Source organism: Carya illinoinensis, chromosome 10 (assembly GCF_018687715.1).
Source record: "Carya illinoinensis cultivar Pawnee chromosome 10, C.illinoinensisPawnee_v1, whole genome shotgun sequence".
NCBI classification, from domain to species: domain Eukaryota; kingdom Viridiplantae; phylum Streptophyta; class Magnoliopsida; order Fagales; family Juglandaceae; genus Carya; species Carya illinoinensis.
The window spans coordinates 38,979,334-39,051,422 of record NC_056761.1 but is presented as its reverse complement, the minus strand read 5'-3'; the positions used below and the strand labels follow the sequence as shown (position 1 = coordinate 39,051,422).

Here is a 72,089-nt window from a genome sequence, read left to right as displayed (position 1 = left end):
GAAGGAGATTTTTCGCTTGCCCCAACTATAAAACGGTAAGGCAGCAACTTGATGCTTTGCTTTGTTTTGTTTTGTCTTACCTAATGGTTTGCTGTTTGGGGTGTATTTTATCATATTAATATGGTTATTAATACTGTGTGTAGGAAGAAGCAAGGTGTGAATTTTTTATATGGGCCGATATACTTCATTTGCTAGAGGAAAATTTTCGTGCCCATGAGAGTCATAAGGCGACAAATATTACGTGGAATGATGTATTACAGCGCGAGTATGCCGTTCAGAAAAGGGAAGATAAAGTGAGAGCGATAGGAAAGAATCTGAAAAAACAAAAGCGAAAACTTTTGTGTTTGTATTGGGTTATAACTTTTGTAATAGTGTTTATTTGGTTTGTCTAAATTCTATGTAAAGTACAGTGTATGTACTCTTTTCAAGTTATGCATGGTTCTTTTGAAAGAAGTTCACATGGTTTGAACCATGACCATGTAAATTGTACCCATCCGTGTAAAGAAGAAATTTTGTCAATGAAATTGACTTTGTAGCCTTTAGCAAAGTGTACTTTAGTGACATTGCTCAAAACAGGGATGCTAATAATTTTTCAACAGTTTTTATGCACTTTAAGTATTGTTGGATTTTGAGTGCTTATGATCCCCATCTGGTAATGAACTGAAGATGGAGTTGTCTTTTTGGATATAAAAAGGCAATGTTAGTATGGTAAGTCAGAACCCATGCTTAATACAACCACAGAACAGTCGTGAGACTTTGTCAACTGGAAATTCCTGCTATACATATTCTTGCTTTAAGAAATAATGCAGACTGGATATTGGACATATACAATTCCCGGCCATCAAACTTGTCACAATATTCCATATATACAATATCTGGCTGTTAATACATAACCAAATGGATATTGGTTGACAAATTTCTGGTGGACAAGAAAATTCAGAAGTCATATGAGTTATGATATGAAATACTCTACAAATAAACTCTACTGCCATCATTCTAAAGTCAACAAATCTTCACCAAGCCTCAGCAAACTGAGATGAACATGGTGTTTGCACATTAAATCAAACCACCTTGAACTTGGCAGCAAATAACACCAACGGCATGAAGACTTTGTTATGCTATTTTCACTTCCCATAAAATGGGTGCTAAGTTTATCTGTGGTAAAAAATACAAATACTACAAAAAAAACATTCAATACATCGAAAATAGCAGAACTTTGAACACAGCCATGCAATTTAACATCAGCAACCAATAATATTTTTTTGCCTAAGAATACTACCTCAAAATGCAAAACATTCTCCTATAGATATACTTGAGGTGTAGGCATGCACCGAATTGAAACTCAAAACTGATGCTACCAACTCGGATCAATAATCAACATTAAAATCAATGATTATTGATCAACACAATCAACATTAAATCAATGATTGTGTACTTGGGCTCGATTATTTAACCAACAGAAAATATGAAAGAAACATGGGCATCATCAAGCTCGTGATATTCTGGAGAATGAGGAAAAGAACGAGAATGCTGAATTCCATGTAAAAGAGGTTCATATACATTCAGACAGAAGTATTGTGACGCCCCCAAATTCCGTTTGGGATCGAACGGAAATTTGAAGCGTCGAGACATGCAACACAAGGTTACCTGCCCCCGTTCATGACATATAAGATGCAATGTTCCCAACCTGCATCTAACAATATGCAATATTCGCAGCGGATAATTTTTTTTTTCTTTATCAATACTATGCACCAAATTGAAAATATCTCAAATACTTAAAACATACTGCATGCATAAAAACCTATTGAACAACTAAAATCACAACATTAGTCCAAAATAGTTATGATCCAAAAGTACTGGAGATGCAACTCCATCGTACAAGTAGTAATTTAACTATTATATTAACATTAACGACGCACCGTCGTTCAATCGACTGTGTCTAGTTGGTCAGCTCCTGATCCTCCTTCAGGTCCTGTAACAAGATCTACCATTCGGGGGGAATGGTAGTTGGGACTACCACAGTGAGATTTGATTTCAAATCTTAGCAAGTTAACAAAAAACTTCCACACATGCTAATGATGCATGGATGACAGTAAAAGCATAAATGCATAATCAAATTCATAAATAATTAAAGCATAACTTAGCGTACAACATAGCATAATTGACATAACTTAAATTGAAACATGAACTGAACTTGACTTGACATGAACTTGATCTGAAACTTGACTTAGTATGAACTTACTCTGAAACTTGAATTAACATGAAAAATACATACTCCACAGTTGTTGTGGCCCCATGTATTCTACGTGTAAATACATACTCCACAGTTGTTGTGGCCCCATGTATTCTACGCAAACTTGACTTAACATGAAAAATACATACTCCACAGTTGTTGTGGCCTCATGTATTCTATGTGTAAATACATACTCCACAGTTGTTGTGGCCTTATGTATTCTACACATCACAATGCTGTTAAATACATACTCCACAGTTGTTGTGGCCCCATGTATTCTACACAAACTGAATGTACTCAAGATGAAACGTGACTGGAAAACGAAAGGACTGGAGCCCTGACGTAACATAACGTGATTTGAACATAACTTGAAATACATGACCAACTTGAGATATTTCGTAACATGGCATAACATATAATAGACAACATATTTAACATGACATACTTGTAATGTACAGTAATACATGACAGAATATATTATGTAACAGATAAAAATTGATGACAGAATAAATTCTGTATAATAGATAATTACGTGATAACTTGGCATGGCATGACATATATGATAACATACATACATACACTGTAGTTCCTTTACTTAGCACACATACACAGTAGACTGCTAGTAAGTTAAAAGCTAATTTACCTCGATCTCCGCGTTTCTTATAAAACTTCAAGTGCGATCACGAGGAACTGTAATTAGTGATTCTAAAAGTTAGAACTAAATCACTAATAATTTGAAATATGGAAAATACTAACTTAAAGAGTAAAATTTTCATTTTACTCTCTACATGTGGGAAAATGACCGTTTTACCCATAACTTAAGGATTTTGCATACTAACTCCAAAAGTTTCCAAAATTTACATTCCTCATGTAAATTTTGTCCTAAACTTAAATATCAACTAAGAAAAATTTAAAACAAAACACAACTATGGAAAACACACTATGGCCGAAACATCCATAGGCCATTTCCCTTGATTTTTTTGTTGCAATTCTTTTCAACTTCAAAACTCATGCTTAAACCAAAATTTTACAACAAACATCTTCCAATCCTAAGTTCAAAACCATAATTAAAACATCCATTTAGAAAAAGCTAATAATCAACACCAAACTTTTTTTGTAAAAAGATCCAAGCACTTGAATCATAAGTTTTGACCTTAAATCAAAATATCTCCAAGAGTTTCAAAAATCAAATCTTACTTCTAACATATTCATAATATCATCCTAACATCAACCATGCTTTAAATCATCAAACCAAAGTCACCAAAATCACAAAATAACATTTGGAGTTTTTGGTTTTACATTTAGTCCAAGAACAGAAACTTTTTCCTCAACTAGTTTTGATAAATCTCTTGATCTATGACTTATAAATATATGATCTTCAAACCAAACCATAACATGGTTTAAAAAGATGTCCTAAAACATATATAAGCTTCTAATTCAAGATCACATGGTTAGAAATTAACCAAAACATAAATTTAGCCAAGAATATCCACACTTTGGCTTATTTGAATATCTCTTTGCATAAAATTTCATATCTTTGAAACTAACATCAAATATCTTCAAAATAATAATATAACATGTATATAAGATACTTAGGATCCTCCAATAAAATTATTAAAGTCATTAGAATAGGTTTAGACCACCAAAGAGTTAAACTTTCTCAAAACAGAAACTGTTTTTCTTCTTCCAGTTTCTAAGTTTCTAAATCTAAGAAAATCTTTCATCAAAACCTTTAATCATGCAAAAATCCTCAACCAATAGTCACATATACATGTTAACAATACTCCATAAAAATTTCGGACCAATATCTATCCATTAGCTTGGTCAAAAACTCCAAACTATAACATATTCTCCAGTTTATCTCCCAGAATGACCTTTCTATAGTTTACACAATATTTAACTGACCAAATGATCTTCAAATGGGGCAAATAAGATATCCATGTAAACTAAACTAAAAAATGAACAACTTATATGAAGGAGACTTTATGATAAAACACTTACAACAGCTTCGAAATGGGCGTGCAAAAGAACTCCTAAAAGCTGTCCGAGAGAGAGTGTTTGATAATCTTTTATTGGAAGGTGTAATTGAAGATAAGTTCATGGGTGCTGGCTGGACATATTTATGGACGAGATAAGGGAGGTGATAAGGCTGGAGTTGAGAGTTGAGTGTGGTTTTCTCCTACCCAAAATATCTATAAAAGATTATCTCATAATATTTTATCCAATAATATCTACAAAAAAACTACTTAAGATATTTTTATCTAATAATATCTATAAAAATCAACTCAAAATATTTTTACCCAATAATATTCACGAAAATTACCTCAAGATATTTCTTTTTATCCAATAATATCTACAGTTTTGAACAGACGTTTTGTCCGAAAATATGAAAAAATGTTATTGCGCCATAAGACTTTAAATAACCCTCCGAGTCTAATGGCACAAATCATAATACATTTTGACACTTCTAACTATCTCCAATAATCAAAAATACACTTCTGATACCATAGTAAATAATAACACTAACTATGTAGTTAGACAAAAACCTATACGATTAATGGATTCGTGAAAACTTATGGGGTTTTCACGAGGTTCCTAAAGTTAATAGAAATTTCATAATTGAATTTCTAGCGGGCTGTTACAATCTCCCCTCCTAAAAAAAAGATTTCGTCCTCGAAATCGAAGTAAGTAAGAAATAACAATTCAAAAGTTAAGGAAACACATATACTTTATTGATATTCGAATAACGAAGTACAACGTCTGATATTGTCAGTCCCGTACAAGTGAACCACAAAGTATCAATTAAGCAAAAGCCCAAAACAACTCTGCAAGACTGAATTTAGATGTCAAACAACTGGGGGTACTTGGCTCGCATATCAACTTCCTTCTCCCAAGTCGCCTCTTGAATATTATGATTTTGCCAAAGTACTTTGACTAATGGGATCTTACGGTTCTGCAACTCTTTATCTTTCCAGTCAAGAATTTGCATTGGCTTCTCTTCATAGGTCAAGTTGGGTTGTAAAGGTATGCTATCGGGATCCACTATCATTGGTGTCTGATTCCCAAAACTCTTTTTCAAAGAAGACACGTGGAAAACATTATGAATTCCATGGAACTCAGTTGGCAATTCCAAACGATATGCAACTACTCCCACTTTCTCCACTATCTCATAGGGTCCCACATATCTCGGACTTAACTTGTTTTTCACTCCGAAACGACTTACTCCTCTCATAGGAGATACCTTCACATAGACCCAATCTCCAACTTTAAAATCTATGCTCCTCCTTCGATTATCAGCATAGCTCTTCTGTCGACTCTGTGCTGTTTTCATCCTTTCTTTAATCAAGTGTACTTGGTCCTTAATCTCTTGTAAGACTTCTGGTCCAACTACTTTGCTTTCCCCTACTCCATCCCAATACAGAGGTGATCTACACTTTCTACCATACAAGGCTTCATATGGTGCCATTTGAATAGTGGCCTGGAAACTATTGTTATAAGCAAATTCTACCAAAGGTAATTGTTTCTCCCAATTCCCTTCGTAATCCAAAACACAGGCTCTTAGCATATCTTCCAAAGTTTGAATCGTCCTTTCTGTCTGTCCATCTGTTTGTGGGTGGTATGCACTACTAAACCTCAGACTAGAGCCCATCGATTCTTTTAAACTTTTCCAAAAGCGTGACGTAAAACGAGGGTCTCTATCTGATACGATCGTCTTAGGCACTCCATGCAATCTGACAATCTCTGCTATATAAATTCTCGTCAATCTTTCTAGAGAATCTGTATTCTTAATGGGTATGAAGTGAGCACTTTTTGTCAAACGATCAACTATTACCCAGATAGTATTATTTCCGGCTGAGGTCCTTGGAAAGCCTACTATAAAATCCATGGAAATATCCTCTCATTTCCATTCTGGGATTGGCAATGACTGCAATTTACCTGTTGGCTTTTGGTGCTATGCTTTTACTAATCTACAGACAGAACATTTGTTCACAAATTCTGCTACGTCCTTCTTCATTCCTTCCCACCAAAAAGACTGTTTCAAATCCTGATACATTTTTGTACTACCAGGATGAGTAGTGTAAGGTGTGTTATGAGCTTCCTTTAGTACTTTTTCCTTTAACTCTTCATCTGCTGGAATGACTCTTCGGTCCTTGTAATACAGAGTCCCATCCTCTCTGAGGTTAAAGTCCACTGGTCTTTTTGACTTTTCGATCTTTTTTACAACTTCCGCAAGTTTACTGTCCTTCTTTTGACGGTCTTTCAGTTCTTCCCAGTCCAATGGAATGAATTCTTGGATTGTAGTCAACATGGTTTCCTGACTACGGTTTCTAATCAACAGTTTTCTCATACTACATAAGAGGGAATTTACTTCTGATGAAGGAACTGATGAAGCTTCTTGTCTGCTCTTGCGGCTTAAAGCATCAGCTACCACGTTGGCCTTTCCAGGATGATACTTGATGTCGCATTGATAGTCGCTGATTAATTCTAGCCATCTTCTTTGCCTCATATTAAGATTCTTCTGCTCAAACAGGTACTTTAGGCTTTTGTGATCCGTGAAGACTTCACACTTCTCGCCATACAAATAATGTCTCCAAATCTTAAGAGCAAAAACTACTGCAGCTAATTCCAAATCATGAGTAGGATAATTCTGTTCGTGATTCTTCAGTTGTCGTGAAGCATAAGCAACCACTTTCCCTTCTTGCATTAGCACACATCCGAGTCCTGCCTTAGATGCATCGCTATATACCACAAAAGATTTAAGAGGTTCCGGCAGTGTAAGTACCGGTGCGGTGGTAAGTCTTTTCTTCAACTCAAGAAAACTTGTTTCGCATTTATCATTCCAAGTAAATTTCACATTTTTCTTAGTCAGGGCGGTGAGTGGTCCAGACAAACGGGAGAATCCTTCCACAAATCTCCTATAGTAACCAGCCAGTCCTAAGAAACTTCGGATCTCATGCACACTGGTCGGTCTCTGCCAGTTCGTTACGGCTTCAATCTTGCTCGGGTCTACTGCTACTCCTCTACTAGAGATCACATGACCTAGAAATTTTACTTCTTCCAGCCAGAACTCACACTTACTAAGTTTGGCATAAAGTTTCTGATCCTTAAGTATAGTTAAAGCCATGCTTAGATGATGTTTGTGTTCCTCCTTGTTCTTAGAGTAGATTAAGATGTCATCAATGAATACGACAACAAAATGATCCAAATAAGGTCTGAATATTTTGTTCATCATGTCCATGAATGCGGCTGGAGCATTGGTTAACCCAAAAGGCATAACTAAAAACTCGAAGTGGCCATACCTTGTCCTAAAGGCAGTTTTCAGCACATCTTGATCCTTGACTTTTAGCTGATGATACCCGGATCTCAGGTCAATCTTTGAAAACACTGCTGCTCCTTGCAATTGATCCAACAAATCATCGATTCTGGGTAATGGGTATCTATTCTTAATCGTCACCTTATTCAACTCTCTATAGTCTATACATATCCTCATAGATCCATCTTTTTTCTTCACAAATAGCACAGGTGCTCCCCACGGCGAAGAACTAGGGCGGATAAAACCCTTCTCCAAAAGTTCTTCCAATTGTAACTTGAGCTCCTTCAACTCGGTAGGGGCCATACGATATGGCGCCTTGTGAGTCGGAGTTGTTGCCGGCTCTAACTCTATTTGGAATTCTACTTCTCTATCCAATGGTAAACCAGGTAACTCATCAACGAAAACTTCAGGAAAGTCTTCAACCACAGGTATCCCTTGGATTCCTATAGTTTTGGTTGTCTCCTCTACAGTTATCAATAGAAACGCTGAGGCTCCATCATCGATACACTTCCTAGCTTGCAATGCTGAGATCAAAGGTGGGGTGGCCTTAACTGATGTTCCTGTGTAACTCATCCTGTCTTCAGTTGGAGGTTCAAACACAACCTCTCGTTTCCGACAGTCTATCTTAGCGTAGTGCTTGAAAAGCCAGTCCATCCCCAAAATTAGGTCGAATTCCATCTGACCGAATACTAACAAGTTAGCCTTCAGTGTCCTTCCTTCTAGCTCTAACGGACAATCATTAACTAAACGGGTACAAGATACTGTATTCCCATCGGGAATTAATACTACAACCCGTCGTGGTAATAGTTCAGTCTGCAAACTACAAATTCGTGCAAACGCTGCAGACACAAAGGACTGCGACGCACCTGAATCGAATAGTGCACAAGCCGAGAACCTAAACAAATTAACCCTTCCTAAAAAAATATATATATACACCAATATTAATACTAATTCTAACACATTCATAATACCTGCAACATCATAAATACTAAAAGGAAAGAAAAAAAATATAAAATAAAAAAAATACTAGTCATGACGCCAGCTTCATCAGTTTCAGGTGCGTCAACATCAAAATCACCGGGTGTTACTGCATACACTCGTGCCGGGATGTGGGGCCTTGGCTTGCGATCACCAGCTCCACTACCTTGTTTGGCGTTAGGACAATCTCTAATCATATGTCCTGGTTTTCCACATCGGTAATAGACTCCATATCCCTTGTAACATTCTCCAGAATGAAGCTTACCACACTTAGGGCATGGTGAATAAAATGACGGCTTCTGTCCTCCAATCATTATTCCCTTGCCTTTCTCCGAACTAGAAAAAGGCCTCTTTTTCTTAGCACTACTGCTTGTAGTAAATGGCATGGCCCTCTTTCAATCGGTCATGTTCTGGATCGCCAATTCCTTCTGCTCAGCCTCTACTATTGTCGCTACATTTACCAACTCTTGGTAATTCTCTATTCTAAGGCAAGCTACTTGACTTCGGATTCTAGGCAGAAGTCCTGTTTGAAACTTTTGTGCCTGCATCTTTTGAGTTGAAATCAAGTGTGGTGCAAACCTTCCCAATGCCATGAATTTAGCGGCATACTGCTCTACAGTCAAACTACCTTGTGTTAAGGACGCAAATTCCAGGGCTTTCAATTGTTTGACAGAGTCTGGGAAGAATCTGTTGTCAAACTCTTCCTTGAACCTCTCCCAAGACAATGCAGCCATACTACTTAGTTCCCTAACTAGAAGTTGCCTACGTGTATCCCACCATATTCCAGCTTCTCCTTGGAATAGGTATCCAGCATATAGAACCTTTTGGTCCTCAAGACATCCACAAATCTCGTACGTTCTCTCAAGATCTATAATCCATTTCTCGGCTCTCAGTGGTCCTTCATTACCAAAAAAATTTGGGTAACGGTAAAGCATAAACTTCTCATATGGACAACCCCTAACTTCGGGTCTAGGTGCGTTCACTTGTTGCTGTTGCTGATGTCTAAGCACGTCAGTCAGCATACGCACAGCTTCAGCTCATCCTCCATCCATCGGGGAATAATGATTCTCCTGATTGATACTACCTTCAGGGTTTTGAGGTATTCTACCATGAGTCATTTGTCCCTTCCTGTAACACACGAGTATACATATTACAATCACATAATACCTCTCATACCTTTAAGAAATTCAAGCCTAATGACAACTAAATTTCAAACCTAATATTTGGTGCATTTCCTAAGGACATGTGGATTTACTGCCCAGAGACGTATTGCTCTGATACCACCCTGTGACGCCCCCAAATTCCGTTTGGGATCGAACGGAAATTTGAAGCGTCGAGACATGCAACACAAGGTTACCTGCCCCCGTTCATGACATATAAGATGCAATGTTCCCAACCTACATCTAACAATATGCAATATTCGCAGCGGATAATTTTTTTTTTCTTTAGCAATACTATGCACCAAATTGAAAATATCCCAAATACTTAAAACATACTGCATACATAAAAACCTATTGAACAACTAAAATCACAACATTAGTCCAAAATAGTTATGATCCAAAAGTACTGGAGATGCAACTCCATCGTACAAGTAGTAATTTAACTATTATATTAACATTAACGACGCACCGTCGTTCAATCGACTGTGTCTAGTTGATCAGCTCCTGATCCTCCTTCAGGTCTTGTAACAAGATCTACCATTCGGGGGGAATGGTAGTTGGGACTACCACAGTGAGATTTGATTTCAAATCTCAGCAAGTTAACAAAAAACTTCCACACATGCTAATGATGCATGGATGACAGTAAAAGCATAAATGCATAATCAAATTCATAAATAATTAAAGCATAACTTAGCGTACAACATAGCATAATTGACATAACTTAAATTGAAACATGAACTGAACTTGACTTGACATGAACTTGATCTGAAACTTGACTTAGTATGAACTTACTCTGAAACTTGAATTAACATGAAAAATACATACTCCACAGTTGTTGTGGCTCCATGTATTCTACGTGTAAATACATACTCCACAGTTGTTGTGGCCCCATGTATTCTACGCAAACTTGACTTAACATGAAAAATACATACTCCACAGTTGTTGTGGCCCCATGTATTCTACGTGTAAATACATACTCCACAGTTGTTGTGGCCCCATGTATTCTACACATCACAATGCTGTTAAATACATACTCTACAGTTGTTGTGGCCCCATGTATTCTACACAAACTGAATGTACTCAAGATGAAACGTGACTGGAAAACGAAAGGACTGGAGCCCTGACGTAACATAACGTGATTTGAACATAACTTGAAATACATGACCAACTTGAGATAGAAACATTTTGTAACATGGCATAACATATAATAAACAACATATTTAACATGACATACTTGTAATATACAGTAATACATGACAGAATATATTATGTAACAGATAAAAATTGATGACAGAATAAATTCTGTATAATAGATAATTACGTGATAACTTGGCATGGCATGACATATATGATAACATACATACATACACTGTAGTTCCTTTACTTAGCACACATACACAGTAGACTGCTAGTAAGTTAAAAGCTAACTTACCTCGATCTCCGCGTTTCTTATAAAACTTCAAGTGCGATCACGAGGAACTGTAATTAGTGATTCTAAAAGTTAGAACTAAATCACTAATAATTTGAAATATGGAAAATACTAACTTAAAGAGTAAAATTTTCATTTTACTCTCTACATGTGGGAAAATGACTGTTTTACCCATAACTTAAGGATTTTGCATACTAACTCCAAAAGTTTCCAAAATTTACATTCCTCATGTAAATTTTGTCCTAAACTTAAATATCAACTAAGAAAAATTTAAAACAAAACACAACTATGAAAAACACACTATGGCCGAAACATCCATAGGCCATTTCCCTTGATTTTTTTGTTGCAATTCTTTTCAACTTCAAAACTCATGCTTAAACCAAAATTTTACAACAAACATCTTCCAATCCTAAATTCAAAACCATACTTAAAACATCCATTTAGAAAAAGCTAATAATCAATACCAAACTTTTTTTGTAAAAAGATCCAAGCACTTGAATCACAAGTTTTGACCTTAAATCAAAACATCTCCAAGAGTTTCAAAAATCAAATCTTACTTCTAACATATTCATAATATCATCCTAATATCAACCATGCTTTAAATCATCAAACCAAAGTCACCAAAATCACAAAATAACATTTGGAGTTTTTGGTTTTACATTTAGTCCAAAAACAGAAACTTTTTCCTCAACTAGTTTTGATAAATCTCTTGATCTATGACTTATAAATATATGATCTTCAAACCAAACCATAACATGGTTTAAAAAGATGTCCTAAAACATATATAAGCTTCTAATTCAAGATCACATGGTTAGAAATTAACCAAAACATAAATTTAGCCAAGAATATCCACACTTTGGCTTATTTGAATATCTCTTTGCATAAAATTTCATATCTTTGAAACTAACATCAAATATCTTCAAAATAATAATATAACATGTATATAAGATACTTAGGATCCTCCAATAAAATTATTAAAGTCATTAGAATAGGTTTAGACCACCAAAGAGTTAAACTTTCTCAAAACAGAAACTGTTTTTCTTCTTCCAGTTTCTAAGTTTCTAAATCTAAGAAAATCTTTCATCAAAACCTTTAATCATGCAAAAATCCTCAACCAATAGTCACATATACATGTTAACAATACTCCATAAAAATTTCGGACCAATATCTATCCATTAGCTTGGTCAAAAACTCCAAACTATAACATATTCTCCAGTTTATCTCCCAGAATGACCTTTCTATAGTTTACACAATATTTAACTGACCAAATGATCTTCAAATGGGGCAAATAAGATATCCATGTAAACTAAACTAAAAAATGAACAACTTATATGAAGGAGACTTTATGATAAAACACTTACAACAGCTTCGAAATGGGCGTGCAAAAGAACTCCTAAAAGCTGTCCGAGAGAGAGTGTTTGATAATCTTTTATTGGAAGGTGTAATTGAAGATAAGTTCATGGGTGCTGGCTGGACATATTTATGGACGAGATAAGGGAGGTGATAAGGCTGGAGTTGAGAGTTGAGTGTGGTTTTCTCCTACCCAAAATATCTATAAAAGATTATCTCATAATATTTTATCCAATAATATCTACAAAAAAACTACTTAAGATATTTTTATCTAATAATATCTATAAAAATCAACTCAAAATATTTTTACCCAATAATATTCACGAAAATTACCTCAAGATATTTCTTTTTATCCAATAATATCTACAGTTTTGAACAGACGTTTTGTCCGAAAATATGAAAAAATGTTATTGCACCATAAGACTTTAAATAACCCTCCGAGTCTAATGGCACAAATCATAATACATTTTGACACTTCTAACTATCTCCAATAATCAAAAACACACTTCTGATACCATAGTAAATAATAACACTAACTATGTAGTTAGACAAAAACCTATACGATTAATGGATTCGTGAAAACTTATGGGGTTTTCACGAGGTTCCTAAAGTTAATAGAAATTTCATAATTGAATTTCTAGTGGGCTGTTACAAGTATGTCCCTCTTATGTATTTATAATATACTTGATTTTTTTCGATAACTACAAAACAGGACTACAATGAAATGGGCAAGGCTCATGTTATGTCATAGTGGTTATTTTAAATATATAGTAACGTCTAAATTTGCATCCAAATAAATACTTTCGGACACGTTAGCACTAATCATACAAAATAAACTTCAATAATGTCATGATTATTTAACAAATTTGTGCATTTTCCTAAATGAATATCTCATGGTAGACCAGATTATTAATACATACAAGAAAAAATTCTTGGTAAACCATGATCAACATTAAATCAATTAGTAAAAGATGATGATCAACATTAAATCAACTTGGATCAATAATCAACATTAAATCAATGATAATCAACACAATCTACATCTACCAGTCCCTCTTATGTATCAACTATTCAAAAAGCCGAAAAGCCATGCAATTAGCTACCTTACACCCAATTAGTAAAAGAAGAGAAATTGGTTAAGATTTGAACAATACTTAATACTTATGTAATACAGGACTGAGGACAGGTTTGCAATATCAATCTATCAAAGAAGCTAAATGATAATAAACAGAAATTCCAACTATACATCTCAGAAAAAACTCAGAACCCAACTCAACTAATTCCAATAAGTTATGTCAAAGAACATATTTACCACTTTCTTGGTTGATTTAAGCAAGACCCTTATCTACACCAACACCAATTATACAAAAACTTCCAACAGCTCACAAAATCAATATTTACACCTGCATGTGATTGAAAAGTCATCGGGTATTATATAAAAATTCCTGCACAATATAATAAAGATCTAAATGTAATACATACTAGAAAGAGTTGTTACTTGAGCCATTGGCAAAATTCCTACAATGTTAAGGTTGGGATCCTGGGCTCTCACCCACTTCACTTTCATTTACCAAGAGTTTCCTGCAAGTCTAAAATCCATCAACCAAAAAACAAAAAATTTTAGAATTTGAACTACTAACTAGCGCAAGTAACAATGGTTAAGATCTGGAACAATTAATACCTGTTTTTTTCACTTTGTTGCCAATTTCTCCACAGGTGGAGCCTTCCTCTTATTTGGAGGTCTCCCTTTCCCTCGAACGACGTTAGGGCTTAAAATCTTTTTACCCTTATCCATGGCCACCGTTGGGTTGGCCATCGTTGTTTGGATAGTCGAGGGAGATGTGGAACCTTCACATGTTTTATCAAACTTGTCAACATAGTGCAGGAATGCATGGACTTTGTCATTGTTTGCGGATATTTTGGTTGCTAATTTCGAACATCTTTGGATCATAAGCTCGTAATTCCGCGTGTCCGATCTACCCCGCACGTCATCATAACTACTTCTGATTAATGTGTAATGCCTCTTTAAGTCCTTTCTCCACTGATCTAGGAAATATACTTTCGGCAGCACATTAATATTTTTCAACTGACAAACTCTAAGTGCATGCCTACAAATAATCCCCCTCATCTCAAACAAACCACAAGTGCATTTTATCTCACACTCATCTTCGTTATAGTAAACTGAGTAATGAAGTCTTTTGGTTTGCTCATCAAATGATATTTCATTCAACACATCAAATGTTAAAATGCACCCATGTGTGCCTACCAACCAACAATTACAACACATTAGGCCCATAAACTCTTTTTAGACCTCCTTAAACTTTGCATCCGTATAGAATTTTTGAAACTGCTTCTCAATGTTGAAAGGGGAGACGCAGGGGATAGTTTGGTTGCTAGAATTGAAATCAGCGACCTCCACTTTCTTTCTAAGAGCATTATCGAATTGGTCGACAAATTCCTTCAATGTCGTCCCAGCATGGACATACCCATCAAAGAATGCATTCATACTTTCAGACCTTTGCGTTGTGCTCATCCCAGCCCAAAATACACTCTTCAGGAAAACAAGAACCCAAAAGGACCTTTCCTCATATAAGGACTGAAGCCAACTGTTGCCGAGTAGATCATACTTTTCAAGTAGTTGACCCCAGCACACCTCAAATTCTGTGGTGGTCTGTGAATCAAATAATGCCGAATGGATATCAGTCTTCAACCCAAGGTTGAATTTGGCGTGCGAGCCTAACTTCTCAGGAAGTTTGCGCATGATATGCCATAAACAATATCTATGGCGAGTTTCAGGGAATACAGCAGCAATCGCATTCTTCATTGCTCTATCTTGGTCGGTTATGATAGACCTCAGCGCCCTACCCTTCATGCAATCCAACCACATCCGGAACAACCAAACAAAACTATGTGTGTCCTCGCTTGATAGCAATCCCGCCCCAAATATTATCAAACCCCATGATGGTTAACACCAACGAATGGAGCAAAAGGCATACCATACCTATTTGTTAGGTATGTTGTATTGAATGATACAACGTCTCCAAAATACTCATAGGCGGCTCGACTATGTGCATCAGCCCAAAACACATTCCGTAGCCTTCCCTCATCATCCACGTCCATATTAGAAACGAAGCCATCATTCTGATCTCTCATTCTCTTGAAATACTCATTAAGTGCATCACTACCTCCTTTGCCCAACCTTAAATATCTAGCTTTGTCAATGTAATTCCTACAATCTTTCTCTTGAAAAGCTAGATTCTCATAACCCCCTGAGTCAACAACAAGAAAATAAAAGTTCTTATTCATTCGTATACTGGCTCTATCATTCAGCTCCAAGATCCTTTGACTGTACTGATCTAGGTGCTTGTGAGATCGCAATAGTTTACTTTTCTTGGGGCTCACAGTAATATCGTTGTGAGAATTCTCAGTAGTGGTGAAAACCCATTTCCCATTTTTGTTCAATGCTGCATTTACCTTCGCCTTACAACCCGTTTTAGTGGTTGCCCGTGGCTTCGAGATATTACTGTTTGGCTTTGGATGGTACTTTCCACCACGGGCACAACCAATGGTCAGATACACAGGCTTCCCATCATCATCTCTTTTAGTCCTTTGTGTCTTTACATCGAAACCCTCTTGCTTGACATACTGCTTATAGTACGCCACAAGCTCTTTCTCACTGTCAAACTCCAACCCGGATCTTGGTGGTTCAACTTGTACCTCATCATCCGGGACAACAGTGGTACCCTCCAAATCTTCATTTATGTCAAAGAACATTTCTATCAATGGAAATATAATGAGGAATTAGCAAGAATTAAAAATTAGAGTCATTAAATACATAGCATCGAATAAGTAGATATACCATCAGCATCATGACAACTTCCAACATTTTCTTCAAATTCATCACTATTTGGTATAATTGACGTGGTGGGCATTTCTTGCCTCAAGTCATCCGGATTACTCGAGGATTGGTACTGAGTATAAGTGGGCATCTGCTCAATAGCAGCACGGCATTAGAAAAAATCAGCTATCCTCAAACAAACAAATTAACATGTAAATTTTTGGCATTCGAAAAAATCAGCTATCCTCAAACAAACAAAATAACATGTAAATTTTTTGAATTTGGGTAACAAACAGAAATATACCCGGAATGAATCTTCAACTCTAATAAAATCCTCCAGATTACTCGCCAGAGGGTAGGGCATATGGTGAGGGTGCTGCAAGTTTTATGCAATTAGTTAAATGCATGAGCACGTCAAGTACACTTTATTAAAAATGCTATCATCAACCTGCCGACTTACATGGTCTAAGTTTGGACTTCCAAATTCATTTTGATGCGTGTAAAATGGCTGTGAAGTCGACGTTGAAGGCCTGGGTGCCATTCTATCTTCCTCTTCCCCCATTACACTAAAATTAAGATGTCTTCAAAATATTTAAAGGCGATGTTCATATGATGTCAAATCGCATTATATCAACATTAAACACTCACACTTAATAAATAATCTCACACTTCTAAACTGTTTCCAATTATTGCATATTAACTATCTTTAGGTTTATAACATAGTTATTAATGCAATGTAATTCAATAACGGCAAAACTCCAACACAAGTTTATCTCTTTTCCCTTTAAAAAACAAATAAAAAATAAAAATTAATCTCGCTAAATGAAAAGTCAGGTTATGTGCTCAAGGAAGAAGTCCAAGATGACAATTTCAAAGTAATGACATCCATGGGTTTCTCCTTCAGATGCATATAGCCACTGCCTACAAACAATTTATCTTCATATAATCTAAACAATTTTTGTATTGGTAAACAAATTTTATCTACTCTAAACAATTAGTCACAGACCCTTCTGCACTACAATTTATAGAAAATCATATAAATGATGATTATAAATTCAATATCATTTGAATCATATTTTTTTTCCCTTTTCTTTTCTACTCTAAAGCTTAATCAATATGTATTAAAGTTTAAGCATTAGCACGGAATAAAAATTTAAGCTTAATCAATATGTATTTGGTCATAACTAGTTTATGTTCTTATGGCATTTATATGCCTTGTAAGCAGAGAACACTAAATATCATGCAACATGAATGATGAAATAAAAAGCATTAATTGTTACCTAGGTTCCAGCTTAACCCACCACTTACTTCTCTAAATCTCGAAAAAAATTCTTGAAGGGAGAGTAAGAACAGAGTATGAGCTGAAATACTTAACGAGCATGCATTTCCCTTACAATGCTCATACTCTGCACTATCATAAGAACCAGCTAGTAGTTCTGACTTTGGAGGGGCACAAATAATTAGTCCGAATGCGTGCAAAAGATAAAAAAACTGATTCTCAATACAGATAATAAAAAAAAATAAAAAACAATGGACCAAGCTGCTTGAAAGCAGAGGACGAAACTGGACGTCAAAAGCCATGCAACATTATTTTTTAACCATGCCCTAATCCACAATATCTATCTCACAAAACCCAAAACTAACCTCTGTGTACACAAGATAAACGTAAGCATATGACAGTTCATTGGTCTGAATATTTTTTACCTTCGGTTCAGCAGCGGTGGCGCCGGCAAGGGAGGGAGGTCTTCGCAGCTGCAAAACACTGACCGGTTACTCTTTTATTTGGTTTCCCAAGCAAAATCAGCTCTGTGCAGATGAAGTACTGTGCTCGCTGTTTCTGGCCGAAGAGACGGCGTCGCCGGTGGTGCTGGGCGGAGGAACCTCTCACGCGGGCGACGAACGGGAGCTTTCGCGGGTTGATTTCGAAATATCTAGCTTACCAAGGACCCCATTTCTCCAAACGCACGTTTTCAATTTAAAAAAAAAAAAAATTCAGATACCACGTATGATGTGCAAGTGTGCTCTGCTACAGTTGTGGATCCCTAGTACTACTCTTTCTTTTAAGCCATTTGCTAGATTCTTTTCGGGTCTACATCAAATGGCCCTTAATTTGGACCATGCAATGCATGACACGTCTTTATGATCAATATTGTGTAAATTAAGTCGTGGAAGATGCATATAATATATTGTGATCGGGCAACATATCACAAATACATGTTAATTTGAACATGACATCATTGTTTTACCAGTCGTATAGGTCGATATTTTAGCTTTTTATTTTTTATTTTATTTTTCAAATTACAAGATCAATTTTTAACTTTCAATTTAGATAAGACTATTTATAATTTATATATATATATAGACTATTATTTTAGAATATAATTTATATATATTTATATATATAATTTATTTATATATCACATATCCCGAAACGATACTGATATCGAAATATTTCGTTCCAATGTCTTGACTGGTACGACATCTGGTATGGTTACTATGGTATTCAAAACTTTGCATACCTAGAATTCATTTTTTTTTTTTTTTGTCATGTCATAACTTCACTTATTTATCATGTTATAACTTCACTTACTTTTAATTAATCTATATATCTTAATGGAGATCATATCTTAGCAAGAGCATAACTCATACTTATATTTCAAATCGGAGTTAGATATTGATAGTTTGAGAGTTTAATTTTCTGTTGTCGTCCTTTTTCTGAAGCTTTCTTATTCTATTTAATTCGGAGAATCGTTCTTTCATTAATTTCGGGACTCTAGCAGAAATTGTGGTCTCCATCATTTTGAACTTTAATTTACTTTACTATGGAGCACAAGAGAATAGTGAACAAGCTTAAAGGTAGGAAGGCATGCACATGCACAGCTAGCTAGGGACTAAAAGTTCTCTCAACAAAAAAATAAACATGCAGGGAAATGGTCAAAATGGTTGCGGACAGAGTACATCAAACGTTGTGTGCGCGACTTCATCATGTAGTCCATAATCAACTTGCATGTATTTTATATATATATATATATATATATGTATGTATGTATGTATATATATATATATATATATTCACTACTCAGAACCGTACCGTGACAGCTTACTTGTCATGTGGTAGTCTTATATATAATATAATCCGAAATATACTAAGCTAAAGCTCAAGGCCGGTCTTCATCTCCCATCTTCATTTCCTTTCCCAACTCAGAAATTCCATCAATCTGACGAATGTTCAGTGGTAGCCCTGAGCTTTCCCAAAAGTCCCTTCAAATGAAGCAAGATGATAAGTTGATCTTCTCTAAGGCTTTTTCCAGAGAAAGCTCCGTGGCTAACCCTTCTCTCAGGGTGTATTATGGAGGAGCTTCTGGTGCTGTTCCCTTCATGTGGGAGTCTCGCCCTGGTACCCCTAAACATCATACACTTTCCGACACTGCGCTTGTACCCCCTCTCACTCCCCCTCCTTCCTATTATAGCAGTTCCAATAATAAAAAGTCCGTTAAGAAGAACAACTCAAGATCCAATCTCTTTTACGCTTTATTCCCAAAAATACGTCTTAGAAAAACCAATGCGTCTCCGTCGCGCACTTCAGCATCATTCTCATCATCGGATTCATCATTGTTTTCTCCAATTACTACTACAAAGCTCAAGGGAAGGAAGCGATTTTTAAGCCAAGGCTCATCCTTCGATTCCAGGGAAGATCATGATGACGGGACCGTTCGTTCACCAACTTCAACATTGTGTTTTGGCATCGGTAGAGTACTGGCTAGCTCTGGCAGTACTGGGCCTCGCGGCTGACCGGTTGTAATATTTTGAAAGAAAAAAGGCCTTGTTGTTAAAGGTAAGAAATTGATATGTAGGCGCGCTGCCTACATACTTGCCTTGTTTATGTTGCCTCATTTGTTCGATTGTAGTAACTAGTTATCTAAACTACCTAAACTTTCTGAAATTTATGGTGGTAAACCTTGTTTATTATCATATCTATCTGAAATAAAAGAAAGTTGGGTCCCAATTAAAATGTATCTAAACCATGTAATTTATCAACAAAGCTCGTCCTTGATCTTGTTCTTATATATTCTTCTTGAAATCAATGATCATAATGTGGCTAAATTTGGTATATATATATATATATATATGTTCAAACAAGTGGAAAGATGCACCTTGATCGATGATATGGATCAGTGGCATATATGAACGTAAAAAAAAAACATATATATATATGGCCGTAATAGTACTATACGAGTATTTGTAATTTGTATTTTCCTGATTTTAAGTTGTCGGTGTTTAGAATGAGGGTATGCAATCCATGATTTTCTCCTTCATATGATCACGTGGCCGGTGTCCCTTGCAAATGAACTGCTCACTGTTCATTACCGTGAAAGAAGGTGTCCCTTCCATGATTTTCTCTTGCTTATGATCAGTCCATTAAATCAAAAATTGCATGCAAATGAACTGGCTCACTGTTCATTACCGTGAACAAAAGTGCATCTGACATTTCAATATCATCGATCCGATGCTAGTAAAATTTGCTCTTGTCAAGCTGGCCGGACAGTAATAGCATGATCTTGTGTTGCAAGTACTTTTGTTTGTTTGAAAATAATTGAGCAAGCCAGTAGATTATGAGGCCAATTAAAGAAACTAGAAAAAGAGAGGGGGTAGGAGTAGACCTCAATAAACACCCCCCATCTAGTTGTGTGTACCTTCATGCTTTACCAAAGAACAGCTTTAGGATGTTTAATTGGTTGGAGGAGTGTCTTGGAAAACATGGCAGTTGGACGTGTCTATTCGTCCTTTTTTGTCCCTGGTTATTAATTGCCAAGAGGAAAGACGGGTAGAGGTTTCCATCAACACATTTAATTCTGCCTGTTTATATTGTTGTGAATCTTTTGCTTCTGTTTTGTCTCCGTCCCGTATTGAAAGTTTTGTCTCTTTTTCTGAAGGGGGAAGGCTGTATGTGTGTGTATTTTCTTTCTTTTGTTTTTCTTTTCTTTTTTATCACTCGAATACAATTGGTTCAATTCAAGTACCCTGCAGATTTTCATGGACGTAACATAATTGAACAACATGGATATGTAACCCAAATTCATCCACCCATTTATTCCATTCTTGAATTTTGAAAAACAAAATTCAAAGCTGATCAACTTCAAAATCTGTTCACGGCACATGATGCTGCTGTGTTATAAGTTTCGACTTTCACATTTGTCGTCGATTTTGTTTCTATATGCATTTTTTAAGGAACTATTTCCTTGGTACTTTGATGGAAGAAAAGTTAATGACGACATAATATATATAGAGTATGGTCCATAGTTGGCCGTTTCGTGTCCCCCTGAGACGTGCCAAGAAGAAAGGAAATGGTAACAAGAAACATGTACCAAAGGGTTTTATTCTTCGTATTTTAATCAAGCAAGAGGAGGCCGGAGAATCTCAAGCAAAGTAAAACAAAGATAGAAAGGGGTGTAAATGTTGATGATGGCTTCTCTGCAGTGCTAGCAACTTGCATGAGAGTGTCCTGGCCAGTTGTTCCACGTGCGCGTATGGCCATCATTTGTATGTTAGTATTTTGGACACAAATAACGATATCTGACACTATATAATACGTATATATGTCTTCAGCCAAGATATTCAACAGATTCAACAAAATTCTGTAGAGACGGCAAATTAGTAGCCTGAACCGAAGTTTCTGGCTAAATAATTTTTCTGGCCACATGATAGCTAGAAGTTCTACCAAAATTTGGAGTTCAACCTCTGACACGACTTACATATCAAGGCTGCCACAACTGCTTTTGGAGAAAGAACTTTTCTTAAGTATATGTACTTGTATCATATCATACGTGGGGACTCAAACAATCCATGATAGTTGCACGGATCTATACAATCCGTGGATCTATGATCCACACAATGAATGTTCTAAAATCTGAATGCAAATGTGATAAGATCTTGGGTCATTGAGAGTTAAAGAGGTTATAACTTGGCGACAACAGTACCTTAACCTAAAAATTTAAGTCACTGGATTTGAGGCTCATACTTTTGTACGTACCAACTACTCAAATCCGGTCATTACTATCCACAGAATGGCTTAACCACCTCATAATAGACCAGTACTTCTCTTATACGTAAATATTCCATGTTCCCCCAATCTGAAGCAAGCAATTTCATCTATTTCTCTGTAACCCTAGACAATAAATGTGTATTAGTTTTGCTACAGCCGCTATGATGCAATTTCATGGGGCTTTCCTCTTTTATACCTGAATATTTGTAGTAAGCAACATTGCATAGACTGTATATAAATGAGATACTAGAGACTGACGCTACTGATAGTTCCTGCTTCTCGTTCATATCTCGTAACTTCATGTAGTGCATTTGCCAAGTAATTCACATTACTTGTGTTTACACCCGCCATGCTGCCAATTGAAATGTAAAATTACAAGTGACTAAATACAACAGTACCATAACCAAAAAGGAATATGTACACAGGTAAAAATCTTATTAAAAATAAATTTCCTCACTAAACTAAAAGAAATATACCTCATACGTCCATCTGGAGTAATGTATACGTGGAATTCCCTTACTAGACGATCAATCTCATCAGGTGTTAATCCAGAGAAGCAAAACATCCCAACCTGCAGCCAAATATATTAGAGGGTTTACAAGTGGTGCTCAACTGGTCAAATATTTTGCTCATGACATCATACTAGTCAAACTGCCATGATTAAAGAAAAAAGAAAACCAAATAATGGCCCTCACCCCCCCCCCCCCAAAAAAAAAAGCCCCACTTACACACCTGGTTAGTTATGTGCTCCCAGCTGACAGGACCACCCAACTTCTCAAGAGTTTCACGTAGAGTAATCCGCATTTGTTTAATACGATTTGCCATGACCTTATGATGTCAGGATAACGTTGAAGGTATATCAAATTCTTCGAACTCAAAAAGGAAGAGATAACAAATAGACTAGAGAAAATACATGAAAAGTATATACTACCTTCACCTCTTTGAACCAGAGGACCTTGGTCTGTGGATCACTCAAGATTGTCGAGACCAACGATATACCGTGAACAGGAGGATTGCTGTAGGTTGTCCTGGCAATCTGCTGCAGTTGACTTTTAACTGCAACCGCTTGCTTCACATCATCACATAGGACACTAAAAAGAGGGGTAAGAAAATGGGAAAGATCAGTAGTAAACTCCACAAAGGACAGATTGGGATGGTTGAGCTATTGACCTTGTTAGCATTGTATTACATTGGCATAGCACTGCCTCCCCACCTAAGGATACAATAGATATGGGTATGGCAAAGGGGTGCATTGATCGGTCTTCTCCAAATGTTGCAAGTTCTCAAAAGCATGTTATAAATACTGCCCATAACTAAAGTCATTCTGGCCTCTTTTTAGTCTAGCTACTAACAAATTCATGCATACTTTCCAGAATCCATGTGTATCGTTGCTTACCTGAGACAACCAACTCGGTGTCCATGTAATACCATGTTTTTGGCAAACGATTGAGCACAGCCTATTAGATGTCCATCTTCAAGAAAAATCCGGATTGGTAGGGCATCCACATCAAGATCTCCACTTGCAAAGCCTTGGTAAGCCATGTCAAAGAAGGGAAAGTGATTCTTTACCTGAAAAATGATTTGAGGCCAAGATTAAAGATAATTGAGAAGGATTGGAGACGCAGAACGTTGAGGTAAACAGTACATTTAACAAATTACCTTAAACTTGTTTGAGATTTCCCTCCATTGTTCTTCAGTTGGGTCAACCCCAGTTGGGTTGTGAGCACAAGGATGAAACAAGAAAAAAGAACCATCCGGGGCATTCTATAAAAACCAACAAACTTAATATACCAAAGACAGCCTATTATTTATGTCATTCAGTCACCGTATGAGGTATATAAAGCAGACATTTGAAGGCCTCATGCATGCCTCTCGATCAAAAGAAGTGCATTATTTTGTTGAATAAATTATGAGAATTCTACGTCCAAGGAGCGTTATCATTCTAAATAGAAAATTTCTCTTAGAGCATTTTAATGCAAAAGGAAAATAAAAAAGAAAATCCTTATTAACTGTCTATCTGATTTAATGGAACTAAATTATCCATGAAAATTGTCTTTCTAAATGGAAGCCCACCATAAAAATCATCCTCAACCCCGGGACTAACAATTCAAAAGTAGACTCTAACCTCGACATCATCCATTAGAGCTGCAAAGTTTAAACGCTTTGAAATGGGATGGTAGTAGCGGAAGCTTCTTTCTGGAACTTGAGCATCTCTCCATATATTGTGATGGCTATGCAACGCACGGGATTGAAACTCAACAATTAAAAAAAATCCTTAAATTACTACCGTATGCACTAGAAGAATTAAAGTGTTGCAGAACAAACTTACTTGGACCAAGTAAAATCAGGCAAATAAATTGGTGATTCAGGATAGAAACGCCTCTGCAACTCAGCAAACAGTCGACAGGCACTAGTACCAGAGAGCGCTTGAAGTCCAGCAACCCTCCCGTCCTTTAGGAGATGGGCATGTTTTCCATAAGCCAGTTTCACACTCTCCTCGACCAACTTTGAACCCACTTCAGTAGCATTTGACTCCCTAACCAAATAAATCTCACAAAAAATTTGGCCGTTAGAACATTGATCAAGTGAACCACCAATATCTATAATTTAGGCACTCAATTAGATCGGTGTAATATTTATCGTGTTGTTCGAACAAGTGTCCTCGGAACGAACCCTCACGTATATGTTCTTGGAAAGAAAAGGAAACAAGAAAATTAAGCTCAAACAAGAACACCGAACAATCATAACTCACAGGAACTCGCAACCAGCAATCTTTGAATCCGCATATCGAATACATTGTAGAACTACCGGTTTCCCCTCATTATCCCTGTAAGCTCCCTGAAATTGAAACAGGAACAGATGAATCAACTCGGAAAAAAGGACTTTCCATCAGCAAAAGCCTCGATGAAGGAAGAAACTTTGTACCACTCCAAGATTGATCTTGTTGGGGTTAGTGTCAGCAAGAAAAGCCTCCGTGACACCAATGATGGGGTCTTTAGGAGCTGGTTTCACATGGTCCCACCAACCAAGGGCCCTGCTTGAGGTTGACATGAGCCTCGTTGATCCAGCAAATCTTCCTCCGATGAACCTCCGCATGATGTTGATGATTATCCGTTGTTGCATCCGTTTCTGCTACCCCCCTGAAGGCCCTATGAAATGTAGAATCTCGAAGAAACCCAAGTTTCTTCTCAAGTAAAAGTAGGGGGTAGCGGAACATTAGAAAGTTGAGGGTTTCCATGGTTTTTCCTCTCGTCTCACTCGTTCCAGTGGGCTCGTTGGTTTTGCTTTCCCAAGTAGCCGTGTACTTTTTTATTCGACAGCAATCCTGGTGCGGGGATGTTCGGTAGCCGGCAATTTCTCAAAATTTCCTTAAACGGGTCCAAATATTTTTTATTGAGAAAATATTAGGAACAATCACTATTTATCACTACATATCATATATCTTTTATATATAAAAAGTGTATATGAAACGAAAAATCTTGTTTTAACGGTTTTTCTTATTTTTCCGTTAAAGTTAATACCATTTGTTTAAATACGTGTGAATGTAATCGGCATATAGAATGAAGACATAAATATTGAGAGATATAACATTCAATGTTATTATATGATTTATTAATCACAATAATTACAATACTTAATAGTTTATATAACAATAAGTAATTAAAGATTAGTTATTATATTTTTCTCTTTCTCCTTAACATATACACGTGTATTAGGTGCATAAGACGTGAATTCCTAAGTATAATACATGTGTATTATACGTTTCATTAAATCAGATTATTGAGTATTCTAAATTTAAAAATCTCATATAATATATAACACAATTGTGTTTAATCAAAGTGTTTTTTTTTTCATGGTAGTAGGACGTAGCTTCCACGAAGTCATATTCCACAAGTGGACTTGCTATGATGGGCACGTGACAAAGATCGTGATCCTTGAGCTAATCAAGAAAAAATAAATTCGGCCAACAACTTCAAAATATATTTTAGGATTTATATATATGCTATATATAAAAAATATTATACCACAAATTTTATAAAAAGATTATGTTTTAACTTTATATTGATCCTGATCGATTCAACCAACAGCAAAATAAGAATTTCAATGTTGTCTCTATTGATCGTCTACAGGATTACATAAATTGATGAATTATAATACAAATATCAAACGACACATATTTTGAACTACCGTTTGTGTTAGACTTTTATTAAATTTTTCGTATACATCTTTGCTAAATTTATGGATGTTATAAATATGTATTAGATTATATGATATTTTGAACTAATTTTTTTATCTTCTCCAATATGCCTTAAATTATTAAGTGACATCAATAATTTTTATAAAATATATATTACTTTTTACAAATAATCATTTCATAAAATTAGACAAACGTGCTTTGCACGTTGCTCCCACCTAGTTTTATAAAAAATATCTATATGTTGAACCCAAGGTTTCAAATTTCATGTGATTATAAATCTACACATGGATTTTGATGATAACAAATGAATTCAAAGAATAAAGGAGTTTCAAGCTCAAGTTATCCACACAATGAAGTCAAGTACATCAAAGAACCAAGTATGAGAAAGAAGGAAACAAGTTCACATTAAAATCGTAGAGTAATGTTGTAAATCTCTTAAAATTCGAAATTAGGATTAATGCTCAAAATTAATATTTGATCATAAAGTATTAAAATACATTTTCCACATGTGCATGGATATTTTTGAAAATTAACTTTGAAAATATTAAAAATGATTGATTGTCATCTTTTACATGTGCATGCCTTGATTAAAGGGTTGAACTTTGAAAATATTAAAGATGATTGATTGTCATCTTTCACATGTGCATGTTTTATTTGAATATTTTCAAAAGTGATTTATGCTGTTTTAGACTTATACAAAAGGTAGATGATTTTGTTTGAAAAATTTGAAAAGTAAAGTGTGCTCCTTTTGTCATATACAAAAAGTAAAAGATTAAGTTTGAATTTTTTGAAAATGAAAGTGTGCTCCTTTTGTCATATGCCAAAAGTAAAAGATTAGGTTTGATTTTTTTGAAAAAGTGAATGATGTTGTCTTTGACATGTGAATTTTTTTAAATTTGAATATGAAGTCTCATATGTCTATAAATAGATCATTTGAGAGCTTCACATTTACAACATCAAGAGCATATAACATTCATTCAAAACTTTCATTCTCTCTTCTCTAAGCATTGAGCCTTAATTCTTGTTCATTTTGAGAGATATAGTTTGCGCTATATTGTTCTTATTTCACTTATTGAGGAGTGTTTTCTAATAACCTACCTACTATCAGCTTTTGTATCAAAAAAATGGTGTGTATAACTCTTGTGCGTGTAGAAAGTATTCTACACGGGGAATAGTTGAATCACCACGTGTAAGGTGATTGCAAGTGTAGAGGGTGTTCTACACGGATCCTTTGTAACGTTGTTGTTCAAAGGTGTAATAGGTTTCTAACTCCACCTGAAGGAGGTTGAATAGTGAATTTGGGAATTCTCAAGGGGTAGCTTGAGGCGAGGACGTAGGCAGTGGGGCCGAACCTCGTTAACATACTAAGTTTGCTTCTCTTTTACCCTTACTCTTTATATTTATTACTGTTTCGCATTTTATTTATATTTTATATTGTATATTTGATTTATAATTGTTATTTTTTTAAATATAACTCAATTCACCCCCCCTCTTGTGTTAGTCATCTGGGCAACAATTGATATCAGAGCTAGTTGACCTGTATTGTTCATACAGACAGATCACTCATGGGAACTCTTGCTTGTGACTGTGTCACCGAAGCAAGACTCTCCGACCATAAGTGATGGTGCACCGGTAGAGACGGTAGCCGGCTAGTCTGGTAGGTACAATTGTTAGGTGACATAGGTGCGACCTATGATCAGTAACAATTGATATCAGAGCTAAGAACTCTATTATAAGATTAACTATTTTTTGAGTTAAGATCTTATAGCTAACATTGCAGCTTCATTTGGTGAAAGTCAATCTAGCAGTCGGCCTCCACTCTTTTGTGGAGATAATTACTCATTCTGGAAAGTTAGAATGAGAATATTTCTTCAGGCTCAAGGTAGAGAAATCTAGAAATGTATTGTAAATGGACCTTATATTCCAACAAAAGTGGTTGATGGAGTAAAAGTCAAAAAGGAAGAAGAAGAGTTTGATCATGAAGACGATAGACTTTATACTTTAAATTTAACTGCTATGAATTTATTATATAATGCTCTTAATGGAAATGAGTTTAATAGAATAATGAATTACGCTACGGCAAAAGAAATTTGGGATAACTTGGAAGTAACTTATGAAAGAACTTCGCAAGTCAAGGAATCAAAAATTTATATTCTTACTCATGAATATGAAATGTTTAAGATGAATGATGATGAATCTATTTCTAGTATGCACACTCGTTTTACTAACATCATAAACAGCTTGACAGCTCTTGACAAACTTTATTCCAAGGTGGAGATAGTAAGAGAAATTATCAACTTTTTACCAAAACGGTGGGAATCAAAAGTTACAGCGATTCTTGAAGCTAGAGACCTCAAGAAGCTCGAAGTCAATGAACTCATCGGGTCACTTATCACCCATGAATACACATTAAAAAGAGGAGAAGAAGAAGGAAAGCTAAAGAAGAGCTTAGCACTTAAAGCTGTTCCTTATGAAAGTGAAAGTGATGAAGATGAGGAAAATGACGATAAAGATGAAGAAGTTGCGATGATAACAAGAAGAATTCAGAGGTTCTTGAAGAAAAATAGAACTCCTCCAACGAAATCCTTCAAAAAGTTTTTCAAGAAAGATTCAGGTAAAAATGACACTTTAATTTGTTATAAATGCAATAAACCTGGTCATATCAAGCCAGATTGTCCTCTGCTAAAGAAAGATCCAGACAAGGGCAAGAAAACAATGAAAGCTATATGGAATGATGATTCATGAAGCTCAGATAGTGAAGCAAGCAATGAAGAATCAGCAAATCTTTGTCTTATGGTTAAAGATGACATTGAGGTAACAAATCTTGATAATATTGAAAATCCTTCATATGAAGAGTTGCAAAATGTTTTAGAAGAGGTTTATGAGGAATTTGAAAAATTGGGTATAAAATATAATGCTTTGAAAAAGAAAAATTTTTCTTTAACAAATGAAATTGATATTTTAAGAAAAGAAAATATCATTTTGAAAGATGAAAATTTTGAATTGAATAAGAAGAAAACCGATTTAGAAAATATTGTTGAAAACTTTACGAATGGAAAAAGAAATTTTGAAAAACTTCTTGGTAGTCAAAAATTTGTTTTTGACAAGGCAGGTTTGGGATATATGCCAAAACAAAAATACAAATCTTATAAAAATTTCTTTGATAATCCTTCTATATCAAAGTCCAATAATCAAAATTCTTTTCATAAAAATAATTTTGTAAAAAAAAAATATTATTATAATCATTCAAGTTCTTCATATATGTCACATGCTATTTGTAATTTCTGTAATAGAAATTATCACAATTATCATACTTGTCCTATTAGAAGAAATCATACAATGACTGTTAGGGCCATATGGGTACCTAAAAATCTTGTTTCTTCTAATACTAATAAATAAAGGACCCAAAGAACTTGGGTACCAAGAAAAATCATTTTAATTGTTTTTATAGGTATGCATGAAGTCATCCACAAGCAAAAACAAGTGGTTTTTAGATAGTGGATGTTCAAGACACATGACGGGAGACAAGACTAAGTTCTTTGATCTTAGATCTAAAGAAGAAGGACACGTGACATTTGGAGACAACTCGAAAAGGAAGATCGTGAGAATAGGTAAAATTGGTAATGAATCTTCTCTCATAATTGAAGATGTTCTACTTGTTGAAGGTCTAAAACATAATCTTTTGAGCATAAGTCAATTATGTGATAAAGGATTTACAGTTACTTTCAAAATGGATAAGTGCATTATTTTGAATGATTATGATTGTAATATTTGTTTTATTACTTTTAGAAACAATAATGTTTATACAATTAATTTTAAAGAAATTACCTCACAAGATGCTATTTACTTTTCAGTTCAAAATGAAACTAGTTGGTTATGGCATAGAAGATTAGATCATGCCAACATGGAACTTATTTCCAAACTTTCAAAAAATGATCTTGTGAGAGGTTTACCAAAAACAAATTTTCTTAAAGACAAAATTTGTGATGCATGTCAATTTGGTAAACAAACAAAAACTTCTTTTAAAACTAAGAAACATATTTCCACTACTAGACCATTGCAACTGATACACATGGATCTTTTTGGACCAAATAGAGTTGCAAGTCTAGGAGGAAAATATTATGCATTTGTTATTGTTGATGATTTCTCTAGATATACTTGGGTCATCTTTCTTGCTCATAAAGATGAGGTACATAATGCCTTTACCAAATTATGCAAGAGAATTCAAAATGAAAATGGCTATACTATTTCAAGTATCCGAAATGATTGAGGAAAAGAGTTTGTTAATAAAAATATTAAAATATTTTGTGATGAAAATGGTTTTGTGCATAATTTTTCTGCTTCTCGAACTCCTCAACAAAATGGGGTAGTAGAGAGGAAAAATAGATCTCTTCAAGATATGGCAAGAATAATACTCAATGAGAACAACTTGCCTAGTTATTTTTGGGCCGAAGCGGTAAGTACTGCATGTTATGTTATAAATAGAATTATGCTAAGGTCTAAGTTAGATAAAACCCCATACGAGCTTTGGAATGAGAAAAAGCCCAACATTGGTTACTTTCATGTATTTGGATGCAAATGTTTTATTTTGAATGACAGGGATAATTTAGTCAAGTTTGATGCCAAATCTGATGAAGGTATCTTTCTCGGGTATTCTACTAATAGTAAAGCTTATAGAATATTCAATAAAAAGATTTTGACTGTACAAGAATCTATGCATGTAGTATTTGATGAATCTAATTCTCCACTCTCCAAGAAATCTATTGATGAAGAAACATGAGGTATAAATAACACGGAAAGTCTCACTCTCAACAAAGAGAAAACAATAGAGGAAGTTCAACATGGAGCCATCAGGAAAGATCATCAAAATTTAATACAAGATGCAACCAAACAGTGGAAATTTGTGAAAGATCATCCAGTGGAACAAATTTTGAGAGAACCTTCACAAGGTGTAAGTACTCGATCATCTCTTAGAAATATTTGCAATCATACTGCTTTTCTATCTCAAATTGAACCCAAAAATATTGATGACGCACTTCTTGATGAATCTTGGATTCTAACTATGCAAAAAGAGTTGAATCAATTTGAAAGAAATGATGTTTGGACACTTGTTCCTAGACCCAAAAATCATACTATTATTTGAACAAAATGGGTTTTTAGAAACAAGAAAGATGAGTCCGGAGTCATTACTAGAAATAAGGCTCGACTTGTAACCCAATGTTTTAATCAAGAAGAAGGAATCGATTATGATGAGACATGCACCTGTTGCAAGATTAGAAGCTATTGGAATGCTACTTGCATATGCTTGTTATAAGATTTCAAACTTTTTCAAATGAATGTTAAAAGTGCTTTTTTAAATGGTTTTATAAATGAAGAGGTATATGTTGAGCAACTTCCAGGTTTTGAAAATCATATTTCTCCAAATCATGTTTTCAAACTCACAAAAGCACTATATGGACTTAAACAAGCTCCTAGAGTTTGGTACGAGAGACTCAGTGGTTTCTTGATTGAAAAAATTTTTTGAAGAGAAAAAATCGACACAACTCTTTTCATTAAATATGAAAATAATGATATTCTTTTGATTTAGATTTATGTTGATGATATAATATTCGGTGCTACTAATGAAAATATGTGTCAAATTTTTGTTAAGACTATGCAGGAAGAATTTGAGATGAGCATGATGGGAGAACTTACATTCTTTCTCAGATTGCAAATTAAGTAAGCAAAAAGTGGGACATTCATCAATCAATCAAAATATATTAAGGAATTGCTGAAAAAGTTTGGGATGGAAAATGCTAAGGAAATTGGAACACCAATGAGTCCATCAACTAAACTTGATAAAGATGAATCCGGTAAGCCAATTGACTCGAAGATATATCGAGGTATGATTGGTAGTTTATTATATTTAACAGCCAGTAGATCAGGTATTATGTTTAGTGTGTACTTATGTGCACGCTTTCAATCATCTCCAAAAGAATCACATTTAATTACAGTTAAGCGCATTCTTAGATATCTTAGTGGTTCCTAGGGTTATGGTACTCTAAGTACACATCTTTCGATCTAATCAGCTACACAGATGCAGATTATGCTGGCTGTAAAATAGATCGAAAAAACACTAGTAGAGCATGCCGTTTCTTAGGTCATGCACTAGTTTTCTGGTTTAGTAAAAAATAAAATTCTGTTGCACTATCTACTGCTGAGGCAGAATATGTTGCTGCGGGTAGTTGTTGTGCTCAAATTCTCTACATGAAGCAACAACTTGAAGATTTTAAACTCATGTATAATCACATTCCAATCAAATGTGATAATACAAGTGCTATAAATCTTTCAAAGAACCCAATACAACATTCTAAAACTAAGCATATTGAAATAAGGTATCATTTTCTTCGAGATCATGTGCAGAAAGGCGATATAATATTAGAGTTCACAAACACACACGATCAGTTAGCAGATATTTTCACAAAACCTTTACCAGAAGATAGATTATGTATGATCAGAAGAGAAATAGGTATGATGCATGCTATGAATATCTCTTAAAAGATAGACCAGAGTCAATAAAAATAGAGATAGATTTTTTAAATACTTTTACATAAACTTGAGATTCTTAGCCTCATGTTTGAGACGCTCATTCTCTTCATACAATATCATGTCATTCTTATCCATGGGAACCGGCAAGCGAAATGAAGAATCTAATAAAGATTTCAACTGTTTATTCTTTTGCCGAATGATTCATTCCCTTGTGTGAGACTCTTGAACAATTCGTTGAAGTACAACAATTTGTTCTTTGAGCTTTTCAACTTCGTGATTTTTGGCTTGTAGCCACTGAGAAAAAACAACAATAAAGGAAGAGTAGTGAGTCCCAAGACTCACCAAGTCATAAATAGCATCAGAATCTGACTTATTAGTCAGATTATTATTTTCTTGCTGCAAGATGACACCAATGGCAGCTGCAGAAAGGACATGAGGTTAAGATGCAGAATGCCTCATAGATGGATCTAGAGAAATGTTAGAAGAATGAGCTATTGAGAAAAGAATAGAAGGCTTAAAACGAGAATGTTGAAAGAATACATATGAGTTATAGAGATGAAAAGAAAACTTGATGCGGATTGGATGAACTTCAGGACTGATTTTATAGAGATAGCATAAAGAACAAGACAAGCTATCATCCAAGTCAAAGAGCAATATATTTTTTCCCGATCGGTGAAAATGACATTTTTTAGAAACTCGGAGCCTTCAATCTCGTTTGTCAACAACATCAAGCGATTTTTTCAAATCTCCAGCCGCACTTGTCGGGTCACGGATGGATGAATTTATTTAATTTTTTTAACTATCTACAGTGTCTACTAACGCACCGTTTTCTTAAGATCCATTTACTTATTGCGGATCCTTTTTAATGATGCCAAAAGGGGGAGAAGTTTTAGACTAGAACATTAACATTGTTTAAATTGCTAAACTTGTTATATATGCTTGGAATTATATTTATACTTTTGCTTGAAAAACTAACGCATATTTTCAGGGGGAGCTTAAGTATTAATACAGGTTTCAAGTTCTATAAAGTATTTTTCATCATCAAAAAGGGGGAGATTGTTGAACCCAAGGTTTCAAGTTTCATGTGATTATAAATCTACACATGGATTTTGATGATAACAAATGAATTTAAAGAATAAAGGTGTTTCAAGCTCAAGTTGTCCACACAATAGAGTCAGGTACATCAAAGAACCAAGCATGAGCAAGAAGGAAACAAGTTCACATTAAAATCATAGAGTAATGTTGTAAATCTCTTAAAATTCGAAATTAGGATTAATGCTCAAAATTAATATTTGATCATAAAGCATTAAAATACATTTTCCACATGTGCATGAATATTTTTGAAAATTAACTTTGAAAATATTAAAGATGATTGATTGTCATCTTTTACATGTGCATGCCTTGATTAAAGGGTTGAACTTTGAAAATATTAAAGATGATTGATTGTCATCTTTCACATGTGCATGTTTTATTTGAATATTTTCAAAAGTGATTGATGCTTTTTTAGACTTATACAAAAGGTAGATGATTTTGTTTGAAAAATTTGAAAAGTAAAGTGTGTTCCTTTTGTCATATACAAAAAGTAAAAGATTAGGTTTGAATTTTTTGAAAAGGAAAGTGTGCTCCTTTTGTCATATGTCAAAAGTAAAAGATTATGTTTGATTTTTTTGAAAAAGTGAATAATGTTGTCTTTGACATGTGAATCTTTTTAAATTTGAATATGAAGTCTCATATGCCTATAAATAGATCATTTGAGAGCTTCACATTCACAACACCAAGAGCATACAACATTCATTCAAAACTTTCATTCTCTCTTCTCTAAGCATTGAATCTTAATCCTTGTTCATTTTGAGAAATATAGTTTGCGCTATATTGTTCTTATTTCACTCATTGAGGAGTGTTTTCTGATAACCTACCCACTATCAACTTTTGTATCAGAAAAAGGATGTGTATAACCCTTGTGCGTGTAGAAAGTATTCTACACGGGAAATAGTTGAATCACCACGTGTAAGGTGATTGCAAGTGTAGAGGGTGTTCTACACGGATCCTTTGTAGCGGTGTTGTTCAAAGGTGTAATAGGTTTCTAACTCCACTTGAAGGAGGTTGAATAGTGAATTTGGGAATCCTCAAGGGGTAGCTTGAGGCGAGGACGTAGGCAGTGGGGCCGAACCTCGTTAACATACTGAGTTTGCTTCTCTCTTACCCTTACTCTTTATATTTATTACTGTTTCGCATTTTGCTTATATTTTATATTGTATATTTGATTTATAATTGTTATTTTTTTAAATATAACTCAATTCACCCCCCTCTTGTGTTAGTCATCTGGGCAACACTATATATCTTATGAAAAGCATCCCTACACCTTATAAAAACCTATAAATATGTGGTGTGCAACATAAGTAGTAGCTGATGTATAATAAATCCCTTTTTTATTTTACAACAAAACAATCTGAAGACGTTTTATTTTCAAAAAGGGGAGGTTGAAAAAATGAATAAAATGGAGTCGACATATCAACGACGTCGTCGAGTGCACTGTTGAACCCCATTTTGTTTCTCATTGAGTTAACCGATTATCTATCTCACTTTCAGCATTCACATCCTAAAATCACAAATTTTTCAAATTTTGAAAAAAAATTTAGAGATTTCATTCCAAACTGCTCCCAATCTCATACCATATTTTGTAATGAATGGATGTGGGGATCTACTGTTTATCCCCAAATCATTATTTTAAGTTTATAAGTAAGTTTATAAAGGGAAGTGAGAGAAAAAAGTAATAAAGAAAGAATAAAGAAATATTATTTTAATAGATTAGAGAAAGAATAAGAAATGAGATCTATGATGTTTTTTAAAGATGAATAAAATTTAAGAAAAAATTTTAGAAAATGTGATTTTTAGTTAAATTATAAGAAATTTTATGAAGAATCTAATTTGAATGCTCTATTAAACTTAGATTAATTTTATATTTTAATAATTTTTGCAAAAGAAATTTCGACATTATCATAAACATTTTTTCCAAATAAACTTTCAAGAGAACTTATCGTATTTTTAAATATGAATAATGCTACTCATTATCAATTTTCTTATCATCCTCTTATTATCATATGATTTGGTATTAGATGATTATATATTATTTATTATATTTTACTTATGAACCTATTAGTTAATGCCATATTATGAGATGATGAGATGATGATGATAATGATGATAAGAAAGATGATGAGTAGATTTTTTTCTTGAGGAACGATTCTAACCGGAACATCCTATTATGTGCAATCAACGGAGACTAATGAGAATATGACACGGATGCATAGCTTACAAATCTAAATAAAGTGCAAAGTAGAGGATTATACCTCCTCATTAATGTGCAGCACCTGTCCCCTCTACTTTTTCACTCTTCTCTCTCTCTCTCTCTCTCTCTCTCTCTCTCTCTCTCTCTCTCTCTCTCTCTCTCTCCCCCCCCCCCTCCCCCGAAAATCACTCTGTGACCGAAGAACACTTTCTCTCTTACTGAAAGCGGAAGCAGCAGCAGCATCACGCATTATATCGAAGCATCAAGATCTTTAGCCGTAGTTTCGTGTTATTTTTCACTTGTGAGTATTATTTTCTCATCATTTTTTTTTTATTATTTGTTTAACTATATTTATTTAGATTTTTTGAGTTTCTAAATTAGGATTTTCTTAGCCCATAAAATTCCTAACAAGGTTTTTTTTTTTTTTTTTAATTCCTATTCGGATTTGTTGAGCCCATGAAAGAGTTATGTTCAGATTTTTTGAGATTTCGATTTGATTTTTCTCTATTATTTTTCTGAGTATTAGGGTTTTATTTTTTTATATTATTTTCATAATTTTCAGTGAGAAGATTTTCTCTATTTGTAATGATCTTTGCCTGTTTTTTTGTAGGGTTTTGGCTTGGCTCTGATTTATCATTGTTCGCACATTTGGCATAGTCAATACGATGGTATTAAATTTGCTTTGTTTTCTATTGTTTGCTATGCTACAGTTTTCTTTTGAAGGAATATGGGTTTCATAATCTAGAATAAAATTTGTGCATTAAAATAATTTGAAATAATTGGATTCTCATGTGGTGAAATATTATTGGATATGTTAAAAATCATTTTATTGGCGGAGATGTTATTTATTTGTCTATTAAAAAGCATTTTATTGGATATGTTAAAAAGTATTTTATTGGCTAAGATATTATTCATTTGTCTATTAAAAAACAGTTTATTGGATATGTTAATTGATATTTTATTTATGATATTGTTTTATGTTGGGACGAAGGATTTTGGGTGGAGTTCAGATAGTGATGAGGTTGAGATAGTGACGAGTAGAAACTGTCCAGAAGACTTTGTAAATGAAACTATTGAGGATGAAACCGTGGAAGAGCAATGTGATGTGAGCATGGGAGATGGATTGGATGTGGGAGATGACGTTAATTTGGGGGATGGTGATGGAGATGGAATCAATCTGATTTCCACTACTGGTAGTGGAAATCTTGAACCGTTCGTTGGGAAGGAATTTGATGAGGTTGAGGATGCCCAAGCATTTTACAAGGCGTATGCAAGACGAAAAGGTTTTGCAATGAGAACCAATCATACGCAATTATCCAGAGAGGACAGAAAATTAGTTGGAGTACACTATGTTTGTACGCGGGAAGGATTTAGGCGTGAAAGTTTCAAACAAAAAGAAAGAAAAAATCCCGAACTTGCTGAAACAAAGATTGGTTGTAAAGCTACCATGTGTATAAAAAAAGATGGTGAAAGGTGGATAGTTTGCAAGTTTGTCCCTGAACACAACCATGTGCTACTGACACCAAGAAGTACGAGCTTGCTCCGTGGACATAGAGGGGTAACGCGTGTGCAAAAGAAACTCATTCTCACTTTGAATGAGTCCGGCATACCGACAAGGAAGATAATGTCGGTCTTGAGCAAAGAATCAGGTGGTGATTTTAATACAGGTTGTATTGGTAAGGACGTTGACAATTATTTGGGAAATAAAAGAAGAAAATTGTTTGAAGAGGGGGATGCACAAAGGTTATACGCATATTTTCTTGATCGACAGTGTAAAGAACCTGGGTTTGTATATTCCATGCAGATTGATGAGAATGGGTGTATGGGAAGCTGTTTTTGGGCAGATGCAAGATCAAGGTCTGCATATCAATATTTTGGAGACGTTGTCACGTTTGATGCGACGTACCTCACAAACATTTATAAGATGCCATTTGTGCCGTTTTCAGGAGTAAATCATCATCACCAAACCATAATGTTTGGTTGTGCGTTGTTAGTTAATGAAACAGCTGAGTCATATATATGGTTATTGAGGACATGGCAGGAAGCAATGCTTGGTCGTGCCCCTTTAACTATTATTACTGATGATGACAAAGCCATGGCGAAGGCAATTGCAGAGGTACTTCCAAATACTACTCACAGGTTGTGCTTGTGGCATATTTTGCAAAAATTTCCAGAACATTTGGCACATGTTTATAACCAGTTTCCAGACTTTTCGAAAGAGTTCCGTCATTGTATTCATGAGACAATAACATGTGATGAATTTGAGGAGGAATGGAGTTCAATAATCCTGAAATATGGTTTGGTTGGTAATGATTGGTTGGAAAATCTTTACAACCGACGATATAAGTGGGTTCCGGCTTACTTGCGAACCACGTTTTGTGCTGGTATGTCAACCACGCAAAGGAGTGAGAGCATGAATAAATTTTTCAAGGATTATGTTCGTTCGAGCACGATGGTGAGTGATTTTGTTCATCAGTATGAGAAAGCCTTAGATGCACACTATTTTAAGGAAAAAGAGAAGGATGTGAGAACGAAATCAACTAAGGCGGTTTTGAAAACATGTTGGTCAATTGAGGAAGAGGCGGCGTCAGTGTATACAAGGAAGTCATTCCAAATCTTTCAAGCTGAGCTATTTAATAGCCAACGATACAAAGCGTCCAAAGTTCAGAAAGAGGGTGAGAGTAAGATGTATGCAGTGGCACCTAATGGCAAAGAGAAACCCATTTATTATGTGACTTTGGAGAGTGGAGAAATGAAGGCAATATGTACATGTCATATGTTCGAGTTTTTGGGTATTGTTTGTAGGCATATCTTATGTGTCTTAACAAAGAAATCAAAATTAGATGTGTTGCCATATCACTATGTGGTTGAGCGATGGACAATCAATGCTAAGAGTCGAGCTATACTTGAGTTACCAGTTTCTGAGGGGCATGTAATGACACAAGAAGATCCGATAATGCGAAAAAACAAGTTGATGATGCAGTTTTACGATGTTGCAGACCTTGGCTCACAATCAAGTTTTAAAATGAACCACCTTTCTCATGCCTTGGAGAAGGTCCACAATGAGTTGCTTTTAATGGAAGATATTGGAGAAAGAAATTTCGAAGTCGGGGACATGTCACGTAATGATTCCCTTATGTTAAGATCACAAGTAATATCAAATTTCTCACAAACTATACAATATCCTCAACGTGTGCCAACGAAAGGAAGACCGAAATCCTTGAGAGCAAAGAACCCGAAAGAAACTCAAACAGTGAAGAAAAGGCGTTGAGCATTTGCAAAATTGAAGGTCATACGAAGAACAACTGCCCATCGTTCGGGTATAGTACTTATATAAAAAATTTCTTTGGTTTTATAATATAATAACAGAGTTCCGTCATTTTGATGCTTATTGTTTTGTTCTATTTTTTTGTAGGGATATTAGAAATATAAATGACAACATATCACAACGGCTTGATATTGAAGAACAAAATTAGATGAGGTTAGTGTTAATTTTATTTGCAACTGGTTTTTTTAATTTTTTTTACCCTTAATTATTTTTTTAGTTTATTGGCTAATTTTTTTTACCCATCTTGTGCTTGCTTTTTTGCAGAGTAGCTAACTGTTGGAGCATTTTGTGTTGAAGTGGCATACTATACTGAAGTGGAAGATTTGTGTTGTACTGTCTTTGTATTTTATTCAGACTGTTGGACATATCTTTGCATTTTATTTAGACTGTTAGAAGTAAATTTTTTGGTTATTCAGACTGGGTTTGTGTATTAAGCAATGTTCAGATTCACGTATTCACGTGTTACCATAACCAAAAAATGAACTTTTGTATGTTTAATCCCATATCCAGGTGCTTTAGTGGCCCATGCATATCAATGATTGTTGGTCATTAAAAGTAGTAATTTTATTACTAAAAAATTTACTTGTGAATTTTAATCTCATATCCAGGTGCTTTAGTGGTCCATGCATATCAATGATTGTTGGTCGTTAAAAGCAGTAATTTTATTACTAGAAAATTTACTTGTGAATTTTAAGCTCATATCCAGATTTATTTTATAGTGTAAATCAAACCGAAGTGGCCCATGCATTCAGACGTTCCGGCTTACAGTGAGAGCATTACATTACTAAAAAGTGGAATGGAGTTAAAACCATCAAATTTACCAAAATGGGCAGTTACATTCATATTACATCTATTACTCAAACACTAACCATATAATATTAGCATTGAAACTGACATACATGATTATTGTTCAAATAAAAAATAATTACAGCACAAAGCACAACGCCACATAACCATAACAAGAATAATGTGCCCTTGTACTTCTTTTCCATAGCTTTAAATTTTGCTTCCTCAACCATTACACGTTCTTGGCTGATCCTATCATTTCTTCTTTGAGCTAATTCCAATGTCATTTTGCAACAATGGTTTAATTCTTGTTCAAAATCAATCCATTGAAAAAACGAGCATTGTCTCTTCATCTTATAGTTTGGACAATTTAAGAATCGTCTGCCAAAACTAGTATTTTTGGCAGAAATCCTTAGCTTTGCTGGAATCCCACAATGGCAAAGTGGTTCTACACCATTGTCATCATCAGTGTACTGCATTTGTGATGCCGATTAATATTAGACAAACCAATACATAAGCATACATATCACTGCCGTGCAACAGCCACTAATTTACAGAACAACAAACCAAGACATAAGCATACATATCACTGCCGTGCAACAACCACTAATTTACAGAACAACAAACCAAAACATAAGCATACATATCAATGCCGTGCAACAGCCAATAATTTACAGAACAACAAACCAAGACATAAGCATACATTATAAATATAAAAATGAGCAAAACATGCATTTGCAAAAATATTCTAAACAACAAACCAGTTTACAGAACAACCCAGAATATGCACGATAACTGCATTGAAATTTACAGAACAAATCATCAGGCATTGAAATTTACAGAACAACAAAACCAATTCATTTGGGTACTAAATAGTTAAGAAATATAAAATGGAGACATAATGACTCAAAGTTGCTTCTAAAGAGAACCTGTACCTTCATTCTAATTCGGGTGGGTTCGGCGTGGGTGGGTTCGACGTGGGTGGGTGGGTTCGGCTTTCTGGGTTCAGCGTTCGGGGGTGGGTTCAGCTTTCGACGTGGGTGGGTTCGCCGGTGGGTTCGGCTTTCTGGGTTCGACGTTCGGGGGTGGGTTCGGATTTTTCTGTGAGAGAAATGAGAATAAAGAGCAGAAGTGGAAGTATAGTTTCCAGATTTCAATCGGTGAGAGCAAGCGGTGATTTTGGAATTACGTGATTTAACAGATGGAGCTCACCAAGCAGATCTTCCATAACTTGCATGCTTTAGTGAGGACGCATCCACTGAGTGGTTTAAAAGCAGAGCAAAAACGTACACATTTGACATTCAGCTGGGTGGGTTCGGCTTTCTGGTTCGACGCCTGGGTGGATGAGCAGGACAAACAGGCGGCGCGGCTTTCTGGTTTGACGCCGGTGGGTTCAGCGTGGGTGGGTGAGCAGGACAAATAGGCGGCTTTCTGGTTCAACGCCGGTGCATTCGGCGTGGGTGGGTGAGCAGGACAGTCTCTCTCTCTCTTGGTTCCTTGAGTTTGGCTTTCGGCAGGACAGATGGGTGAGCAGGATAGTCTCTCTCTCTCTCGGTTCCTTGAGTTCGGCTTTCAGCAGGATAGACACAGTGAAGAAGAAAGGAAAGAAAACTCGTGATGTGTAAGAGAAGTGCCTGATGCAGTGCGACGCGACCTCTTCATTTAGTTGGTGTCCCTCTTATGTGTCATGTTTTTATTCGTCTCTGTTGATTACACATTAACGGAGTATCCGGTGGGAAGATTTTTCCTTTTTTCTTTGTCCCAATGGATACCACCTGCTCATGTTGTACGAAATTTTTTTGAAAATTCTGAAATATTTAAAAATAAACTTTATAGAATCTTGTAAAAAGGGTAAGATCTATTGAAAATGTTTTAAATTAAAAAAACAGAGATAGTTTATTTAATATTTAAACAGTGGTGCTACACAGAAGCCTTTAAGTGGAACGCACCATACAAAAATGATGACTTAGATTTAAAAACAAAAAACAAAAAACAAAAGCTTCAATCCAAATTCTTCCTCATTTCTCGTACTGGACCCTCTAAAAATTGTTTATTCTCCCAAATGCTTCGATCCCTTTTTTACTTTCTATAAAGAGCAATCCTCCCTCGCTCAATAGAAAATTCAAGTTCACCCTCTCTCTCTCTCTCTCTCTCTCTCTCTATATATATATATATATACTAGTAGTAGTGTAACATACAAGGCACGTTTTCCTAATTGAAAAAAATTGTGAAAATAATATTTAAGCAGTAAACAGAAGGTGGATGGAAATAGCCTAATGTAGAGTATAAAAACCCGATATATACAAGCATCTATTAAAATTGATTAAATTGAAAACCAATGGATTGATGAAAAAGATACACACAGAGATTAATAGGGTAAAGATGCATAAAATTACATTCTATTTAGAAAGTACCAAGCAAAAGACCAATAGGTTAAAACATATCACAGTTGGACATAAGTTTAACAAAAAAAAGTAACACACAGGAATAAAATTACAGTTTTTTTAGGGCCATCAAAGTGGTTCTTACACAACCCGAGGGATGCATGCATCCAATATGAAAAACAACTTATCAAAATGAGTAACAGGAGTTAGTTATGGAAAGCCAACCAAGTCAAGTAAGGTAAATGATCAGGCTCGTATTCAGTAGGTAATTGCAAGTTCCAGTTGATTGAATCACTGGAAGGAAGAATGAGGAAGTTATGGAATGCCAACCAAGTCATGCTTCCCCTGGCATAACATTCGGATTCACAAATATAGAAAAATATATGGTTACCAGTTATCAAAAATGGGATCACATATGCATTTCGATGCAGCATATTTGATGAGTGTGCGAAAGTACACTCTAAATATTCTATTATTAAATTAAAATATTAAAATATAAATATAAATAATGAGATATAATTTATATTATTGAATTTAATATCTATTAACATTTAATATTTTTGAAATTCTACTATTCAGCTTTTACATTTAATTTTATTTTGATGGCAGCCGCATGGAGTATTAAATCCAACCAGTTCACTTAACAACTAAGCCCATACTCTGAAGACTTAAAAGAAATACTTGGGCTTGGCTTTTGGGTGTTGACGTGGGCCATTTGAAATTGTTGTCTTTTATAGAGGTGTTAGACATAGGAAGAGCATCCATTAATCATTATTTGTTGTAAAATAACATTGTAAAATTGTATGATCACCTTGAGCTAGCCGTCAAATGCACAGTGCATAGTGCCAGCATAGTACTGCATAGTAACTGGCATAGTAAATGGCCGACATCGCACAGTGTGCATAGTGCCAGCATAGTACTGCATAGTAAATGACCGACATTGCACAGTGCGCATAGTGCCAGCATAGTACTGTATAGTAACTGGCATAGTAAATGGCCGACATCACACAGTGCATAGTGCCAGCATAGTACTGCATAGTAACTGGCATAGTACATATGCACAGTACCAGCATAGTACTGTATAGTAACTGGCATAGTTCCCTTTGTACGCCTATATATATCGTTGAATTCTTTAAGAAATTCATAAGTTTCATAACTTCTCTGAGTTCTATCTCTCTCTCTCTCTCTCCCATTTCGATAGTTTTATAACACGTTATCAGCACGAAAGTTCTGACGATCTTGAAGCTAATAGTCCTCTACTTCAAGTAAGTTTTTCAATATATTTTTATATTCTTGATTTATATATGTAAAAAATGTCAAATCTTACAAAATTAGAATTCGTTGCTCTTGACATTTCTGGGAAAAATTATTTATCTTGGATCCTTGATGCTGAGATCCATCTGGATGCGATGAACCTGGGAGATACAATTAAAGAAGGAAATCAAGGGTCCCTGCAGGACCGTGCTAAGGCAATGATTTTCCTTCGGCACCATCTTCAAATCAAGGGTCCCTGCAGGACCGTGCTAAGGCAATGATTTTCTTTCGGCACCATCTTCATGAAGAATTAAAAACTGAGTATCTAACGGTGAAAGATCCACTTATTTTGTGGAATGATTTAAGGGAGAGATATGAACACCAGAAAACTGTAATCCTCCCAAAAGCTCGTCATGATTGGATGCACCTGAGGTTGCAAGACTTCAAGAGTGTTAGTGAGTATAACTCTGCACTCTTTAAAATTAGCTCGCTATTGAAATTATGTGGTGAAAAAGTCACTGATGATGACTTGTTAGAGAAGACATATACTACTTTTCATGCCTCGAATGTGCTCCTGCAGCAGCAATATCGAGAGCGAAAGTTCAAGAAATATTCTGAACTTATATCTTGTCTTCTATTAGCTGAGCAAAATAATGAGCTTTTATTAAGAAATCACCAGTCACGTCCTACTGGTTTTATATCATTCCCTGAAATGAATGGTACTAGATTTACATCATTCCCAGAAGCGAATGGTGCATCTTTTCAAAGAAAAAGAGGGCGTGGATGTGGTAAGAAAAACTATAGAAGTGAAGGTCCTAGAAGTGACCACACTAAAAGGGAAAATAATCGATATACACCGTACCACCAGAAGTGGTTCAACTCAGAAAAGGGCAAAGGTCCTCAAAATAAATTTGTAAAGAAATATGAAGATGAATGCCATAGATGTGGTATGACTGGACATTGGTCTCGTACCTGTCGTACAGCTAAACACTTGGTTGACTTATACCAATCTTCCATAAAAGAAAAAACAAAGAAATTTGAAACAAATTTTGCTGAACCATCATATGCTTTAAATTCTATAGATGGAGAAGATATTACAAGTCTTGATGTTTCTGATTTCTTTGAGGATTCTAGTGGTAGAGTTGATCATGGAAGTGTTCCTTTTTAATTAATGTATTTCCTTTATATTATTGTAAAATATTTTTATTCTGTAATGTTTTTTTTTAGTAATGAAAGTTTTATATATTTTGTAGAATCATGAGTCTTATTGATGAACTTTCTATCTCCGAGATGAATAATAAAGATGTATGTCTGGCTGACAGTGCTACAACTCACACAATTCTTAAGGATAAAAAATATTTTCAAAATCTAACATTGAGTAAAGCCTATGTTCATACCATCTCCGGTTCATCGAATCTAATTGAAGGCTCCGGAAGAGCTTATATTGTGTTGCCTAATGGCACCAAATTTTGCATTAATGATGCTCTATTTTCTTCACAATCCAGAAGAAATTTATTAAGTTTTAAAAATATACGTCGTAATGGTTGTCATATTGAAACCATTAACGAAGACGATAAAGAGCATCTTCTCATTACTAAAATAATTTCGAGCCAGAAGCTCGTATTAGAAAAACTGTCTGCCCTCTCATCTGGATTGTATTATACAAAAATGAGAACAATTGAATCACATGTTGTAATGCACCAGAAGTGCATTGATCCCAAAATATTTATGACTTGGCATGATCGCCTTGGACATCCTGGATCAATAATGATGAGACGAATAATTGATAATTCGTATGGGCATCCCCTAAAGAATCAGAAAATTATCTTACCCAATGAATATCCATGCTCTGCATGTTCTCAAGGTAAATTGATTATCAAACCATCTATCTCAAAGGTTGGTTTTGAATCTCCATCTTTTTTACAAAGGATTCATGGAGATATATGTGGGCCTATTCAACCATCAAGTGGACCGTTCAGATATTTTATGGTTTTAATTGATGCATCAAGTCGATGGTCACATGTTTGTTTACTTTCCACTAGAAATGCTGCATTTGCTAAACTTCTTGCACAAATAATTAAGCTACGAGCACAATTCCCTGACTATCCAATTAAAACTATTCGATTGGATAATGCAGGAGAATTTACATCTCAAGCTTTTGATAATTATTGCATGTCAATAGGAATAGATGTTGAACATCCAGTTGCCCACACACATACTCAAAATGGTTTAGCTGAATCATTGATTAAAAGGCTTCAACTAATCGCTAGACCTTTACTCATGAAATCAAATCTTCCTATTTCTGCTTGGGGACATGCTATAATTCATGCAGCATCATTAATTCGAGTTAGACCATCAGCATATCACAAATATTCACCATTATAGCTTGCATTTGGTCAGCAACCTAATATTTCTCATCTTCGTACTTTTGGATGTACTGTATATGTTCCAATTGCACCTCCACAACGTACAAAGATGGGCCCTCAACGTAGACTTGGGATATATGTTGGGTTTGATTCTCTATCTATTATCAGATACCTTGAGCCTCTTACAGGGGATATGTTTAAGGCACGTTTTGAGGATTGTCATTTTGACGAATCCATTTTTCCAACAATGGGTAATGAGAAGTCGGTGCCTGAAGCACGACAAACATTGTGTAATGAGAAGTCGGTGCCTGAAGCACGACAAGAAATTACTTGGGAAAATAAAGCTCTTTCCCAATTTGATCCTCGTACAAAAGAATGTAATCTAGAGGTTCAAAAGATTATTCATTTGCAAAGTGTTGCAAACCAATTACCGGATACATTTACTGACACGAAAGGTGTGGTAAAATCATATATTCCTGCTGTTAATGTTCCAGCAAGGATTGCAGTCCCTGAAGGACAAATTGCCAAAATAGCAATAGGCGAGTCTAAGATACGCATGAAGCGTGGACGACCTATTGGTGCTAAGGACAAAATTCCTCGGAAGAGGAAAATACAAAATGAATTTGGTACTCCTGAAGAGTCCATACCAACACAGGCCATAAGAGTAATTGATGCTCATGAAGAGAGTAAATCTCCTGAGAAAGAACCTCCTGAAGAGGTATTTCATGAAATGTCTTCCCTTGAAGAGGGACAGGTACCTGAAAATAACGAGATCTCGATACATTTCATGAATACAAGAGAAATTTTGAATAGAAATAAAACTGTTGTCGACAACATATTTTCATATAAAATGGCTCTTGACATTACCAGAAGTAATGAAGAAATTGAGCCAAGAACTGTCGAAGAATGTCGATGTAGAGATGACTGGCCAAAATGGAAATCAGCTATTGAAGCTGAATTAAACTCGCTAGCAAAGCGAGAGGTCTTTGGACCAATTATACAAACACCAAAGGGTGTAATGCCCGTTGGATATAAATGGGTATTTATACGTAAACGTAATGAAAGTAATGAAATTGTGCGATATAAAGCACGACTTGTTGCACAAGGTTTCCTGCAGAAACCAGGGATTGATTATGAGGAAACATACTCTCCTGTTATGGATGCAATCACATTCAGATATTTGATTAGTTTGGCAGTTATAAAAAGATTGGATATGCAGTTGATGGATGTGGTCACCGCATATTTATATGGATCATTAGATCATGACATATATATGAAAATCCCTGAAGGATATAAAATGCCTGAAGCTTCTAATCTGAGTACATCCAGAAGTATGTATTCTATTAAGCTTCAAAGATCTTTATATAGGTTAAAACAATCCGGACGCATGTGGTATAAACGCCTTAGCGAATATCTATTGAAAGAAGGATTTGAGAATAATCCAATATGCCCATGTGTTTTTATTAAGAAATCAGACTCCAGATTTGTTATTATTGCGGTTTATGTTGATGATCTAAATCTTGTTGGAACTCCTGAAGAGATCAGAAGAACCGCTACATATTTAAAGAATGAATTTGAAATGAAAGATCTTGATAAAACGAAATTTTGTCTCGGCCTGCAGCTCGAGCATTTGCCAAATGGAATTCTCATTCATCAGTCAAATTATACAGAGAAAGTCTTGAAACACTTTTACATGGACAAAGCTCATCCCCTGAGTACTCCAATGGTTGTTCGATCACTTGATGTGCAGAAGGATCCATTTCGTCCTTGTGAAGACAATGAAGAAATTTTTGGTTCTGAAATACCTTATCTCAGTGCAATTGGAGCCCTGATGTATCTTGCAAATTGCACTCGGCCTGATATTGCATTTTCAGTTAATTTACTTGCAAGATATAGTTCCGCACTAACTCGAAGACATTGGAATGGAATTAAACATATCCTTCGATACCTTCGAGGTACGGTTGATATGGGATTATTTTATCAATATGGTTCAAGTCCACAATTAGTTGGATATGCAGATGCAGGTTATCTTTCAGATCCACACAGAGGTAGATCTCAGACTGGATATGTATTTACTTATGGAAATTCTGCTATATCATGGAGATCTGTCAAACAAACACTATCTGCTACATCTTCAAATCACTCAGAGATCATTGCAATTCATGAAACAAGTCGAGAATGCATTTGGCTAAGATCAATGATCCAACATATTCAAGAAAAGTGTGGTCTTCCAGTGATTAATGATAGTCCAACAACTTTATACGAAGATAATGCTGCTTGTATTGCTCAAATTAGAGGAGGATATATCAAAGGTGATAGAACCAAACATATTTCACCTAAATTCTTTTATACTCATGAACTTCAAGAAAAAGGTGAAATTAAAGTCAAGCAGATACGATCAAGTGATAATCTGGCAGATTTATTCACAAAAGCATTACCAACTGCAACATTTAAGAAGATTGTGCAGAACATTGGAATGCGGAGACTTGAAGACCTTTTATCATGCACTTTTCAGGGGGAGTAACGTCTTGAAGACTTATGCTGATTGTACTCTTTTTCCTTCGCTAAGGTTTTATCCCACTGGGTTTTCCTTCGCAAGGTTTTAATGAGGCAATCTTAAAGCATTTTACGGTACACATGAATATTGTACTCTTTTTCCTTCGCCATTGGTTTTTTCCCATAGGGTTTTTCCTTGGCAAGGTTTTAACGAGGCATATTCATTATATGTGGTCATCCAAAGGGGGAATGTTGTAAAATAACATTGTAAAATTGTATGACCACCTTGAGCTAGCCGTCAAATGCACAGTGCATAGTGCCAGCATAGTACTGCATAGTAACTGGCATAGTAAATGGCCGACATCGCACAGTGTGCATAGTGTCAGCATAGTACTGCATAGTAACTGGCATAGTAAATGGCCGACATCGCACAGTGCATAGTGCCAGCATAGTACTGCATAGTAACTGGCATAGTACATATGCACAGTACCAGCATAGTACTGCATAGTAACTGGCATAGTTCCCTTTGTACGCCTATATATATCGTTGAATTCTTTAAGAAATTCATAAGTTTCATAACTTCTCTGAGTTCTATCTCTCTCTCTCTCTCTCTCTCTCTCTCTCTCTCTCTCTCTCTCTCTCTCTCCCTCCTTTCGATAGTTTTATAACATTATTTTTATTTTGCTTTTGAATGCAAAAAAAGGTCATTTTTTGTCTTGATTTGAAGGGTACTTTATGCCTTTTGGACGCGAGGGATTATTATGATTATTGGGACTAATGCAAATCAAGTCATTAGGTTACCTCATGCATAAGACGACACCATATATGTATATATATCCGGAAAAGAAAAGAACAGGAGGCTGGAGTGCTGGAGCGCCGCTGCGCCGTTTTTGATGTTGAGGACGAACGACAAAAACGAGAGAAGAGAATTGCCATTGCCGTCATTTGCTGTACTTTTTTTTTTGAGATTTTTATTATCTATTATATTTATAGGTAATTAAATTTTTAAGTAAGATTAAAAGTAAATTTACACATTAGATAATATTTTTAATTTATATATTTAATTTTTAATTATTAAAATTTTTTTATTTTATCATTCTCAATTCATTATTGATGATTTCTTCTCCGAATGATCATAGAATTTATTCTGTTTATAGATTCAGTCATACTTTTTTTATTAAATAGATTAGTTCTTTGATTATGTTTGAATAAATTATTTATCTATATTGATTTAGTTCTTTACTCCAATATCGCTTCCTGAGTATATTGTCGTTGTTGGATTTTCTCAATAAGGATAGTAATTTACATATTTTAAAATTGGTGAATGATTTTTCAAAGAGTAACATTTGATTTAATTTTAGTTTATAAATCTATACCTTCTGATTGGAAATTTTGGGAATTGAGTTCTTAATTGAGTTGTCTAATGAATTAAAAATAATTAAAATACCGGATTTGTGTAAGTGATTCCTGACGCTCTACTGTTTGTCAAATTTGAGTACTTTTTTGTTAATCACTTTGGTTCACTTTAATTTATAATTAAAATTAATTTTTATTCTCCATTACTTATTTGATATTTTTCTTTAGATTATTTGTTCATTTTGCTATTCTTTTAGTTTGTTTTCTTATAGAATCAACATCCCAAAACTATGCTAAAATCACTGCGTTATTCTTTAGACGTAATCATAATAGTACAAAGGCATTCTAGGGTTTCTCAATACCCAATACAAAGGCATCCTATGTTTCTAAAGATTTAGACGAAAGACCAGTTAATGAACATGAAACAAATATAGTGAGCATTCTCTTCTTCATTCAATACCTTCCATGCTACTCCTCTTTCATATGAAATTGGCTTCCTCATGCTAGATAAACAAATGCTACCTTAAAGACAGATAAAACCTCTCATGGACAAAAAACAAAAAGGAGAGTGATTATTTTTTTATTTTTGGACAAAAAGTGTAGTTGCTGGGTATACTATCTTAGATGAAAGTGATAGCATTTTTCTCTCTGCTTTATGAAGGGTAACTCCATTCAGATTTTAAGGAAACTGTTTTTCTACTCTTACTTAACATCAAGGTGAATATTTTTTTTTCCATAGGTCCATCTTGAGTTCTATAATGATGCAAAAAAGTTAATCATGTGGTTTCTTTCAGCATTTCCAGACATATCTAAAATGATTCTCTTGTAACCCTCTTGTATTTGTCAGTCTTCTATTCTCTCTAGTGTCTAAATTGATAAAGATTTAGTCTCATATACGCATGTGATCACGTAATATAAATTTTCAGTTAGGTTTTTATTCTTATTAATCATTGCCATAAAACCAGAGAAATTTACTTTCTCCTCCTAGTGGTTAGTTTAAGATCATAAAATAAAATGATAAGTATATACTTTACTCTGTTCTTCATGTTCCTGTCACCCCATCACCCAATGGAATTTCATTTTTTTATAATCATTATTTTTTATGTTTCAATTCCAATGGATCTTTTTTTTCCTTGTTAGTGAAACAAATATAGACTTTTGAGATATTTTAAAACACATTACCTGTTGTATTATCTTTGGAAACTTAGAGCACATGATTTCCTTTCTATTGTGATAAAAAATCTTTTTCAGTGTAATATCTTGAAGTGCAACCAAGGTTGTCTCAATCAAGTCAAGACCAACTTGATTTGCAAATATAAATACTAGCAGTGCCTATATAAAATAGATCAACTTTCTAGTGTACATAATAAGTGTTCTAAAGAGTGTAATGCAAACATTGACTATGGGCAGTATATTTTTTTAGGATTCAAATAAAAGAAATACCTTCAAATAGCAAGACATGACAACATCAGAGTGATGTCAAAGAGTTTTGTGAATGAATTTACTTCCTTCACTTTTAAGCAATTCAACCCCTAGATAAAACTTATAAAAATCAACGTTGAGACATACAGGAATATATAATAAATAGCTACAGGAAGCTGTAGTTGTTTTTAACCTATGTATCTGTTAAAAGTGAAAAAGCAACTCGCTCATGCTGTGTCTCAATTGAAAAGCAAGAAAAAGAAAATTCTTCTATGTTTCAGCCCATGCGTCCAAAAGCAAGAAAAAAATAAACATTGTCCCATCTTCCACTTGCTCTGTGTCCTTGTCTAAAACTTGTTGCATGTCGTCGTCTACAATGAAAAGAAATCTATTTTAAAAATTCTTTTCCCAGAAAGGCAGAGAGCATTGGTGAGAATAGTTGAGATTGGGTAGAGATGTTGTTGGAAAAGAAAACAAAGAAAACAAGAAAATGGATAAAAATGAAAAATGAGAAAAATAAGAGAGATGTACCGAGTGATAAAAAGGAAAATAAATGAAATAGAGAAATAAAATCGGAAATGAAAAATGGTCAAAAATTTACTATTCCTTCTTGGATAGCCTCTTTTATTCATAGAATAGATCCAACATCTACCACTGCATGCAAAGCAAAAAATAAAAAATAAATAAATCCATCTATTTTGTTCAAAAATCTGGAGACCAAAAACCTATTTATAATTGTCAAATCAAGTTTAACAGCATGAAAAAAACACTCAACAATTCAAGAAACAAACCTGAAAAGAGAAGATGTAGAGATGAAGACAAAGAGAAGATGCAGAGAAGAGAGAGATGAAGAGAAGAAGAAAAGAGAAAAATATTACTTTCGAAAAGAAGAAGAAATAAGAAATGAAGAGGGAAGAGAAAAATAATAAAATAAAAAGACTGAAAGATAAACTAAAAAGGTAAAGTTGCTTTTACTATTTTGTCTCATAGAATAAAATAAGGCCAGATAGAGGTTAGATAGAGAGGGATAAAAGGGGAAAACAATAAAAAAAAATAAAAAGACATAAATGGAAATGAAAAAAACTCGTCATGCTGTGTCTCGATTCAAAAGCAAGAAAAAGAAAATTCTCCTGCATTCCATCACATGAGTCAAAAAGTAAGAAATAAGAAAAACTCTCCAATCTTCCGCTTGCTCCATATATTCGTCTAAAACCTACTGTTTGTTGCAGTCTACAACAAAAGAAATCTATTTTGAAAAGTCTTTTTTTTTTTTCCATAGAGACAGGGAGCATTGGTGAGCGTAGTTGAAAGTGGGTAGAGATACTCTCGAGGGAGAAAACAAAGGAAATAAAAAAATGGATAAAAGTGAAAAATGAGAAAAATAAGAGAGTTGTAACGAGGGATAAAAAGTGAAAATAAATAAAACAGAGGGATAAAATTGAGAATGAAAAATGGTTGAAAATTCATTATTCCTTATTGGATAGCATCTATTATTTATAGAATAGATCCAAATCTACTATTGCACGCAAAGCAAAAAAATAAATAAATCCATCTATTTTGTTCAAAAATTTAGAGATCAAATATCCATTTACAATACTCAAACTAGATTTAACAGCATGAATGAAAAACTCAAGGATGCAAAAGATAAACATGAAGAGAGAAAATGTAGAGATGAAGACGAAGAGAAGATGCAGAAAAAAGATAGACGAAGAAAGAAAAATGTTACTTTCAAAGAGAAGAAGAAATATGAAATGAAGAGGGAAGAGAAAAACAGGAAAGTAAAAAGACTGAAAGGGAAAAAAAAGGTAAAGCTAATTCTATCATTTTGTCCTATAGAAGAAAACAATGTCAGATAGAGGCTAGACAGAGACAGATAAAAGGAAAAAATCTAAAAAATAGAAAGATAAAAGTGGAAATGAAAAATCACCTAAAATCTACAATTTATCAGCAACTCGCTCATGTTGTGTCTCAATTCAAAACCAAGAAAAAGAAAATTTTCCTGCATTCTTGCCCATGTGTCAAAAAGCAAGAAAAAAAGTAAAACTCTTTCATCTTCCACTTGCTTTATGTCATCGTCTAAAACCTGTTGTGTGTTTTCATTCCCAATAAAAGAAATCTATTTTGAAAAGTATTTTTCCAGAGAGATAGAGTGCATTTGTGAGAGTAGGTAAAGATGGTGTCGGGGATAAAAGTAAAAGAAAAAAAAATAGAGAATGAGAAAAACGATAGAGCTAAATCGAGGGATAAAAATGGAAAATAAATAAAACAAATAGATAAAAATGAAAATGAAAAATGGTCAAAAATTTACTATTCGTTCTTCGATAGCCTTTTTATTCATAGAATAGATCCAAAATCTACCGCTACATACAAAGTAAATAAATAAATAAATAAAACCATATATTTTATTTAGAAATATGGAGAGCAAAAACCCATTTAGGGCAATTATTAAACCAGGTTTAACGGCATGAAAAAAACTCAACGATGCAAAAAAAAACTTGAAGAGAGAAGATGCAATGATCAAGACGAATAGAAGATTTAGAGAAGAGAGAGACAAAGAGAAGAGGAAGAGAGAAAAATGTTACTTATGGAGAGAAGAAGAAACAAGAAATGAAGAGGGAAGAGAAAAACAGGAAGTAAAAAGACTGAAAGAGAAAAGAAAAATATAAGACTGTTTTTACTCTTTAGTCCCATAGAATAAGCTAGATAGAGAGGGATAAAAAGGAAAAATTAATAAAAGGGAAAGACAAAAATAGAAATGAAAAATCGCCTAAAATCTACTATTCATCAACAACTCGTCTATGCTGTGTCTCAATTCAAAAGTAAGAAAAGAATATTTTCTTGCATTCTAGCACATGCATCCAAAAGTAAGATAAAAGTAAAATTCTCCTATCTCCCACTTGCTCTATGTCTTTATCTAAAATCTATTGCGTATTGTTGTCCACAAAAAAAAAAAAAAAAAAAAATCTATTTGAAAAGTCTTTTCCAGAGTGATAAAGAGCGTTGGTGAGAGTAATTTAGAGTGGATAGGGATGCTTTTGAGGAAGAAAATAAAGGAAATGAAAAAAAGAATAAAAATAGAAAACAAGAAAAACAAGAAAGCTGTATCGATGGATAAAAAGGCAAAATAAATAAAATAGAATGATAAAATTATAAATGATAATGATCGAAAATTCATTATTCCTTCTTGGATATCCCTTTTTATTCATAGAATAGATCCAAGATCTACCACTACATGCAAAATAATAAATAAATAAATAAACCCATCTATTTTGTTTAGAAATATGAAGACTAAAAACTCATTTAGAATTCTCAAAATAGGTTTAACGGTATGAAAAAAAAAAAACTCAATGATGCAAAAAATAAAAAAAAAATGAAGAGAGAAGATGCAAGGATGAAGAGAAGAGAGAGACGAAGAGAAGAAGAAGAAAGAAAAATGTTACATTTGGAGAGAAGAAGAAATAGAAAATGAAGAGGGAAGAGAAAGTTAGGAAAGCTAAAATATAAAAAGAAAAAAGAAAAAGATAAAATTACTTTTACCATTTTGTCCTATTGAATAAAGCAAGGCCAGATAAAGGCTAGATAGAGATAAATAAAAAGGGAAAATTAAAAAAATAGAAAGACAAAAATAGAAATAAAAAATCGCTTAAAATCTACTATTCATCAACTGATAGCAGTTTTTATAATGGAATAGATATTTTGAGGAGGGGATTTACCCCCTTCCTTGGGCCATGGGAGAAGATGGCCTCTCCTTCAGGATCCAATCCAATGAGAGCCTAATATAAAACTGTTAAAGGTCAGGAAGGGCGAGGGCGAGGTGAGGCTCGTGAAAGCCCATCAAGTGTCTCGGCTGGAAACAACACTCGCCCATATAGTAACAAATATCGCTGGACAATAGGCATGTCGCATTAAATGATCAGACAAAGCAGCACGCAATGCATGGACAGACGCCCATCTTTGAGTCAGGGCAAAGCGCGCACCCCTCGCACTTTACTTATCGTAAGGGACAGGCAGGTGACCCACATGTAATGTGGCAAGGCAACGACAACATGGCAGGGGTGGAGGGGTGCCATCCCCCTAGTATCCCTTACACCTCTCCATGACCTGCCAAATAGAATGATGGCGACCAATAAGGGCATGTATATAAACACGACTCGAACACAGGTATTTCTTTAGATAACCTTTTTCTTGAATAGTTGTGCACGTAGAGACCAATCTTAGGCATCAGAAGTATCCCCCATCACCCTGAGCCCTCAGCTTGTCAAATCTTGCAGGTCATAACTATTGGACCATGAGTTGCCCAGGCTGCGAAATGTATACATGTAGTATGTAAGTTCGCCAGGTGATTTCGTCATTTTCACCTCCAATGTTTTTTCCTTTCTTCTGGGTGAGTTCAATGGATAATTTTGTCCTCATTTCTTTCATTATTCTCTAAAAGGGCTTGTTTTATATGAGAATAAAATCAATTTTTCATGGTGTTGACATAGAGGGTGTGCGTCTCATGCGCTCCTCCCGGTCGGTGTGCGTTCTAACATTTTTCTTTGGGTAAAGGGGGTTTCTAAAAGTCAAAAATATTTTTTTTGTTAGAAAATTTTATTCCTAAGCATACAACATTTATGGTGTTAAAACTCCTTAAGATTTTTCAAATGCCCTGAACTTTAAAAACTATCTTCAAAACTTCTTAATTTAAACAAGATTTATTTTTATTTATTAAATCATCTCTCAAAACTTCTTTTACAAATCTTCACATTTAAATAACTTTTATAATGGGTTCCGCTATTTTCTTTTAACTCTATAAAATTATCATTTTAAAAACTTATTACAAGTTGATACACTGTTTATAAACACTCTTGCACTATTTATGAAACCATCTTACATTCAAACATATGCTAAGCAATGATATGTCTCACCTTATCGAATCTTCCATGACACCTCTAAGGTCTCGTTTAGGGAATGATATGAGAAGAGAAATATGAGAATAATAGTAAAATTATTTGAGTTAAGATGTTTTATTGAATGTTAGAAAATGAGAGAGAAAAAATTGTATAAAAATATTATAAAATTAAAATATTATTATAATATAAATTTTTAATACTATTTTTATTTTAAATTTTGAAAAAGTTGAATTGTTTTTATATTTTATTTGAAAGTTTGGAATTTTTTAATAATTAGATAAAAAAATTAAAAAATATTTATATTTGAGTCATATTTTATAAATAGACAAGATGAAATGAATTCCAAATGAGGTTTAATTAATGTGAAATTCTAAACAGTAACCCATACTTTTTCACACCATTTAAAAATATGATTTTACTCTTTTACCCTTTTTTATTTTACACTCACAAACTTTTTGATGGGTTGGGTGTGAGATTACTGTGTAGCATACTTCTTAACTAATTGCTTTCAAACTCATAAAGTACATATTTCAAACTCATAGCCCAGATTTCTCTCTCTCTCTCTCTCTCTCTCTCTCTCTCTCTCTCTCTCTCTCTCTCTCTCTCTCTCTCTCCTAATTAAGCATGCATATATTAATAAAAATATTACAAACCATCTGGAGGGTCTTTTCCACTGTCTAAAAGTAAAATATTACGAGGAATGAAATCTAATGGAATGCTACCAAACAAAAAGTTCGTAGTTGCCCCTTGCGCAATTGAATGCGCAAGTCGATTTTGAAATCGATCTATCTTATTGAAACTCCAACCGGGATGCAACTTTAGAGAATTTGCAATGTCATCCGAGATCGTACATATTTGCCAAATCACCTCTAATTTAGAGATAGAAGAAATTACTAACTGGGAATCTCCAACTAGGAAAGTATGAGATGTGTTGATGAATTATGGCATTTTGAAAGTCAATTTTGCTACAAGAGTTTCAGCGATGATTGGAGTTGTAGTAGGGTTCTCCTCAGTCCAAATTTCAATTACATCACCTTTTGAGTTTCTACTAACTGCCGAAACCAATGAGAAGAAGTTTCTAACCGCTGCATCAAATAATATGCAAATATGATTTGTAAAAGGATTTTGCCATTTTTTCCCCGATTTGGAGTTGGTATTCTCTTTCTAAGCCTATAGATTTTCTTCATAAGAGAGGTTTAACTGCAATGAAATTTTTGGAGCAAGAATTCCTTTTAGTTATGAACTAAATCATTTTGAAGTCTCCAAAGAAAATCCAAGATCAGGCTAGCGAAAATTTTGAAAGGATGATCTTCTTGGGAGGTTAGCCCCAGTTTCTGTATGGGATATAAAATGAAATGTATCCAATCTTTTATAGAATTTAATCTCAAGGAAGAGAGATTTAAAAGCCAACTGCTCTGACTCCATATGATTCTTAATACAGGACATTCTATAAAGAGGTGTAATGGAGTCTCCTTTATTCCATCACAAAGAGGGCAATTTATGGAGGATAATATTGGGATAAATCGTTTAAGGCGCTCTCTTGTCGGTAGGATATCCCACATTATTTTTCATAAAAGGAGTTTGTGCCTATCATGGATTCTTAGACTCCAAATTTTCCTCCATTGGATATCTGGAATCACTTCTCTGAGAGGATTGACAGTATTGGAAGCTAGGTGATAGACAATTTTGACTGAGAAAATCTCATTTTGTGTTTGAGTCCAGACGAGTTCATTTAAAGCTTGGTTTGAAAGGGGTAGTGGGATTTTTAGAATTTCATTTACACTATCCTGTTGAAAAAGAGATAATAGGATAGGTATATTCCAGAATCCATTGGCTTGAGAAATCACTCTGATACTTTCATAGTGTTTGAGAGATCCATTGTATGTTTAAGAGGAGTAGGTTTGAAACCTTTTAAAGTCGGGATCCATGGGTTAGACCAAACTTTAACAGACAAACCATTTGTAATTTTGAAACATTTACCTTTTTCCAGTAATGGTCTTGTCTTGAATAATCCTTTCTAGAAATATGAGTTAGTGACTTTTGAGAACATATTTTCGAAGACGATTGATTTCAGATATTTTTTTCGATAATAGCTTTTGCCAAATACTATTAGGTTGAGTTTTAAACATTTCCCATCCTTTCTTTGCTGTCAAAGCTATATTCATATTTTCCATCAGTCATAAACCTAGACCTCCATCTCTTTTCTGCTGGCATATGGATTTCCAAGATTTCAAATAAAGCTTGTGCCTTTGATAGTTTGATTTTTCCCACCAAAATTTTCTGAAACTGGAATTGAGTGTCTTGCAAATGGACTTTGGGAACATATGTATTGACATCTGGTATGTTGGAATAGAGCTTGCTACTGATTGGAGGAGCATGATTCTTCCAGCTTGAGAGAACATTTTTTTTTTAGCCATCTAGTATTCTGTTTATTTTCACCAATAAATCTTTGTAATCTTTTTTTCTAGATCGACCAAATGTTGTCTGCATTCCCAAGTATTTCATTTTTTAGGACGATTCTTTGTATGGAAAATTTGCTGAGATTATCCTTCTTGTTGCTTGACTTGTATTTTGGGTAACAAAGATTGAGAACTTACTTTGGTTAATTCATTGGCCAAACCAAGTTTGATATTTCTCTAAGACTTTATTGATAGCAAGGATCGAATTTTCTTTTGATTTCCTAAAGATTATTAGATCATTTGCATAAAGAATGTGAGAAATAGGTGGACATTCTCTGCTGATTTTAATACCTTCTAGGTTCTGTGATGTTTCTGATCTCACCAATAGTCTTAAGAGGACCTCCGATAGAGAATGAAGAGAAAAGGTGAAATAGAATCACCTTGCCGAAGTCCTCTTTGTGCTTTGAAGAAACCTTATAGGGATCCATTGATGAGAACTAAGAACGAAGCCATCATTATACACTCCTTAATAAGATTTATCTAAGTCGAGCTGAAACCCAGGACTTTCATAACCTCAAATAGAAAATTCCATTTTATATAGTCAAAAACTTTTTCCATATCAAGTTTCAAAGCCATCTGCCCTTTTTTCTCTTTGTGGTGTTTTAGATGATGAAAAATCTCATGAGCAATTATGGAGTTTTCTTTTATGTTACTCCATGGGACAAAATCTATTTGGAAATGGGATATTATGCTTGAGAGAGATTTCTTTAAGCTTTTGCCAAGATTTTTGTGACGACTTTGTAAATGACATTGGTCAGACTTATGGGTTTGTAGTGTTGTGGAGCACTTGGACTTACTATTTTTGGAATTAGGGCTATATGGGTGTGATTTATCTGTTTCAGAAGTTTCCCGCTTTGGAAAAAGTTTTGTACTACCGCAATCACGTCAATTTTGATAATGTACCTGTGACGCACCCAAATTTCCGTTTGGGATCGGACGGACATTTGAAGCGTCGAGACATGCAACACAAGGTTACCTGCCCCCGTTCATGACATATAAGATACAATATTCCTAACATGCATCTAACAATATACAATATTCGCAGCGGATAAATTTTTTCTTTAGCAATACTATGCACCAAATTGAAAATATCCCAAATGCTTAAAACATACTTCATACATAAAAATCCATTGAACAACTAAGATCACAACACTAGTCCAAAATGGTTATGATCCAAAAAGTAGTAGAGATGCAACTCAATCGTACAAGTAGTAATTTACGTTAATTCTATATCAACATTTATGTCGCACCGTCACTTAGTCAACTGTGTCTAGTTGATCAGTTCCTGATTCTCCTTCAGGTCCTGTAACAAGATCTACCATTCGGGGGGAATGGTAGTTGGGACTACCAAAGTGAGATTTGATTACAAATCTCAATAAGTTAACAAAAAACTTCCACACAAGCTAATGATGCATGGATGACAGTAAAAGCATAAATGTATAATCAAATTCATAAGTAATTAAAGCATAACTTGGAGTACAACATAGCATAATTGACATAACTTAAATTGAAACATGAACTGAACTTGACTTGACATGAACTTGATCTGAAACTTGACTTAGCATGAACTTGCTTTGAAACTTGAATTAACATGAAAAATACATACTCCACAGTTGTTGTGGCCCCATGTATTTTACGTGTAAATACATACTCCACAGTTGTTGTGGCCCCATGTATTCTACGCAAACTTGACTTAACATGAAAAATACATACTCCACAGTTGTTGTGGCCCCATGTATTATACGTATAAATACATACTCCACAGTTGTTGTGGCCCCATATATTGTACACAAACTTGACTTAACATGAAAAATACATACTCCACAGTTGTTGTGGCCCCATGTATTCTACATGTAAATACATACTCCACAGTTGTTGTGGCCCCATGTATTCTACGCATCACAATTGTAGTTAAATACATACTCCACAGTTGTTGTGGCCCCATGTATTCTACACAAACATAATGTACTCAAGATGAAACGTGACTGGAATACAAAAGGACTGAAGCCCTGACGTAACATAACGTGACTTGAACATAACTTGAAATACATGACCAACTTGAGATAGAAACATTTCGTAACATGGCATAACATATAATAGACAATATATTTAACATGACATATTTGCAACAGTGAATATTATATGACTTGACATACATGTAATAGATGGCATACTTAGCATGACGTACTTGTAATGTACAGTAATACATAACAAAATATATTATGTAACAGATAAAAATTGATGACAGAATAAATTCTGTATAATAGACAATTACGTGATAACTTGGCATGGCATGACATATATGATAACACACATACATACACTGTAGTTCTTTTACTTAGCACACATACACAGTAGACTGCTAGTAAGTTAAAAGCTAACTTACATCGATTTCCGCGTTTCTTATAAAACTTCAAGTGAGATCACGAGGAACTGTAATTAGTGATTCTAAAAGTTAGAACTAAATCACTACTAATTTGAAATATGGAAAATACTAACTTAAAGAGTAAAATTTTCATTTTACTCTCTACATGTGGGAAAATGACCATTTTACCCATAACTTAAGGATTTTGCATACTAACTCCAAAAGTTTCCAAAATTTACATTCCTCATGTAAATTTTGTCCTAAACTTAAATATCAACTAAGAAAAATTTAAAACAAAACACAACTATGAAGAACACACTATGGTCGAAACATCCATAGGTCATTTCCATTTATTTTTGTTGCAATTCCTTCCAACTTCAAAACTCATGCTTAAACCAAAATTTTGCAAAAAACATCTTCCAATCCTAAGTTCAAAACCATACTTAAAACATCCATTTAGAAAAAGCTAATAATCAACACCAAACTTTTTTGTATAAAGATCCAAGCACTTGAATCACAAGTTTTGACCTTAAATCAAAACATCTCCAAGAATTTCAAAAATCAAATCTTACTTCTAACATATTCATAATATCATCCTAACATCAACCAAGCTTTAAATCATCAAACTAAAGTCACCAAAATCACAAAATAACATTTGGAGTTTTTGGTTTTACACTTAGTCCAAAAACAGGAACTTTTTCCTCAACTAGTTTTGATAAATCTCTTGATCTATGACTTATAAATATATGATCTTCAAACCAAACCATTACATGGTTTAAAAAGATGTCCTAAAACATATACAAGCTTCTAATTCAAGATCACATGGTTAGAAATTAACCAAAACATAAATTTAGCCAAGAATATCCACACTTTGGCTTATCTGAATATCTCTTTGCATAAAATTTCATATCTTTGAAACTAACATCAAATATCTACAAAATAATAATATAAAATGTATATAAGATGTTTAGTATCCTCCAATAAAATTATCAAAGTCATTAGAATAGGTTTAGACCACCAAAGAGTTAAACTTTCTCAAAATAGAAACTGTTTTTCCTCTTCCAGTTTCTAAGTTTCTAAATCTAAGAACATCTTTCATCAAAACCTTTAATCATGCAAAAATCCTCAACCAATAGTCACATATACATGTTAACAATACTCCATAAAAATTTCGGACCAATATCTATCCATTAGCTTGGTCAAAAACTCCAAACTATAACATATTCTCCAGTTTATCTCCCAGAATGACCTTTCTATAGTTTACACAATATTTGACTGACCAAATGATCTTAAAATGGGGCAAATAAGATATCCATGTAAACTAGACTCAAAAAGGAACAACTTATATGAAGGAGACTTTATGATAAAACACTTACAAAAGCTTCGAAATGGGTGTGCAAAAGACCTCCTAAAAGCTGTCCGAGAGAGAGTGTTTGATATTCTTTCAATAGAAAGTGTAAATGAAGATAATTTCATGGGGAGAGGTGGCTGGAGATACTTATGGATGAGATATGGAAGAGATGAGGCTGGAGTTGAGAGTTGAGTGTAGTTTTCTCCTACCCAAAAAAAATCTATAAATGATTATCTTATAATATTCTATCCAATAATATCTAAAAAAAAATCAACTTAAGATATTTTCATCTAATAATATCTATCAACTCAAAATATTTTTACTCAATAATATTCACTAAAATTACCTCAAGATATTTCTTTTTATCCAATAATATCTACAGTTTTGAACAGACGTTTTGTCCGAAAATATGAAAAAATGTTATTGCGCCATAAGACTTTAAATAATCCTCCGAGTCTAATGACACAAACCATAATACATTTTGACACTTCTAACTATCTCCAATAATCAAAAATACACTTATGATACCATAGTAAATAATAGCATTAACTATATAGTTAGACAAAAACCTATACGATTAATGGATTCGTGAAAACTTATGAGGTTTTCACGAGGTTCCTAAAGTTAATAGAAATTTCACAATTGAATTTTTAGCGGGCTGTTACAATCTCCCCTCCTAAAAAAAAGATTTCGTCCTCGAAATCGAAGTAAGTAAGAAATAACAAGTTAAGGAATATGTGTTGCTTACTAACCTGGTGTCTATCCCGTATATATTTGCCTTTGAGATTATGACATTCCTTAACTCTCTTATTTTAATCAACAATTATATTATACTTCTTTCCACAAGGTTGGCCAAGTTGTATCGACACACTCTCCAAACCTAAAATTTCAAGTAAATAATCTTCCGAAACTCTTCTTTAGAAAAACATAGGCGATATACTTTAAGTGTTCTTGTAAATACCAAAGTTAGTAGAGAATTCATCAAAATTAAGTCGTTATCCTCTCTCTCTCTCTTTGTTTTTTTTTTTAAATCGGTGGCCCTCTGTTTTAGACCAGGCAACTCTGATGCGCATGATTTTTATAGGTCTTTTGTAGTTGTCAGGCGCCGCATAGCTACGACACTACTTTGTTCTTCTGTAATTGTCAGGCACCGCAGCTATGATACTACATTGCTCTTGTCTCTTGTAGAGAAATGATTCACGAGAGATGATTCGTCATAATTTTCTCTATAAAAGAATTATTCAGTTCACCTTCTTTCTCATCTTATCTTCTTCACTTTTCTGAAATTAGTCTGCATTCTTACTTTGCAATCTCTTTCTACTTACTCACTTTGCAATGGCTCAGCAATCTTCTCATTGCCAAAACATGAGGTATTCTGCACCTCGTTCACCAGTTGTTTATGCTTCTTCCGTAGGTGCTATAATGCAATCCAATAATGATCTGACTAATAAGTCAGATAATGAACTTATCTACGAGCTTGTGAGTCTCGGTACTCGATACTCATCAGCCATTGTCGCATATTCTCAGCGACTGCAATCCAGGACTGGTGGGGTTGACAAACTCCACGAGAAAATTTCTATCCTTCAGAGGCTTCTTATGGAATCCAACATGAAGATAGAAGCAGTAAAGCGAGAGAACAGAGATTTAAAATCTTTGTTTAACTCTTCTTTTCGAGTGGCTACTCCTTTAGATAGGAGAGGCATGCAGATTTTTGAAGAGCAAGAACGTTTAAAGATTGAGGCAAAGAGCCTCAAATTTCTGTAATTTTGCTTTATGATAATAAAATAATACTTCACAAATATTCATATTTGTGTTTCTATCTTCTGGTATATGTTTTATGTACTCCATTTTATTTCTTTCAGGGATTTTCATATATATGACATGATCCAATGACTCATATAAATATGCATTTAATCATGCATATCCAAACTCTCAGTAATCCTCAAGTTAATAAAAACCTCAAGGAGTTCTACTGGTCTAGGACTAACTTACTTCTTTATAATCGTAACAATCAGTCATCTTCCTAGGTGGTACTTCGATAACTGACCAGTTAATAACTTAAACTTGAGACTTTCTCTCTTATGATTGTCATAACTCTTCTATCCATCATAAGTTATCAATTATTCTAACTCTAAATGATTTGTTCCTAATGTTCACATAAATCCTCAAGACCAAGATTTTACTCTCCATATAATAGTCTTCAAAAGAAGATCGATCTATGTATCCATAAAGATAGTGCTTTGCCAGAAATCATTTACTGGCGACGTGGTAATACTATTATCATAAATGAATCCTACTAAGGCTAAAGCTTCTCCTAATCAAATTACTCTTCCAAACACAATTTCTATCGTATTTTTAGAATCAAAACAATTCTCCAAATATGTGGAATACCATTCATCAATCCTACATATCCTTTCTCATATTACTAAAATGTATTCTATATCTACATTGGTATGAACAATAATACTTCTAATGAAAATTGTTACTCTTACCACTAGCGTAACAATTCGGCTTCCAAGCTGAATTCTCAAGCACTACCATAATTAATAGAAACAATGACTCGTTTGAATCAAACAATGTACAATTTACCAACCCCAATGACTTGACTTACTCCAAAATAATAATAATGCAATACTATCATCAATTGCAATCAGATCAACGTTAACTATGTTTACCTCAACTAATTCTTTATCCATCGGAAAATTCTGATCCTTTTGATTGTTATCTCTCTTAGGATTCCGAGGTATTCTATCACGAGTCATGTGTCCCTTCTTGAAACACACGAGTATATATATTAAAACCACATACTACCCTTCATACCTTAAGAAATTCAAGCCTACTGACAACTAAAATTTCAAGCCTAATGTTTGGTGCATTTCCTAAGGACATGTGGATTTACTGCCCAGAGACGTATTGCTCTGATACTACCCTGTGACGCCCCCAAATTTCCGTTTGGGATCGGACGGACATTTGAAGCGTCGAGACATGCAACACAAGGTTACCTGCCCCCGTTCATGACATATAAGATACAATATTCCTAACATGCATCTAACAATATACAATATTCGCAGCGGATAAATTTTTTCTTTAGCAATACTATGCACGAAATTGAAAATATCCCAAATGCTTAAAACATACTTCATACATAAAAATCCATTGAACAACTAAGATCACAACACTAGTCCAAAATGGTTATGATCCAAAAAGTAGTAGAGATGCAACTCAATCGTACAAGTAGTAATTTACGTTAATTACTATATCAACATTTATGTCGCACCGTCACTTAGTCAACTGTGTCTAGTTGATCAGTTCCTGATTCTCCTTCAGGTCCTGTAACAAGATCTACCATTCGGGGGGAACGGTAGTTGGGACTACCAAAGTGAGATTTGATTACAAATCTCAGTAAGTTAACAAAAAACTTCCACACAAGCTAATGATGCATGGATGACAGTAAAAGCATAAATGTATAATCAAATTCATAAGTAATTAAAGCATAACTTGGAGTACAACATAGCATAATTGACATAACTTAAATTGAAACATGAACTGAACTTGACTTGACATGAACTTGATCTGAAACTTGACTTAGCATGAACTTGCTTTGAAACTTGAATTAACATGAAAAATACATACTCCACAGTTGTTGTGGCCCCATGTATTTTACGTGTAAATACATACTCCACAGTTGTTGTGGCCCCAGGTATTATACGTATAAATACATACTCCACAGTTGTTGTGGCCCCATATATTGTACACAAACTTGACTTAACATGAAAAATACATACTCCACAGTTGTTGTGGCCCCATGTATTCTACGTGTAAATACATACTCCACAGTTGTTGTGGCCCCATGTATTCTACGCATCACAATTGTAGTTAAATACATACTCCACAGTTGTTGTGGCCCCATGTATTCTACACAAACATAATGTACTCAAGATGAAACGTGACTGGAATACAAAAGGACTGAAGCCCTGACGTAACATAACGTGACTTGAACATAACTTGAAATACATGACCAACTTGAGATAGAAACATTTCGTAACATGGCATAACATATAATAGACAACATATTTAACATGTCATATTTGCAACAGTGAATATTATATGACTTGACATACATGTAATAGATGGCATACTTAGCATGACGTACTTGTAATGTATAGTAATACATAACAGAATATATTATGTAACAGATAAAAATTGATGACAGAATAAATTCTGTATAATAGACAATTACGTGATAACTTGGCATGGCATGACATATATGATAACACGCATACATACACTGTAGTTCTTTTACTTAGCACACATACACAGTAGACTGCTAGTAAGTTAAAAGCTAACTTACATCGATCTCCGCGTTTCTTATAAAACTTCAAGTGCGATCACGAGGAACTGTAATTAGTGATTCTAAAAGTTAGAACTAAATCACTAATAATTTGAAATATGGAGAATGCTAACTTAAAGAGTAAAATTTTCATTTTACTCTCTACATGTGGGAAAATGACCGTTTTACCCATAACTTAAGGATTTTGCATACTAACTCCAAAAGTTTCAAAAATTTACATTCCTCATGTAAATTTTGTCCTAAACTTAAATATCAACTAAGAAAAATTTAAAACAAAACACAACTATGAAGAACACACTATGGTCGAAACATCCATAGGTCATTTCCCTTTATTTTTGTTGCAATTCCTTCCAACTTCAAAACTCATGCTTAAACCAAAATTTTGCAACAAACATCTTCCAATCCTAAGTTCAAAACCATACTTAAAACATCCATTTAGAAAAAATTAATAATCAACACCAAACTTTTTTGTAAAAATATCCAAGCACTTGAATCACAAGTTTTGACCTTAAATCAAAACATCTCCAAAAATTTCAAAAATCAAATCTTACTTCTAACATATTCATAATATCATCCTAACATCAACCATGCTTTAAATCATCAAACTAAAGTCACCAAAATCACAAAATAACATTTGGAGTTTTTGGTTTTACACTTAGTCCAAAAACAGGAACTTTTTCCTCAACTAGTTTTGATAAATCTCTTGATCTATGACTTATAAATATATGATCTTCAAACCAAACCATTACATGGTTTAAAAAGATGTCCTAAAACATATAAAAGCTTCTAATTCAAGATCACATGGTTAGAAATTAACCAAAATATAAATTTAGCCAAGAATATCCACACTTTGGCTTATCTGAATATCTCTTTGCATAAAATTTCATATCTTTGAAACTAACATCAAATATCTACAAAATAATAATATAACATGTATATAAGATGTTTAGTATCCTCCAATAAAATTATCAAAGTCATTAGAATAGGTTTAGACCACCAAAGAGTTAAACTTTCTCAAAACAGAAACTGTTTTTCCTCTTCCAGTTTCTAAGTTTCTAAATCTAAGAACATCTTTCATCAAAACCTTTAATCATGCAAAAATCCTCAACCAATAGTCACATATACATGTTAACAATACTCCATAAAAATTTTGGACCAATATCTATCCATTAGCTTGGTCAAAAACTCCAAACTATAACATATTCTCCAGTTTATCTCCCAGAATGACCTTTCTATAGTTTACACAATATTTGACTGACCAAATGATCTTAAAATGGGGAAAATAAGATATCCATGTAAACTAGACTCAAAAAGGAACAACTTATATGAAGGAGACTTTATGATAAAACACTTACAAAAGCTTCGAAATGGGTGTGCAAAAGACCTCCTAAAAGCTGTCCGAGAGAGAGTGTTTGATATTCTTTCAATAGAAAGTGTAAATGAAGATAATTTCGTGGGGAGAGGTGGCTGGAGATACTTATGGATGAGATATGGAAGAGATGAGGCTGGAGTTGAGAGTTGAGTGTAGTTTTCTCCTACCCAAAAAAAATCTATAAATGATTATCTTATAATATTCTATCCAATAATATCTAAAAAAAAATCAACTTATGATATTTTCATCTAATAATATCTATCAATTCAAAATATTTTTACCCAATAATATTCACTAAAATTACCTCAAGATATTTCTTTTTATCCAATAATATCTACAGTTTTGAACAGACGTTTTGTCAGAAAATATGAAAAAATGTTATTGCGCCATAAGACTTTAAATAATTCTCCGAGTCTAATGGCACAAACCATAATTCATTTTGACACTTCTAACTATCTCCAATAATCAAAAATACACTTATGATACCATAGTAAATAATAACACTAACTATATAGTTAGACAAAAACCTATACGATTAATGGATTCGTGAAAACTTATGAGGTTTTCACGAGGTTCCTAAAGTTAATAGAAATTTCACAATTGAATTTTTAGCGGGCTGTTACAGTACCAGTAATGTTTATAAAAAAGGCCCCGTCATTCCATCTGGTCCTGGAACCTTATTGTTTGGAATTTGGTTTATAGCTCCAAGAATTTCGACTTTCAAAGGTATGTCAGTTAGGAAATCATTTTCTTCGTTTGAAATCTGCCTTCGAAAGAGATTTTCAAGATGCTTCGGGAAGGAGGGGTTTGTGGAGGTATAAATGGATTCAAAGTAGTTAATGAAAGTAGATTCAATAATATTCTGATCCATAGTCCAATTACCTGGGCTTATCTTGATCTAGTCAATCCCATTTCTTCTGCGACGGATTGTGGTTAACATGTGGTATAACTTCGTATTCAAATCCGTGGTGGTGAGCCGATTTATTCTTGATTTTTGCTTCCATAAAATTTCTTCATGTTTTAGTTGCTCTTGAATTTTGAAGTGGAGGTATTTATCTCTCTGTAGGCTCAAGTGATTTGGATTGTTGTTCTGAAGGTTGCTTAGATCCATCTAAAGTTGCTGAATATTTGTTTGAATTTTCCCGAAATGATGTTTGTTCTAATGTTTGAGTGTCTTTTTTGCTTCCTTGATTTTGTTGCAGAGGATGAATGCTAGATTCCCATGGATTTGTAAATTTCAAGCTTTTTGGATGATTATGTTGTTGAGGGGTTCTCTAGTCCAAAATTCCTCAAATTTGAAAGGAGAGGAATTTTTTGTTGCCTGCACAGTATTTAGTAAGAGAGGGTTATGGTCAGAGACCGCATAATTTATATGTTGGATAGTAGCATCTAGGAAGAGTAGACGCCATTTTGCATTTGCTATATCTTGATCAAACATTTCTTTGATCATCGCTCTTCCAATTCTATTAGTTGTCCATGTGAATGAGGGTCCCGAGAAGCCAATATCAATAAGGCCATGAGTATCCATTAGGTTTTACAAGCCACCTATGGAAGATAACGTAACTGGCCTACCTCTGTCCTTTTCATTTTGGCATAATAAATCATTGAAGTCCCCTATGCAAAGCCAAGGACCTGTAAATGAGCTATGAGTTGCATCCAAATGGGTCCAGAAGCTTGCTTTCTATTTCCATTGAGCTGGTGCGTAAACAAAGGATACTAACCAAGGGTGATTTGGAGAGTCAGAATAACTCAAAACAGAAATAACGTTTACATTAGTATGGACCGGTTCAATATCAACACCCGGTCGCCATAATAACAAAATGCCTCATTTTTTTCTAAGACTGGAACAGTTACAAAATGATGGAAATCTAGTCTATTTACAAAATGATGACACCCCTTCTGGGCCTTGGGCCCAGGCAATTTCTGGGCAAAAAATGGCCCAGAAATCTCAGCAATAGGTCAAAAATGGCCCACAAGCTTGTATTTTTTGCCCAAAAAAAGCTTGTAGGCCATTTTTAACCTATAAAATTATAAGTAAAAAGAAAAAAAATTAAAAACCAGAATAAAAAAATTTGTTATGGATGGTAATTGATTTTATGGCTAATAAAAGTTACTAGTCTAAGAGTCTAATACCTAATAAACTAATAATAATAACTAAGTTATTATAAAATTGAAAGACTAAACAATTACAAAATTACAAACATAAAAGTGTCCAAGGGACATTGTATCAATATTACAAATCATTGAATACAAAATATGAACAAATAATTAAAAATTGAATATTCTAAAAAGGCTTGTCAGCTGTGGCTTGTCTTTGACTGTGAGTCTGTGACACTTGGGACAGCCCGGGATTGAACACATTTTTATATTGCAGAGGTGCTAGACGTCTCATGTATTACTACAAAAATTAATATTAAAATTAATAACGATGAAATCGAAATAAATATAAATAAATATAAATAATAAAATAAAAAACAATTACCAGTTGGTCCAAATCCAGACTAATCACCACCCTCATCGGTCTCCTTAAAATCTAAAGTATCTGGAACATGAATATCATTTCTTATTATCCAACTCTGTGTGCATATCAATGCCTCTACAGTTGTAGGAGACAATGAACTACTGAAATGATCCAATATACGACTTCTGGTATTAAAAGCTGACTTTGAGGCAACGGTGCTAATAGGGATGATCAAAATACAGCGGGCAATTTCAGAAATGATGGGATATTTTTTTGAGGCATTCTTCCACCATTCTAATATATCGAAATTATCATCATCATCTTGGATCATATCTACTGACAAATAGTTGTTTAACTTGGAAACCACCTTCGTAGATTGATGGACTAGTATGAGATTCTGTGCGAGGGTCTTAGTCCACAGCATTCTGCACTTCTTTGTATGAGGCCCGGTCACGGTGTCTGTAGAAGGCGTTGGGGGTAGGTTTATGTGTCTTGGATGTAATACCACCTTTAATTGCATTAAACTCATCATACAATTTTTTCAGGGTATCTCGGGCCAATTCACCAATAAGTTCAGTCCATACCTGATTGTAAACAAGTCCCAACCCATATAACAAGCTTGAAACTTTCAGACGGGGATCAAGAATAACAGCCACATGTAACAAAATATTCATTCTAGTCAAATCTTCCCAATACTTGTTATATTTTAACATCATGGTCACTGTCATCCTCCTCATCCTTTTTAATTGGAACCCCTATGCATATATTCTAATTCTTCTTTTACCCTATATATTTGTTGACAAAACCCATGGGATGTAGGGTACAAAGAACCAGATATATTCAATGTGATATCATAAAATAATCCGAGAAAATCAATGAAAGTAGAAACTACCACCCAATCATCATTATTAGGCTTAAGTAATCCCACGTGCTCATCAAAGTATTTGACATATTGGATATTTTCATCACCCAATAATTGAAAGACTGTCTTATATTCTTGCGCCGCCTCCAACATCAAGAAAGTTGAGTTCCATCTAATAAGAACATCAGTACAAAAACCATTCTTTTATGTTATGCCCGCAGCCT

General features: G+C 34.4%; 4 protein-coding genes across 7 annotated transcripts; 2 read left to right on the top strand and 2 right to left on the bottom strand.

Moving 5' to 3' along the window:
- Positions 1–14,769: 14,769 nt before the first annotated feature.
- Positions 14,770–16,864, bottom strand: LOC122278722 (protein FAR1-RELATED SEQUENCE 5-like). Its single transcript, XM_043088905.1, has 5 exons — positions 16,763–16,864; positions 16,607–16,678; positions 16,324–16,453; positions 15,420–16,240; positions 14,770–15,330 (listed from the first exon to the last, which is right to left on the bottom strand). Exons 1-5 carry the CDS (start codon positions 16,862–16,864, stop codon positions 14,770–14,772), a joined length of 1,686 nt encoding a protein of 561 aa, XP_042944839.1.
- Positions 16,865–19,401: 2,537 nt separating this feature from the next.
- On the top strand, positions 19,402–20,369 carry LOC122279970. The gene has a single exon (XM_043090895.1). It carries the CDS (start codon positions 19,528–19,530, stop codon positions 20,092–20,094), a length of 567 nt encoding a protein of 188 aa, XP_042946829.1. The 5' UTR covers positions 19,402–19,527; the 3' UTR covers positions 20,095–20,369.
- Positions 20,370–21,178: 809 nt separating this feature from the next.
- Positions 21,179–25,671, bottom strand: LOC122279969 (aspartate aminotransferase, mitochondrial-like). Of its 4 annotated transcripts, none has more exons than XR_006229705.1 (11): positions 25,271–25,668; positions 25,098–25,183; positions 24,675–24,881; positions 24,471–24,576; positions 24,005–24,109; positions 23,742–23,914; positions 23,277–23,436; positions 23,078–23,173; positions 22,822–22,916; positions 22,542–22,697; positions 21,179–21,882 (listed from the first exon to the last, which is right to left on the bottom strand). XR_006229705.1 is itself a non-coding variant. In XM_043090894.1 (10 exons), the coding sequence occupies exons 1-10, from the start codon at positions 25,466–25,468 to the stop codon at positions 22,592–22,594; spliced, it is 1,326 nt and encodes a 441-aa protein (XP_042946828.1). In that variant the 5' UTR covers positions 25,469–25,671; the 3' UTR covers positions 22,373–22,591. The 4 variants fall into 4 exon arrangements, 2 of the variants coding, with proteins under 2 accessions (XP_042946828.1, XP_042946826.1); XR_006229704.1 differs by lacking the exon at positions 21,179–21,882 and adding an exon at positions 22,373–22,468; XM_043090894.1 differs by lacking the exon at positions 21,179–21,882 and having other exon boundaries at positions 22,373–22,697; positions 23,283–23,436; positions 25,271–25,671.
- Positions 25,672–36,599: 10,928 nt separating this feature from the next.
- LOC122278721 (protein FAR1-RELATED SEQUENCE 5-like) lies at positions 36,600–39,631 on the top strand. The gene is made up of 3 exons (XM_043088904.1): positions 36,600–37,028; positions 37,352–37,439; positions 37,497–39,631. The coding sequence occupies exons 1-3, from the start codon at positions 37,026–37,028 to the stop codon at positions 39,629–39,631; spliced, it is 2,226 nt and encodes a 741-aa protein (XP_042944838.1). The 5' UTR covers positions 36,600–37,025.
- Positions 39,632–72,089: the final 32,458 nt, after the last annotated feature.

Excerpts from the sequence above, each read along its gene's own strand:
- LOC122278722 (XM_043088905.1), bottom strand. The coding sequence starts at position 16,864 with ATGGGGGAAGAGGAAGATAGAATGGCACCCAGGCCTTCAACGTCGACT. Across the intron at positions 16,679-16,762 it reads GAAGTCCAAACTTAGACCAT|CACCCTCACCATATGCCCTA; the intron begins GTAAGTCGGCAG and ends TAAAACTTGCAG. Across the intron at positions 16,241-16,323 it reads AAGTTGTCATGATGCTGATG|AAATGTTCTTTGACATAAAT; the intron begins GTATATCTACTT and ends TTCCATTGATAG.
- LOC122279970 (XM_043090895.1), top strand. The coding sequence starts at position 19,528 with ATGTTCAGTGGTAGCCCTGAGCTTTCCCAAAAGTCCCTTCAAATGAAG.
- LOC122279969 (XM_043090892.1), bottom strand. The coding sequence starts at position 25,468 with ATGCAACAACGGATAATCATCAACATCATGCGGAGGTTCATCGGAGGA. Across the intron at positions 24,110-24,470 it reads CTCTAATGGATGATGTCGAG|AATGCCCCGGATGGTTCTTT; the intron begins GTTAGAGTCTAC and ends TGGTTTTTATAG. Across the intron at positions 22,917-23,077 it reads GGGAGCACATAACTAACCAG|GTTGGGATGTTTTGCTTCTC; the intron begins GTGTGTAAGTGG and ends ATTTGGCTGCAG.
- LOC122278721 (XM_043088904.1), top strand. Across the intron at positions 37,440-37,496 it reads TGTAAATGAAACTATTGAGG|ATGACGTTAATTTGGGGGAT; the intron begins ATGAAACCGTGG and ends TGGATGTGGGAG.